Source organism: Mirounga angustirostris, unplaced genomic scaffold (assembly GCF_029215605.1).
Source record: "Mirounga angustirostris isolate CCGP_5_RB_7025 unplaced genomic scaffold, mMirAng1.0.hap1 SCAF_17, whole genome shotgun sequence".
NCBI lineage: Eukaryota > Metazoa > Chordata > Mammalia > Carnivora > Phocidae > Mirounga > Mirounga angustirostris.
In genome coordinates this window covers 54,123,593-54,195,268 of record NW_026991725.1, presented here as the reverse complement: position 1 = coordinate 54,195,268, position 71,676 = coordinate 54,123,593, and the positions used below count along the sequence as shown (strand labels likewise).

Genomic DNA, 71,676 nt, shown 5'->3' with positions numbered 1-71,676 from the left:
TGGAGAAATCCCTAAAAACATATAATCTCCCAAAATGAATCAGAAAGAAATAGGAAATTTTAAAAGACTGATTACCAGCAATGACATTGAATCAGTAATTTTAAAACTCCCAACAAACAAAAGACCAGGACCAATGGCTTTACAGGTGAATTCTACCAAATATTCACAGAAGAGATAATACCTATTCTTCTCAAAGTATTCCAAAAAATAGAAGAGGAAGGAAAACTTCCAAATTCATTCTTTGGGGCCAGCATCACCTTGATACCAAAGCCAGATAAAAACACTGGAAAAAGGGGCTCCTGGGTGGCTCTGTCGTTGGGTGTCTGCCTTTGGCTCAGGTCATGATCTCAGAGTCCTGGGATCCAGTTCGGCTTCTGGATCCCTGCTCCGCAGGAAGCCTGCTTCTCCCTGTCCCACTCCCCCTGCTGTGTTCCCTCTCTCGCTGTGTCTCTCTCTGTCAAATAAATAAATAAAATCTTTAAAAAAACACACACACACACGAAAAAGGAGAACTACGGGCCAATATCTCTAATGAACGAACACAGATGTAAAAATCTTCAACAAAATATTAGCAAACCAAATTCAACAATACATTAAAAAAATGATTCACCACAATTACGTGGGATTTATTCCTGGGATGCAAGTTGGTTCCATATTCACAAATAAATCAACATGATGCATCACATCAACAAGAGAAAGGATAAAAACCACATGATCATTTCAATGGATGCAGAAAAAGCATGTGACAAAGTATAATACCCATTCATGATAAAAACCCTCAACAAAGTAGGTTTAGAGGGAACACACCTCCACATAATAAAGCCATATATAAAACACCCACAGATAACATCATACTCCTTGGTGAAAAACTGAGAGATTTTCCCCTAACATCAGGAACAAGACAAGGATGTCTACTTTCACCACTTATTCAACACAGTATTGGAAGCCCTAGCCACAGAACTCAGACAACAAAAAGAAATAAAATGCATCCAAATTGGTAAGGAAGGAGTAAAACTTTCACTATTTGCAGATGACATGATACTATATATAGAAAACCCTAAAGATTCCACCAAAAAAACTACTAGAATTGATAAATGAATTTGGTAAGGTCCTAGGATACAAAATCAATATACAGAAATCCATTGCATTTTCATACACTAATAATGAAATAACAGAGAAATTAAGAAAACAATCCTCTTTTCAATTACACCACAAATTAAAAATATCTAGGAGTAAACTTAACCAAGTAGATAAAAGATCTGTACACTAAAAACTATAATACACTGATTGAGAAAATTAAAGATGACCCAAACAAATGGAAAGATATTCCCTGCTCATGAAGAGGGAGAACAAATATTGTTAAAATGTCCATATTGTCCATAGCAATCTAGAGATTCCTGCAATCCTTATCAAAATACCAACAGCATTTTTCACAGAATTAGAACAAATCATCTTTTTTTTTTTTAAAGATTTTATTTATTTATTTGACAGAGAGATAGACAGCACAAGTAGGCAGAGTGGCAGGCAGAGGGAGAGGGAGAAGCAGGCTTCCCACTGAGCAGGGAGCCCAATGCGGGGCTCGATCCCAGGACCCTGGGATCATGACCTGAGCCGAAGGCAGCCGCTTAGCCGACTGAGCCACCCAGGCGCCCCTAGAACAAATCATCTTAAAATCTGTATGGAACCACAAAGACTGTGAATGGCTAAAGCAATCTTAAAAAAGAATAAAACGATCCCAGATTTCAAGATATATTACAAAGCTACAGTAATCAAAACAGTATGGTACTGGTTAAAAACAGACACATAGATCAATGGAATAGAGTAGAAAGCCCAGGAATAAACTTACGATTATATGGCCAATTAATCTTTGACAAAGGAGGCAAGAATATGCAATGGGAAAAAGAGACTTTAATAAATAGTGTTGGGAAAACTGGGCAGGTATTGCAAAAGAATGGAACTGGACCACTTTCTTTCACCATACACAAAAATAAACTCAAAACGGATTAAAGACCTAAATGTGAAACCATAAGAATCCTAGAAGACAGCATAGGCAGTAATTTCTCTGACATTGGCCATAGCAATATTTTTCTAGATAGGTCTCCTAGGCAAGGGAAACAAAATAAAATATAAACTATTGAGACTACATCAAAATAAAAAGCTTCTGCACAGCAAAGGTAACAATCAACAAAACTAAAAGACAACCTATTGAATGGGAGAAGATACTTGCAAATGATGTATCTGATAAGGAGTATCCAAAATATATAAAGAACTGATACATCTCAATACCCAAAAACCCCACATAATTCTACTTAAAATGGGCAGAAGACACGAGCAGACATTTCTCCAACAAAGACATTCAAATGGCCAACAGACACACAAAAAGATGCTCAACATCACTAATCATCAGGGACTGCAAATCAAAACCACAATGAGATATCACCTCACACCTGTCTGAATGGCTAAAATAAAAAACACAAGAAACAACAAGTGTTGGCAAGGATGTGGAGGAAAAAGGAACCCTACTGCACAGTTGGTGGGAATGCAAACTGGTGCATCCACTGTGGAAAACAGTATGGAAGTTCCTCAAAAAAATTAAAAACAGGATTACCATTGATCTTGTAATTCCACTATGGATATTTACTCAAAAAATATGAAAACCAACTTGCATCCCAGGAATAAATCCCACTATTTGGGATTTCAAATAAATCCCAATTTGAAAAGATATATGCACCCCTATGTTTATTGTAGCATTATTTACAATAACCAAATTATGGAAGCAACCCAAGTGTCCATCAACAGATGAATGGATAAATATGTGGTATATATAATGGAATCTTCTGCCATACAAAAATGAAATCTTGCCATTAACAACAATCAGGACATATCTAGAGAATACTATGCTAAGTGAAATAAGTCAGTCAGCAAAAGACAAATACCATATAATTTCACTCATTTGTGGAATTTAAGAAACAAAACAAAGGGGAAAAAAAAGAGACAAACAAAAAATCAGGCTCTTCACTACAGAGAACAAGTTACCAGAGCGGAGGTTGGTGGGAGGATGGGTGAAATAGGTGAAGAGGATTAAGAGCACACTTATCTTGATGAGCACTGAGTAATGAATAGACTTGTTGAGTCACTATATTGTATACCTGAAATTAATGTAACACAGTATGTTAATTTGGAATTATGTTATGTTATGTTATGTTATGTTATGTTAATACTGGAATTTAAAAAATTTTTTTAAATTAAAAAATATATCTACTTTATAACTCTTCCCAAAGAGGCCTAGATGCAGGTGCAACCCAATAGCAATGAATACTCCTGGCACCCAGGAGAGCAGTAAGATATATATAAAATTTGTGATTTTATTAGCAATAACCATTCTCAAAATGAGCTTTTAGAAAGATCCAATTTCTACAGGTACAAAAACTATGAAAAAACTACAACACTTTTTTAAAGGACATTAAAAACTTGAGCTCTCTCTTTCCTTTTCTCTGCCACTGTGGTGTGTGTGGTTGACTGTTCCTTGCCATGTCTTCTCAAAAGACTTTCAGGATCAAGCATTTCCTGATCAAGAAACAAAAGCAGAACTCTCCCATTCCACAGTGGATTCAGATGAAAACTGGTAATAAAATCAGGTACAACTCCAAGAGGAGGCATTGGAGAGCCAAACTGGATCTATAAGGATGGCACATAAGACCGCACACGTATTTATGCTATTTGAAGGTCACGTGCTCCTATCACTCTGTAAACATCCCTATTACCTAAAAATAGACATGTTTTATTCGGGAAGTGATTTTTCTCTGTTACTATGCTTCTGTACCAGTAGGTTGGTTCAGTAATAAATATGTGAGAGCTTTTGGCTGAAAAAAAAAAAAGGACATTAAAAACTTGAAAAATGGAAACCCATACCATGTTTCCTAGATGGACAGACTTAGACTTAATGTCTATCAATTGTCTCCAAACTAATCTATAAATCCAATCCAATTCCAATTATAATGGCATATTTGCTAAAACTTGGTAAGTTGATGATAAAGTTCTGGTAAAGTCAATGTTCTAGAGTAGTCAAGAAACTTACAAAAAAGGAAAATATCGGAAGCATATTCTACCAGATATCTGCCAGTGCTTTAAATCTCTATTAATCAGGACAATCCTGGTGCACAAATGTATAAATACATCAGTCAAACAGATTAAGGAATAAAGAAACTGTACCAGGTACAGAGATCAATTTGGTTTATAATAAAGACAGCATTTCAGATAACTGAGGAAAACATGACTCATTCAGAAAATATTGCATAGGCATTTGGCTACTCACTTGGAAAAACAGATCTTTACCTCATTGATCCCTAAAAATAAATTTCATAATGCGATACTTTTTCTCATCAATATATGCCTAACAAAAATGTTAAAGCTTGACGGCACCTAACGTTGATATTTACACGTACTGGAAATTGGTATTCTCATTCTTATTCACTAATGATGAGAATCTTTCAAAAGGCATTTTTGAAGGCTCTATCAAAATCTTTAATGTGAAAATCTTATGATCTACATACCACCTTAATACAAGTTTGTAAACTATTTGTGCAAGAATTCTTGCCATAGCACAGAATGTAAAATCAAGGCAGTCAGCCACCAAAAGGGGAATAGATGAATAAATTATGGTACAACCATATGATGCCATATACAATCATTTAAAAGAAGAAGAGTGCATCTTGGGGCACCTGGGTGGCTCAGACGGTTAAGCATCTGCCTTTGGCTCAGGTCAGGATCCCAGGGTCCTGGGATCAAGCCCCGCATTAGGTTCCCTGCTGGGCGGGGAGCCTGCTTCTCCCTCTCCCTCTGCCTGCTGCTTCCCCTGCTTGTACACTCTCTCTGTCAAAAATAAAATCTTAGGGCGCCTGGGTGGCTCAGTTGGTTAAGCGACTGCCTTCGGCTCAGGTCATGATCCTGGAGTCCCAGGATCGAGTCCCACATCGGGCTCCCTGCTCGGCAGGGAGCCTGCTTCTCCCTCTGATCCTCCTCCCTCTCATGTTCTCTGTCTCTCATTCTCTCTCTCTCAAATAAATAAATAAAATCTTAAAAAAAAAAAAAAAAAAAAAAGGAAAAAAAAAAATCTTAAAAAAAAAAGAAGGGTGAATCTAGACACATTTGCACACACACACTCAAACAAGCAAGACAAAAATCCCAATGGTCATATGCCAAACTTGCTAACACTTAAGACTTCACTCTTTAGTTTATAAACTTATTTGTTATTTAATGAAAACCAAAACAGCTGTTTAGAAACAGAAGAAGGCACATCCTACCTCAGACAAAACTGCTAAACGCAGAGCAGCCATCACATCTTCCTATGGGATGCTCCTCTTTGAATGGCAGAGTCTTGGGAAGACATTTACCTGAAGATGAGATAAAAGACATGAAAGTCAAGCCTACCTTGAAAGTCCCCGACACTTTGGCCTGGAAATCCTTACATACCAATTTATATGAGTGCGATGTCCTCACCCAGGAGCACCCATCAGGACCCTCACCATGTCCCTCCCACCTCAGAAGGGTCACAAGAGTTGCTACATTTCCTCACAGATCACAGATAGGGGCATCCGTGGTCCTTGTTGCCAGGGGTCCTGACATTGTCATTTTTTTCCCTAGAGGCCAGCAATAACCACAAAACAGATTAGTTCTGGATATGAGAACACACATACAAGAAAGAGAAGGAAATGTTTGTTGAGTGCTTTCCTTGTTCCAGGGAACTGTATTAAGATTTACGTGTATCACCACATTTAATCTTTATCTCAACCTCATACAGAAGCTATAATTTTGCACATTTTCAAGACAAGAAAACTGAGGCTGACAGAGATAATGTCCCCAATCTCTGGAAGTAATATAGCAAATAATTTGTGGTGACAGGATGTGAAATGAGATCTAATCCCAATACCCACGCTTTTACCACACCACACTCATCTCTGTCTACAACTATGAAGAAGACCATATATTTCACTTCTTTTTTGCCCTATCATTTAGTGGAGAAATAAGTTTTTTCCTTTTGGGAAGCATATGAAGAATCAATTTATTAAATACTTAGAAAATTTTGGCTTCACACATAGAACACCTAGCTTAGTCTTATTCTCTTAAACAGTTTGTATAACATAATTTTTACCTGTAACTTGAATTAGATTTGTTTGAACTAGCTTGTAAAACTATGCGTCATCCTTTCCGTTTCTAATGTTTGTAATTTACTAAGGTTTTGGGGGGCTAAATATATAATAAATTTTGTATATGTTCCATGAATGCTCAAAAAAAAGGTGTATTCTCTCCATGTATTACAAAAATATTTAAGGTTTGGCCTTATTAAATATGTTATTTAAGGCCACCTGGTGGCTCAGTAGGCTCATACCTATTTTTAAAATAGGTATATAGAGGGCTTAAATAACATATTTTTTAAAGATTTTATTTATTTGTCAGAGAGAGCACAAGTATCTGCCTTTGGCTCGGGTCATGATCTCAGGGTCCTGGGATGGAGTCCCGCATCGGGCTCCTTGCTCAGCAAGCAGGCTGCTTCTACCTCTGCCTGACGCTCCCCCTGCTTGATTATTGATTATATATTCTATTAATAGGGATCTTTAAATTTAGTATATAGGTACTTTTTATTGTGCTTCACTTTATTGCACTTGGCAGATACTGCGTTTTTTTAACAGATGGAAGGTTTGTAGCAACCCTGTGTTGAGCACGTGTCCTGGCACCATTTTTCCAATAGCGGTTGCTCACTTCATGTCTCTGTGTCACATTTTGGTAATTCTCACAATATTTCAAACTTTATTATTATTAGGGGCACCAGGGTGGCTCAGTCAGTTAAGTGTCTGCCTTCGGCTCAGGTCACGATCCAGGGGTCCTGGGATTGAGCCCAACATCTAGCTCCCTACTCAGTGGGAAGCCAGCTTCTCCCTCTCCCCTGCTGCTCCCCCTGCTTGTGCTCGCTCTCTCTGTCAAATAAATAGAATCTTTTTTAAAAAAACATTATTATTATATTTATTTTGGTGATCTGTGAACAGTGGTCTTTGATGTTATGACTGTAATTCCTTTAGGGTGCCTCAAACCCTGCTGATTTAAGACAGCAAACTTAATTGATACATGTTGTGTGTTCTGCTCCACTGAACAGCCATTCCTCTGTCTCTCTCCCTCTCTTTAGGTCTCCCTAGTCCCTGAGACACAACAATATTGAAATGAGGCCAATTAATAATCCTACAATGGCCTGTAAGTGTTCAAGTGAAAGGAAGATTTGCATGTCTCTCACTTGAAATAAAAAACTGGAAATGATTATGCTTAGTGAGGAAGGCATGTTGAAAGCCAAGAGAGGCCAAAATCGAAGTCTCTTGAACCAAACAGCTGTGTTGTAAATACAAAGGAAAAGTTCTTGAAGGAAATGTAAGGTGCTTCTCCAGTGAACCTACAGATGATAAGAAAGCAAAACCACCTTATTGCTGATGTGGAGAAAGTTTCAGTGGTCCAGACAGAAGGTTAAACCAGCCCCAACATTCCTGGAAGCCAAAGCCTAATGCAGAGCAAGGCCCTAACTCCCTTCAATTCTATGAAGGCTGAGAGAGGCGAGGAAGCTGTAGAAGAGAAGAAAAGTTTGAAGCTAGCAAGGGGTTGTTTCATGAGGTTTAAGGAAAGAAGCCATCTCCATAACATAAAAGTGCAGGGCAAAGCTGCAACTGCTGATTTAGAAGCTGCAGCAAGTTATCTAGAAGATCTAGCTACGATAATTAATGAAAGCGGCTGCACTAAATAACAGATTTTCAATGTAGACAAAACAGCCCTCTATTGGAAGAAGATGCCATCTAGGACTTTCAGAGCTAGAGAGAAGTCAATGCCTGGTTTCAAAGCTTCAAAGAAGAGGCTGACACTCTTGCTAAGGGCTAACGCAGCTGGCGACTTAAGTTGAAGCCAATGCTCATTTACCATTTTGAAAATCCTAAGGCCCTTAAAAATGATGATAAATCTACTCTGCCTGTGCTCTATCAGTGGAACAACAAAGCCTGGATGAGAGCACATCTGTTTACAACAGAGTTTACTGAATATTTTAAGCCCACTGTAGAGACCTACTGCTCAGGAAAAAAGATTCCTTTCAAAATATTATTGCTGATTGACAATGCACCTGGTCACCCAAGAGCTCTGATGGAGATGGACAGTGAGATTTATGTTGTTTTTATGCCTGCTAACACAACGTCCGCTCTGCAGCACACGGATCAATGAATTTCCACTGTTGAGTTTTCTTATTAAGAGATACATTTTGTAAGGTTATAGCTGCGATAGGTAGTGATTGCTCTGATGGGTCTGGGCAAAGTAAACTGAAAACCTTCCGGAAAGGATTCACCATTCTAGATGTTAAGAACATTCGTCATTCATGGGAAGAGATCAAAATATCAACGTGAACAGGAGTTTGGAAGAAGTTGATTCCAATCCTATGGATGACTTTGAGGGACTTCTGTGGAGGAAGTAACTGAAGAAGAGGTAGAAATGGCAAGAGAACTAGAATTAGAAGTGGAAGCTGAACATGTGACTGAATTGTTGCAATCTCATGATAAAACTTTTATTTATTTTTAGCAAGAGCCAGAGTGAGAGAAAGTGGGGGTGGGGGGCAGAGGGAGAGGGAGAGGAAGGGAGAAAGAATGTTAAGCAGGCTCCACACCCAGTGTGGAGGCCGACTTGGGGCTCCATCTCATGACCCCTAGATCATGATAAAACTTTAACAAATGAGAAGTTGCTTCCTATGGATAAACAAAGAAAGTTGTCCCTTGAGATGGAATCTATCCTGATGAAGATGCTCCGAAGATTGTTGAAATGACACCAAAGGATTTAAAATATTACATGAACTTAGTTGATAAAGCAGATGCAGGGTTTGAGAAGATTGACTCCAATTCTGATAGAAGTTCTACTGTGGGTAAAATGCTATCAAATAAGTATCATATGTCACAAAGAAATCGTGAAAGGAAGAGTCAACCCATGTGGTCAACTTCACTGTTGTCTTATTTTGAGAAATTGCCTCAGCCTTCCCAACCTTCAGCAACCACCACCCTGACCAGTCAACAGTCCTCAGCACCGAGGGAAGACCCTCCACCAGCAAAAAGGTTAAGACTTGTTGCAAGTTCAGATGATGGTTATGTGCATTGCTTTTTTAGACAATGCTATTGTACACTTAATAGACTACAGTATAGTGTAAACATAAATTTTATATGTACTCATAAGGCTCATTTCTAATTGTCTTTTCTCAGTGCTATTGATTTATCAGTAGGTTCAGGTTGTAAAACTATTTTGGAAAATTCTAAAAATATATACTCTAGTGACAACAGTGGTTCCACTGAGGAAGATGAGGAAATGATCTTAAGGGTGGTGATCAAAGGAGTCTTTATTATTTTTTTTTTTAAGATTTTATTTATTTGCGAGAGAGAGAATGAGAAACAGAGAGCATGAGAGGGAGGAGGGTCAGAGGGAGAAGCAGACTCCCTGCCGAGCAGGGAGCCCGATGCGGGACTCGATCCCGGGACTCCAGGATCATGACCTGAGCCGAAGGCAGTTGCTTAACCAACTGAGCCACCCAGGCGCCCCAAAGGAGTCTTTAGATTTACCTGTGATGCTTGGGGTTTTGTTTTTATTTAATTGGAAATTGATTTATATTTTATTTGTATCTTTATAAAAGTTAATGATTAAAGAAAAAATGGGCAAAAAAAAAATAGGCAATTTCATGGCAGGAAATGCAATGTCCAATAAACATGAAAAGGTAGTATCAGCAATCATTAGTGAAATAAAAATGAATCCATTTCATTAATTCATTCAATAAAAAAAGTGATACAATAAAAAATTCTGACAATACCAAACGTGGCAGAATGTGGGGAAACATTGCCAGTGAGTGTAGGCAGTAATAAAGAAAAAAACCGTAAAATGGTATAACCACTTTAAGGACAATTTTGGTGGTAAATATTTATGTAAAGTAGAAGTTTAAAATCTTTTGATCTTTAATTTGGTGTCTTGATTGTGCCAATGCCTGGAAGGGTGATTTGGGCAACTATTTCCTTCAGCTTCCGGGCTTTGGTTAACTTATTTTTTTTAAAGATTTTATTTATTTATTTGAGACAGAATGAGAGAGAGAGAGCACATGAGAGGGGGGAGGGTCAGAGGGAGAAGCAGGCTCCCTGCTGAGCAGGGAGCCCCATATGGGGCTCGATCCCAGGACTCCAGGATCATGACCTGAGCCGAAGGCAGTCGCTCAACCGACTGAGCCACCCAGGCGCCCGGTTAACTTATTTTAAAAAGGGAAAACCATTCTATGTTTTTCTTTCTCCAACAGGAAGAATCCTCTGCCAGTCACCAGCTAAGTGACCAGTTCCTTCCTGCCCCTTGTGTCAGATCCTTTTCCCAGAATATTTTAGGGTGTTGTAACTTCACAAGTCTTGATCTCCCAAAGCAAGATGACCAAGATTAGGTGATGCATGAGCAGCTTGGGTATTTTATCAGGAAGAAATTTCCTACGCCGTGATTCCTAAACCTGAATTGCTCTGTAAAATACAAGAGATCGACCCTTGTGTGATCTTCACGGCCACAGCCCAATCCAGCAACCCCCAATTTATGCAATCATAATGTGGGAAGGAATAGAGATTTAAAACGGATTTTCTGAACTGCCTGTGCATTCAAATGAGCTTACAAAAAAGTGACTGGATTCAGGCCAGTGAGGAGAACGCCCACCTGTTAGGTAGGACAGCTCTGGACGCGAAACTCCGAGGGCAACCACTCACACCACCCTCTGCAGTTTTCAGGGGACCCTGCGAGATTCTCCTATCAGCTTCCTCCTCCTTCCCGGGTCTAGGAGGGGACCTGGGGGCGAGGGGTCCATACAGTCAAGGACCCGCACGCCAGGCCCTCGGGGGACTAGGCTCCTGGCCCAGGACTCGAACGCGGAGACTCACGAAGTCTTCGGGCTCTTGACGCCCCCCACGGGAGTCGGTGATACTCCCGCACTAGTACCTCAGCCCCGCTGGCATTTCAGGGGCCGGCCAAACAAGTGGAGGAGGCCCGCCGGCGTCCCCGCGTGGGTCTCTGTCCGTGCCCAAGGGTATCAAAGGCGGCAGGGAACGTCAAGTTCGTCACAATGGCGGGAGGCAGGGACGCTCAGTGCGCGTGCGCAGCTCAGCACCACGCTCGCGCATGCGCGCGGGGCTTGGCTTTGCTTGCAGTTCGGTGAACCGCTGCTGGTCTGCTGGTCCCCCAACCCTGTGTGGCGCTGGATACCGCTGGGCGTGGCAAGCGCCGAGGAAACCGACGTAGACTTCCAAGAGCGACTATGAAGGTATGACTGAAAAGCATAAGGGAGTCTGTGGTCCACGGGCAGGACAGGCGGGCCTTCGTAACTTCGATTCCGGGCAGGGATGGCATGTGGTGGCCAGACCTCAGCTCTCCCTTCCTGCAGATCCTGGAATGAAAACCCTGCCCTCATCCCGTGCTCTGCAACGGGACTTCCCTTTCTTGGCTGTTGGGCCACATGTTGGGCCAAAACTGATGCTGCCCCAATTTCGTTCTCAGTAGCCAGAAGAGTATTTTCCAGCTCCTTGGTTAAGTTGAAGACATTCGGGTTCTTTGAAGCTGTTCCCCTTAAGCAGATGGTCTTCTCTGTAGACTGTTCCTGCACCAGCCTGGGAGGCTCCAGGTTCTCCTTCTGCCTTCACGGTAGCTCGTGTCCGACGCGTCTTTTGGATCCACTTCTCGCGGTGTTAAAGCAGTCTCTTTGGTGTTCTCCTTTGCTCTGTTCCTTGCATGTCATCAACAGCCATTAACTTGTAGATAACGGCCTTGTTGCTATGTGCCGTTCACACGAGAGAGCTCTAGATACCTCATAATGATTAACGTGTGTAGAATTTATTATGGACCAGGCCGTTCTAAGCAGTTTACATACACTAATTCATTGAATTCTCCCAACAGCCTCTCAAGAGTGTATGTTATTCCATTTTTCAGATAAGGTAGTACAGAGAGGTTACCTGTCCTGCCCAGGGCCTCTCTAAACACCTCAAACTGAACCTGTCCCACGTTGAACTTACTGTCTTCTGCTGTCACACAGGCTACCCCCATTTTGTTCGCTTTAATGATATTAGCGTCTTTGGGGTTGGAGGAAACTTGTTTTTATATGGTTGTACCTACTAGACCCTGCATTCTGAGATACTCTACAAACGTTGTTTGCAGGCTAGGGTTCTGGGGTCACAGAAGAGTTTTTCACATTATTAAATCTGCAACTATTTTCTTCTCTGTTTTCTTTATAAATCAACTATTTTCTTACTTTATACATAGAAAAAATTCTATGTCGTCTATATAGTTTCTGTATTAGGGTTTTCCAGAGAAACAGAACCAATAGGATGTGAAACAATTCCAATAGGAATACAAAGAGGGGGTGCCTGGCTGGCTCAGTTGGTAGAGCATGTGACTCTTATTCTCAGGGTTGTGAGTTCGAGCCATGTTTGGTGTGGAGATTACTTAAAAATCTATTTTAAAAAAGGAATAGAGAGATTGATTATAAAAAATTGGCTCACACAACTATGGAAGCCAGTAAGTCCCAAGATCTGGAGTTGGCAAGCTAGAGTCCCAGTCTGAGTCTGAAGGCCTGAGAACCAGGACAGCCAATGGTTTAAGTTCCTGTCTGAAAATTGGCAGGCTTGAGACACAGAGAGCTGATGTTTCCATCCAAGTGTGAAGGCCAGCAAAGACCAATGTTCCAGTTCAAGAGTCAGGGAGGAGGAGTTCCTGCTTACTCAGCCTTTTTGTTCAATTCAGATCTTCAATGGATTGAATGGGTCCCACCCACTCTAGAGAGGGCAATCTCTACTTAGTCTGTAGATTCAAGTGTTCATCTCATCCAGAAACACCCTCATGGACACACCCAGAATAATGTTTGACCAAAAGTCTGGACACCCATGACCCAGTAAGGTGACATATAAAATTAACTGTCACATTTTCTCTCTAGTGCAAATGTTCTTATATAAAAAAAGTGTTAGTGCTGGGCTGTGGTTTTTTTTTAATTATGTTAATCACCATACATTACATCATTAGTTTTTGATGTAGTGTTCCATGATTCATTGTTTGCATATAACACCCAGTGCTCCATTCAGAATGTGCTCTCTTGGTCTGTGGTTCTTTAACATTAATTAAAACTATCTTTCTGAAATAACTTTTCAATGGATGATTAAGTCAGAATTCTTTGTGATCTTCATTTCATGTGCATTCCTACGTGCATTCATATGTGGACTCTTTCCTGAAGGCTCTGTAGTGAAATAAAGATAAACTTCAATCTGAAACCCCTTTTCCAGTTTGAGGTATCTTGTAAAAAAAATGTCAACTTTCCATCAGATGACACACCTTGTTATCTTGTTCCTTTTTTTTTTAAGATTTTATTTATTTGACAGAGAGACAGCGAGAGAGGGAACACAAGCAGGGGGAGTGGGGGAGGAAGAAGCAGACTCCCGAGTGAGCGGGGAGCCTGATGCGGGGCTTGATCCCAAGACCCTGGGATCATGACCTGAGCCAAAGGCAGACGTTTTAACAATTGAGCCACCCAGGCGCCCCTATCTTGCTGCCTTTTTAACAAGTCTTAATGTTCCTAGGATTTTTCCACAGTGGACTGTTGACAGCATTATAAGTCTTTCTGTTCTTGCCCCCTAGGTTTTTTTCTGCTTTAAAAAATTCTTCAGATCAGGGGCGCTTGGGAGGCTCAGTAGGTTAAGCGGCTGCCTTCAGCTCAGGTCAGGGTCCCGGGGTCCTGGGATCGAGCCCTACATCGGGCTCCCCACTCTGCAGAGGGTCTGCTTCTCCCTCTCCCTCTACCTGCTGCTCCCCCTGCTTGTCCTGTCAAATAAATAAAATCTTAAAAAAAAAAAAAAAGAAAATTCCTCAAATTGGATCTCTGTTGGGCAGGTGATGGCGGATGAACCTATTCTCTGATGTGTGGGAGAAGACAGAAACTCTGGTTTGTTTGTATGTGACTTCATACAACTCCAGAAAATGTCTTCTGTCCACCAAAAAGGAGAACAGTCCCGTGAGACCCGCACGGGTGAGCTTTTGTATTGTTTACTTTTGACTTGTGGTTAAGGTTGGTGAAATGAAGCTGCAAGCTGTGTGTCTGTGTCTGTAAATGAGACACATTTACCTTTCTCTTACTGTGTGTTTTTCAAATATTTCCCTACAATTGGAAGGGATTAACAAATTAGGTTATAAAGACTCAAGGTAAAGGAATTCTGATAAATTTATAGAGAATAGGGACACCTGGGTGGCTCAGTCGGTTAAGCGTCTGCCTTCAGCTCAGGTCATGATCCCAGGGTCCTGGGATCGAGTCTCGCATTGGGCTCCCCGCTGTGCGGGGAGCCTGCTTCTCCCTCTGCCTCTCTCTCTCTCTATCTCTCATGAATAAATAAATAAAATCTTAAAAAAAAAATTATAGAGAATAGTTTTTTTTTTTTAATATATAAATCTAATATAAGGAAACTCTAGGGTTCCCAGAGAAGAAACCAAACTTCTAATTCTCTGAATGTGGCCTTTTTAGGAAAACAAAAATAAAGCTTCTCATAGAAACACTAGTTGAGAGGGATTTTTACGTAAGAACCCAAGTGCCCATAATCAAGGTGACTCTGTAAATAAATCAGACTAGCTTGATGATTTTGGTTTAAAAAGAACCAAATGGGGCGCCTGGGTGGCTCAGTTGGTTAAGCAACTGCCTTCAGCTCAGGTCATGATCCTGGAGTCCCGGGATGGAGTCCCGCATCGGGCTCCCTGCTCAGCAGGGAGTCTGCTTCTCCCTCTGACCCTCCATCCTCTCATGCTCTCTCTCTATCATTCTCTCTCAATAAATAAATAAAATCTTAAAAAAAAAAGTAAAAAGAACCAAATGTTTCTTCCTGAGCTTTATCATTATGGAATATACTGTAAGCATGCATTCTCTGTTTTGTAAGATATGGTATGTTTCTGATCACCAATTCTAGTGCGTGGGTTTTTTTTTGTTTTTGTTTTTTGTATACATCCAAACAATTCTCAGACACCAGGTGGGTGTCCTATAATTTAACTCAATTCTGATACAATTACCTGGAGATAGCCTCAGATTCCAGAGGCTAAGGGCTCAGTCCTATAAGACTGCTCCCAGCTTCAGTTGCCAATCACAAATCCAGGTTGTCACCTGTGCTTAGATTGGAGGTTCCAATGACCCTCTCCTTGGGTTCAATTACTTTGCTAGAGCCACTCACAGAACTCAGCCATTTCACTCATTAGATCACCAGTTTATTATAAAAGGATATAACTCAGGAACAGCCAGATGGAAGAGATGCACAGGGCAAGGGATAGGGGAAAGGGTGTAGAGCTTCTATATCCCGTCCAAGCATACCACCTTCCCCAAAACTTCCCATTTCCACCAAACTGGGTTTGGGTTTTTATGGAGGCTTTGTTACATAGGCACAATTGATTAAATCATTGGCCACTGATGACTGATTCAACCTCTAGCCTTTGTCCTTCCCAAGGTCAAGGGGGGTGGGGCCAACAGTTCCAATCCAGGAACCTTCTTAGGTGCTGTCCAAAAGTCATTAACACAACAAAAGACTGTTATCACTCTCATCACTTAGGAGATTCCAAGGGTTTGAGGAACTCTGCCAGAAATGAGGACAAAGACCAAAAATATATATTTATTATAAATCACAGTATCACACTTGGGTTTGCTTTCTCACAGAGGGCTTAGTTAATCTAAACTTACGGTTTTACTTATCTGCTAAGTTATATTACTTCCACATGTTTAAGATTATGAAAAACTTAACACTGGTGTTCAATTCCCTTGAATTATACTTGTGACAGACTTTTTGATATCAACAGTAAATGTGTTGCTCTGTAGTTAGCGTATATATAATTTCCAAAGGACCTTAACCTTAGTTAACTTTAAAGCCTAGAACTGATAATAAAATGAACGAATTGGATTTTTAGCATGTGTCTACACACATACACACACGCACATTGTTGCTGAACCAACTGACTCACCTCACTGGCAGGAAGCAGAAGCTGGACGTGCACTTGCTTTGTCTTCCTTTGCGTTTTTCCTTCAGTTTCTCTGATTTGTGGGATGCAGGTGTGTGTTGAGCTCCAGGATGAAGGGCCCTGCCTTCTGCAGGACACCCTGATCACCGAGGTCAGAGGCAGGAAGAAAGGACACAGGTTTCAGTCTGTCGATATGAGGTCCTAGCTCATGCTCACGGGATTCCAGCCTATCTGTGATCTTCCCCTGTTTACTGCCTGTGGACTTTAAGCATCAGACACAGATACTGTGACTGTATTCAGCCTCCACAATTCCCAGTGCAGGTCTCTTTTCAGATACCAACCAGTGCTCCCCAGGAGAGGATCCATGACTTTCTGGCTGACAGCAGATTTCCCATTACATCCAGGAAGGGTCATTGCTGGGATCCAGGGAATACACATGGGCCTTGTCTTGATGGCTACCGTGGCAACCACAATAGTCTTTATTATGCCCTCTCTGTGATACTGGAACATAAAAATTCTTTTCTGATAACAAGATCACATAAAATAATGAAAGAAAAACCTGAAATGAGAGTTTTGATGGCCTGTGCTTCTAAGAAATCGAATGTTCTACAGAGATAATGAAGAAACAACTTTTCTGATGTCTCCACTAATTGTCACAGGTTGGACTCTTCTGTGAAAGCAGTTTCACTGATGGGTGTGGATAGCTAGCTCAACTTTCAACTAAAAGATTACAGATTCAGCAAACTGTAAACATAATTGTCCTTCTACACTCAAATGACATAATATCAGATAGTTGTGGATGTTCAAAAAATATATATCTATATATTTGTAAATGTAAGCTGAATAATTGAAATGCTTCAGCTTGGAATCCTTTGGGTGACTATTTTTCATAAAATGGAAATGATATTAAGATTGCAAAGTCTCATAATTTACCTTATTTGTCCTAATAGTAAAAATGTATTCAAATGCATTTATTGAAGAATAACACGCATACCAAAAAGCACAGGCATAAAGCACAACTCTAATACTCAGTGATGTATCACAAAGTGAATATGCCCTTGTAACTACAACATAGTTCAAGGAAATAAAACTAGGAACCCAGAAGCCCATCTCCTGATAGTCCCCAACCACTATCCATTCTATCTTGCCAGAGCTAACTGTCATCTAGTTTTTAACACCACAGGTTAGTATTGCCTGTTTTTTATAAATTTGCGTATTTAGAACCATACAGCAGGAATTATTCTGTGTGTGAGTTCTTTTGCTCAGCATTATATTTGTGATGCTCATCCATGTGGTCTCATGGAGCAATTCATTCATTCTCACTGTGGTGTGGTCTTTTTATGAATATACCAGTTATCAGTTCTGCTGTTGATGGACATCTGGTTTGTTTCCAGGTTGGGGCTATTAGCAATGATGCAACCATGAGCATTCTTGTTGGGTTTCTTTTGTTGCACATGCAATCAATATCTTAGTTAAGTACGGACCAACATATGAAATTACTTGGTCTGAGTCACTGCATATATTCAAATTACATGTCACTAAACAGTTTTCCAAAGGCGTTTGACCAATACGCAACTCAATGACTAGTGTAAGAGAGTTCTAATTATTACACATCTTCTTGTTTGATGGCCACAGTAGAAATCATGATAGGCATAGCTATTCCTTCTACACAATAGTGGAAATTACTTGTGTCGGTTTTTATCATTTTAGCTATTCTGGTTAGTAAGTGATGGTATTTCATCTTTATTTATTTTGATCATTTAATTATTAAAAGACCTGAGCATGTTTTTTATGTTTCTTAAAAATTTATATATACTGTTTTTAAGGGTCTGTGCAAATTTTCTGCACAATTTTTTCTACTGTGCTGTTCATCTTTCTAAATGATTTTAAAGAATTAAAAACATAAATTATTGAGTTGTTTTTTTTTTTTCAGTTAAATATGAAAGTGTCTTCTCCCATTCAAAAATTTATTAATGGAAAATCTTTGGATACTTAGATAGGTTTTAAGTAAGACAGAAAAAAGTCTTTTAACATAGTTGCATTGTCTGTACTTTTGCCTTTTATTTATATATATGTTATAGCATGGGTCTGATTTTGGGTCCTGTTAGTGTATCTGTCTACTTAAAATGTTTTTACTTGGAAATAATCTGAAACTGACAGAAGTTGTATTATAAGGACAAAGGATATCTATGTTCCCTTCAGATTCACTTATAAACATTTTATCCTATTTGTCTTATCATTTACTCTCTCTATATACATATTTTTTCTGAATCATTTGAGAGTAAAGTGCATGCATTATGCTTCATCCCCTTATGTACTTCAATGTGCATTTCCCAATAATAAGGATATCATTTTACATAACCATGGTATAGTTATCAGCTTCAATAAATTTAACATGGACGTAATACTTTTATCCACTCTACTGCTTGTATTCCAGTTTGAAAAATTGAACCAATAATGTTCAGTGATCAATCAGCATGATCTCCAGCAAAGCTGAGAAATAGCCTTGGGGATTTTGCTGGAGCTATTTAGAAAGAAGTATTCTCCTTGGGATTGTAAATGCTTAGAGCCATACTAACTTGGAATTGCCAGTAGATGTATTTGTAATCACTGGAAAAGACTGATGAGAATATAGCCCATACAGAAAAAAACAGAGCAGAGATGGAGGTAAATAGTCCTTGATCAAGGAATGCCTGAGTCTCTAGTTTCACTCCTGATTCCTCAGACACATGAACTTTTCTGACACCATAGTAATGTTTATGGATGAATTAGGGGGAATGGGGAGGAGAGTGAAGTATGCACATTTTATGTATAGTCAACTCAATCTAAGGGCAGATTATCTGGTTTATGGACGAACAGAGGTTAAAAAATTTAAAGAACAAATCAATGAAAACATCTGATCTTTTGAGTGCATCAGTTGGAACTACAAGGTAATCCACAGATGTCGTGTTATATGTATTACTACAGGGGCACACCCTTCCCTTTTGCCACTAAAACCTATGGTGAGGGACAGCTCATGTGGTTCTGGATCCAAGATTGCCCCATTGGGACCTAAAAAGATAGGTAAGGAAAGGGAGAAAGCAGGGACGAAGAGCTTCCAACTTGAGTCCTGTTGTGATATTAAAAAGTGAAAACTGATGGGGCATCTGGGTGGCTCAGCCGGTTAAGCGTCTGCCTTCGGCTCAGGTCACGATCCCAGGGTCCTGGGATCGAGCCCTTCATTGGGCTCCCTGCTCCGCTTCTCCCTCTCCCACTCCCCCTGCTTGTGTTCCCTCTCTCCTGTTTCTCTGCAAATATATAAATAAAATCTCTAAAAAAAATAAAAGGTGAAAACTCATCTAGGAAAATAGTTATTAGAAACTTTTGATAGACAATTGACTAGTCAGTTGCTGACTAATTTGAGTACTGTTCGGTGTTCTTATACAGTACTATTGCTTTAATACTTTGGGTGATGTAACATTGTCCTCCCAAAAGCCAGATGTAATTTAAAATTTACACTAAACCAGTCTACCTGATCTTGTCTAGTTTTAACGGTACTTTTTACAGTTACCCCTGCTAAATGAGTGGTGTCTTTTTCCCCATTCCCCCTCTTAAGTGAGTGGCGCCTGCACTTGGCCTGAGGACTCAACACCATTTGGTAGACACAACCTTCCTCTACTCTTTAACCTTTTTGCAGAGACATGGGCTATGGAGGGAATTCCCCAACCCATGTCTTCTGAAGTTGTGAAGCCCAGATGAACAATTAGAAATGTGACTGGTTTCCTGAATGCTACAGAGATAGTTTATGGTTGGTCTATCTTTGCCTCTTAAACTATGCTTAAATTAGGAAACTTTAGAAATGATTTACAAAAGTTTCTGACAAATATATAAACAACAGCTTTATTGACAGTGGACCAATAAGAGCAGTCAAATTTAGTTTATAGGTAACCAAAAACATTTGAAAAGTAGAACATTAAAACTTCCAAAATTCATGTTGGAGTACAAATAGTCACATTGAACGTCAAACATAAACAGAACAAATATTGAAATGTTAAGGGCCAGGGTTCCCAGTAACACTAACTCAGAGCAAGTCTCTTAACGCTATTTAAACTGCAATTAAATTACAAACTTGAGTCTCTGAAACTATCAGATAGTTCCTGGTTAAGGGAACTCAGAAAGGGAAAAAAAAGCCGATTTCCCAGGGTCTCAAGGAGGCTGTGTAGGGAGCAGCACCAGATGGAAGCAAGAGCAGAAAGAGAAGCCCCTTCTCTATGATACGCTGGACGTAGGATGGTGACAGTTCTTGATCGGTAAACAAAAGGTGTGGAAGACACATTCATTCTTTTTTTTTTTTTTTAAGATTTTATTTATTTGACAGGGAGAGATAGCGAGAGCAGGAACACAAGCAGGGGGAGTGGGAGAGGGAGAAGCAGGCTTCCTGCCGAGCAGGGAGCCCGATGCGGGGCTCGATCCCAGGACCCTGGGATCGTGACCTGAGCCGAAGGCAGATGCTTAACAACTGAGCCACCCAGGCGCCCGACACATTCATTCTTAATTTCTACCTGATTGATGCTTAGCCACTTATTGCAGACTGAGTTTGTATCTCCCCAAATTTATCTTGAAACCTAATCCCCAGTGTGATGGTACTAGGAGGTGGGGCCTCTGGAAGGTGAATAGGTCATGAGGGCAGAATTCTCAGGAAAAGGGTTAGTTGCCCTTGAAAAAGAGGCCCCAGAGCCCCCTTACCCTTTCACCATGTGACGACCTAACAAAAAGATGGTGGTCCCTGAACCAGAAAACAGGCCCTCGCCACACACTGAACCTGGTGGTGCCTTGATCTTGGGACTCCCCAGTCTCCAGAACTGTGAGAATGTTTATAAAGCCACTCAGTCTGTGGTGAGTTGTTTCGTTGTAGCAGTCCAAATGGACTGATGTTTCATTAAAATACATATATATGTATATATTTACAAACATATACAGGCTAGCTATTTAATTTATTGTGAGGTCTTTGACATGCATTGTCTTATTTAATCCTCACAACCTTACAAGAGAGGGATGATTTATTCCCATCTTACAGATGAAGACCCTGAGACTTAAGAGACAGCAAGTAGTAAGATCAAATAAATGCTAACTGGAGGTGGTAGAATTCAAACTCAGCTCTGAAAAGTCCAAGTGATCTTATTTTGTGAGTCAAATTTTGGCTCCCAAATGATGACTTTATTTTCACTCAAGTGTTTGGCACATAGAGAACTATCAAGTATTTTAGGCTTTGGAGGACATAACGTCTGCTGCAACTACTCGACTCTGACGTTGTAGCACAAATAAATGTAAATGAACGAGTGTGGTCAAGATCCAACTAAACATCATTTAGAGATAAAGGCAGGAGGCCGGACTTGGTCATGGGTCCAGGTCATAGTCTGTTGGTTCCTACTTTTGAACATGAATACGGAGTATTAAGGTGAAGAGAGCTGAGTGAGCACCTTTCCCTTTACGTTGTTCCTGTGTCACCCTCCTACCCTGACCCCTCAAGTCCCTGAGCCTTCCCACCCACCTCCACCCCCAACATGTTTTTTGTTCTTTCCAAAACCTCTCCCCAGTCCTTTCAGCCCCATTTCCTATTGTTTTAATTTCCATCATGGCTGGATTTAACCCATTCATCCTTAATGATCTTGCTCTAAACTCTATTCCTCTACTTCTCAGTAATACAACTAAGGTTTACAGAGAAGGAATTATAAAAAATAAGAGATAATATGGAGAAGGCAAGAGCATGGACTGGTTGTTGAATGTTCTTAAAGGATAGAACTTAGAAGAGAAAGAAGAAACCTGTAACTATTTTCCTTCTATCTTTTCTATACTCTTCTTTTCATAGAGTAACAATAAAAACTGATATTTGTATACTGTTTTGCTAAATATTTATTTGAACTTTTGCTTCTGTGTTTCTAATCCCATCACTGGTTTTTGGTCACCCATATAACTTATCATGTGGTTTCATGCCTTTTCTACCTTTTTTAGGGCTCTGGGATATAGCCCAACAAACATATAGGGAGAACAGTAACAACAACAAAAAATGTGGGTAGACATGAAAGCCAGAGAAACGGCAACCTCTTCTTCATAGAGGGAAGCTGTTATCCTCCAGTGAGTTACTGTCCTGTGAACTATTTTCCGTATTTGACAGGAAAGTGTGTCCTTGGGTCTCAGAGTTGCTTCAGTTCTCCTTCTTGACTAGGACCCTAAATATAATAACACATTGAACTCATCAACTTTTCAGACCCTCAACATCCTAGGGGCTTTTCTCAAAGTGACAAAGCATAGTTTACAGAAAGCAGAATAACTGTAACTGAATGAGTTGGAAATGAAATATTCCTAATACCTGATTATAGAAAAACCAAGGACTCAATTCAATGCCAAGGATAAGAAAAGAGGCATTTGATTGAAAACTGCAGTTAAGATTTTGACCCATTCTTAACTTCAGGGAAATTCCAAGGAAGTAGAAAATGAAAATCTACACAGCAGAGGGATAACAATGATCTAAACTTATGACCAGCAGAATCCAAGTGAACACAACTTAGAACCTGCAATACAGTCTATTTATGTTCATCAAATTAGACAGTAGCCTTTGGGGGAGGGAGGGAATCCAAAGCATATTTCAACTCTTAACCTTCACATTTTACAGCTAATGTAAAAGAATTAACCCTTCCTGGAGAAATGACAGTAGCTGTGCATCTGGAGCTCTCCTTTGGATCCAAAGAGGAACAACTCTGTGTCTTCCTGATGATAGAGATAGGAGTCCTCTACCTACGTTTACAAATAAGAATTTCCTTACCGAGTGAGATGCTATAACAAGGCTTTCATGTGACAAAAAGAGGGAGAAACCAGATTTCACAAGGATCAGATTGCTATCCACTCCCAAGGATTTCTTGAATTTCCATGAAAGGGTTATTTGGTAGTGGTAGTGGGGGATGGGGATCAAAATTTGAGATCCCTGGCCAGAAGCTTTCGTAATGATCAAATCAATGGATATAAGGAACTTTCTGTCTATGGCTCAAAACTACGTGTTATGCAAGTAAAAGCAGACGCATAAAGAATTGGTCCTCGAGCAGCATTTTACAGGTGTTCCACCTAAACACTCAGGTAATTTAACACAGTGATAAAGCCAACTTACATTTCTTCACATTCAGTAGTTTTTCAGAGTTGCTCTTCAGTATGAATTCTTTGATGTCTGATGAGGGATGAACTGCACTTAAAGCTTTTCCCACATTCATCACATCTGTAGGGCTTCTCCCCAGTATGAGTTCTCTGATGTTGAATAAGAGCTGATGAATGAATGAAGGCTTTCCCACATTCATTACATTTGTATGGTTTCTTTCCGATATGAATTCTTTGATGTTTAGCAAAATTTGAGCTCCGGCTGAAGGTTTTCCCACATTCGTTACACTCGTAGGGTTTCTCTCCAGTATGAATTCTCTGATGCTGAACAAGATGTGTGCTCTGACTAAAGGTTTTTCCACATTCGCTACATTCATATGGCTTTTCTCCAGTATGAACTCTCTGATGTTTAGTAAGGGATGAGCAATGGCTGAAGGCTTTCCCGCATTCCTGACATTTATAGGGTTTCTCTCCAGTATGAGTTCGTTGATGTTTAATGAGAGCTGATGAATGAATGAAAGCTTTATCACATTCATTACATTCATAAGGCTTCACTCCAGTATGAATCAACTGATGCTGCACAAGATGTGTACTTCGATTAAAACCTTTTCCACATTCATTGCATTCATACGGTCTCTCTCCAATGTGAATTCGCTGATGTATCGCAAGGGATGAGCTTTCTGTGAAGGCTTTCTTGCATTCACTGCATTCAAAGAGAATTCTAGTATGAGTTCTCTGATGTTTAGTTAAATTAGCTCTGTGGCTAAAAGATTTCCCACATTCACTGCAGCTATAGGGCTTCTCTCCAGTATGCACTCTCTGGTGTCGAATAAGCACTGAATGGTACGTGAAGAGTTCACCACAGTCGTTGCATTTATGAGGTTTTTTTTCTTTACAGGTTCTTTGCTTTTTCATTAAGTTTGATTTCTGTTTCAACCTTTTTTCAAGTGTATGGAAGGCATAGGATCCTTTGGGAGCTCTGTCTTGAGTGAGAAGAACAGATTTCTGACTCAAGTTTTTCCAATATACATCATGCTCATGAGCTCTTTCTTCAGGGAGTGAATTCACATGAGTGAACATTTCTCTCAAGTGTCTCTCCTGATTTCCTTGCTGATTCTCTAACCAATTTTCACATTCAAGAGTTGTTTCCAAGTTGGAGTCACAGACACTATTCCTTGTCAGTCTGTCTATTATTGCAGCCTGGCATGATTCTTCTTTGGAAATATCTTGCACTGAAGTTGAATCTTTGCCCTCAGGTTTAGTCTCCAGATCTGAAAGAAATTGGAAATGGAAATTTCCTTTGTTTTCAGTGCTCAACAGAAGACAGTTCTGTAACAGCTATTAAAGATGAAAGGCATGCTTCCAAGGAGTAAGTGGGTCTGACTTTTTAAGATGACTTGCGAAGAGAAGCAAATGGAAGGAAAGAAATGCACAGTATATGTGGAGAAAATGAGTAGACCTTATCCAGGATAGTCAAAAGGGGGGAAAAGATGACCAGAAATACAGGAGAAGGAGAGATGCAGATGAAGCAATATATCACTGGATGAGCAGGAAAAGAGCACACTAGATCAGAAGAGGGAAGAAACAAATTCTTACTGAATACCTACTGCTGTAATAAATATAGTTATCACTTTAGTGTATAGGGCATTATGACTTCTAGGTTTCCAGCCATCTAGTCCTACTCATGTCCAAATATGCATTCCATTTCCAGTTTAATCTTCCCTAACAATGTTTTTATAATACATCTCTGATCAAAAATCTCCTATGATCTCCCAAAGATATAATGGCAAATATATGATATTATATGTACACAAGGCTACTCATTGTTAACACTGAGATAGCAAAAGACTGGTAACATCTCAATATCGATTTTAGAGAGCTGATTAAATACACTATGATGTAGACATAAAATGCAACTTTTTAAAACATCAGAAAGAGGGGCGCCTGAGTGGCTCAGTCATTAAGCGTCTGCCTTCGGCTCAGGTCATGATCCCAGGGTCCTGGGATCGAGTCCCACATCGGGCTCCCTGCTCGGCAGGGAGTCTGCTTCTCCCTCTCCCACTCCCCCTGCTTGTGTTCCCTCTCTCGCTGTGTCTCTCTCTGTCAAATAAATAAATAAAATCTTAAAAAAAAAAAAAAAAAATCAGAAAGATCTCCATATATAGATATGAAGTTATCGCCAGGATACATAAAATACTTTTTTAAAAAATGAGCAAGCTGAAAGTGTGTATGGTTTGCTACTCTTTATGTAGAAAAAATGGGGGGGGAGATACAAATATATGTACATATTTGGTTATATTTTCAAAAACCAAGGACAGACAAATGAAATAGTAATAAAAATGGTTGCCTATAGGGAAAGTATCAGAATAGAGGAGAGAGAGCAGGGATGGAAGCTAGACCTCTCTAAATATATCTAATATATTAGAATTTTTATATCTAATATAAAACTACTTTATAAAGCTAAAATAATTTAAAGAGTGTGGTGGGTCAAAGGAATAGATAGATCAATGAAACAGAAGAGCAACTTCAGAAATAGTTGAGCATATACAATTAAAAACAATACAAAGGTGATATTTCAGTCAGTCAACAAAAGATAATTTGTTTTCCAACAAATGGTGCTACGACAACGGATTACACATTTAGAAGAAAATTAAGTTAGATCTGTCCCTCCTTCTATACAGCCAAATGAATTCTATTACTTCACCAAGCTACTCTTCTATCCATTTATTCAATAGTTATCCACTGAATATCTACCATATGCTCGGCTCTGTGCTAGGCACTAGGGAAAGACACACGCACACGAGGGGAGAGAGAATTCAGTCTAACATTCACAAATGCATATAAAAATGCACCTGTCATAATTAAGGCAAAGTATGGAGGAATAAACGGCAAATGACCCTATGAAAAAATGTAAGAGGGGAAATCTAGGGAAATGAGGGGAGACTTACTCTGAGGAAGTAAATCACTGAGCTGAAATGAAAGTGGGGTTGGAGTTCAGGTGAGTGTTGCAGATAATTGGCACAAAAGCACAGAGGTGAGCATTCCAGGGAGAGGGAATGATATGAACCAAAGCACCAAGGTGAGAGGAACATACAAGGGAAGCAGTGGTTGAGAGCATGGACTCTGGAATCTGAATGCATGAAGATAATCCCAGCTCTGCTACTTACAAGCTGTGTGACCTAGGGCAAATTATTTAATCTCTTTCAGTTTCTTTATGCGTAAGATGGGCAGTAACAGTACCTACTTCATGAGAAATAATGACAGTACCTACCTTAAAAAGCATTAAAGGAGTGTAAACCACTAAAATTTCTGACACAGTGTAAGTGCTAATAGTCTGACGTAATAAGGCTGGTATAGGGATGTAGGTAGAAATCCTAAAGTATGGTCCATAAACCCCCGGGAAGCCAGAAGTTCAAAATTATCTTCAATATGATGTTTAGATGTTCTTTGCCTCTTTCAATGTCTTGTCATTGGCACCGTTGCAAAAGTAATCATGGTAAAACTGCTTACGACTTAGCACAAATCGGGGCAATGACAACAAACTTACTAGCAGCTGTATTCTTCCCTGCCATGTATGCTCAGTTAAGAAAAAAAAGGTGCCAGTTTCACTTAAAAATGTCTCAGGAAACAGTAAACACTATTGATTTCATTAAATTTCAAGCCTTGAGTGTATGTCCTCTTAAAATTCGGAATTGATGAAATAGAAAATATTCATAAAGCAATTCTGTTCATATCAAAGTATGCTGGTGTCTTGAAGAAAACCACTTGTGGGATCATTTGACCTGTGAGCTGAACTAGCCACTTTCTTCATGGACCACAATTTTTACTTGGAAGAATGACTGACAGACAAAATATGTTATCCAAGTTGAGTATTTGACATTTTCTCAGAAATGAACAAAGTGAGCTTGTCACTTCAAGGAAAACAACAGTATTCAATAAAATTGCAGCTTTTGGGCAGAAATAAGAATTTTGGAAAACTTGTATCTGCTCTGGAGAGCTTGGTAGCTTCTTAATCCTTAAAGACTTTTCTGATAAGGTCAGTGGTGATATTAAAAGTTGTGATTTAAAAAACACTACATAATCTAATGTGTCAATACTTAGGAGATCTGCATAACTCAGTGCACCAGTATTTTCCAGAAGATCAGTAGATTTTAACAAAAGAGTATGAAAAATTCATGGATCTGGTTCCAGATGCCACATTATATCTGATCTTTAAGAAAGTAACACTTCCCCAGGGGCACCTGGGTGGCTCAACTGGTTAAGTGTCCAACTCTTGATTTTGGCTCAGGTCATGATCTCAGGGTCCTGGGATTGAGCCCCACGTTGGGCTCCACACTCAGTGGGGAGTCTGCTTGAGGATTCTCTCCCTTTGCCCCTCCCCCTGCTCACAGGCACGCACGTGCACGCTCTCTCAAATAAATCTTAAAAAAAAAAAGGAATGTAACACTCGCCCAGTTTTGCTGTAGTATCACAGTAGCCACACTTATCTGAAAAAGCTATGAAATATCTCTCCCTTTTCCAACTATATATTGGTGTGAGGCTGGATTTCCTTCATACAAGTCAACCAAAACAACACATCACAGCAAACTGCATTCAGAAGCAGGAGTGAGAATATAGATTTGCAAAAATGTAAAACAATGCATTCTCGTCAATGGAATTTTTTTGCAGCAAATAGGTGTTTTTATAAAAATTGTATTATTTGTGTTAACATGAAATGGGTTTTGTTGTTTTTAAATGACTTAATAGTTTAAATTTTTTTTAATTTTCATTTCTAATACAGTAAGTGTTGGTAAATATAACCGAAACATAAAATATAAGCACATTAAAAAAAGCTCTTTAGGATCCTCAGTAATTTGAAACGTGTGATGCCAAAGTACTTAAGAACCGCTATGCTAGAGTACAAAAACAGGGAGAGTAGGTGTGAGATTAGGTTGGAATAATGAGTAAAAGCCAGATTTTATAAGACTGTGTAGGCCTCAAGGGTTTTGGTTGTTATCCTAAGAGCAATGGGAAGACACTGGAATGTTTTAAGCAAAAGGATGGCACCACCAGATTTGTATCTTGAAACCATCACTCTCACTGTGATATAAAAGACTGGTGTAAATCTATGCGGACAAAGGTAGAATCGAGATTATCACAGTGGTCCAGGCAAACAAGAGAGAGATGGAGGGATGCTAACAATGAAAAAAATATTTACAGTATGACTGGATAAATGCAAAGTTGAACTGGATTAAGAAAGAGAGGAAAGTGTAAAAACTGTTCATAGATTTCTGGCTTCTGCAATTTGGTAAGACAGAGTGTCATTAAGACAATAACTGGAAAAGGACCCTACTGGGAGGATGGAGAATTTGGGCCTATATCAGGCACTCAGTTATTTATTTATTTATTATTTTTTTTTTTAAGAGAGAGCACACATGAGTGGCAGGAGGCGGAGAGGGAGAGGAAGAATCCACGCTGGGCTGGATCTCACAACTGTGAGATCATGACCTGAGCAGAAATCAAGAGTCGTAGGTTTAACCAAGAGCCACCCAGATGCCCCCAAGCAATCAGTTTTAAACATGCTCTATGGAGGCATCTTTAACATAAGCACATGGAGACATCAAATAGTTACACAAATGTTTAGAACAGGAGGCCAGAGGAGATATGTAGGCTGGAAATACAAATTTGGGATTCATCTAGATAGAGCTGGTAATTTGGTTGTGGGAGAAAACAGAGGCTGCAAACAGGTGACCAGTGGGACAAATCTGACCCTCAGACATGTTTTGTTTGGCCCACACTATTTATAGAAATTTTTGAGATTGGTGACAACATTTAACAATGGGGAGATTTCACATAGAAATTCAAATTTTGGGTTTCTCTTGGAAAAAACTAGAAGCATACTGCATGACAATAACCAACTGGAGCAAAGACTGGCAATTATAGCTTGCTGCTATTTTTCTAAATAAAGTTTTATTGCAACACAACCATACCCATTCATTTATGAACTAAGACTGCTTTCCATACTACCATGGCAGACTGAGGAGTTGCAGCAGAGGCCGTATGTCTCACAAGATAAATTATTCACTATCTAGCCCTTTGCATAAAAAAACTTGCCAGCTTTTGAGCTAGAGCTATTGGAAGAATGGCCACTCCTTTCGGTTGAGGTGTGTGTTCTTCCAGTTTATCAGTGCCACCCTGCTTACCTTGCTTGCTTCACTCTGATAGGTTACCTGCTGTCCCATGTAGACGCTCAAGTTTATGATTCCAAGTATACAGAGGGATGAGAGAGTAAAACCAAGCCTTGAGCAATTCAAACATTCAACTGTTCAGAAAAGAAAGCTAAGAAGACACGACCAGAGAAGAGGCGATTCCAAATGGATTAAGGATTTAAAAGAAAAATTAAAGGACAAATATAAGAGAACAGAAGCAAATATTTCTTTGATCTTGGAGGGAGAACTTTTGAAGCACTAATCAAAAATCAGAAAACTGAGAAGATTGTAATGCATTAAATTTGTACATTAAAAAGCACAGCAAGGGGCACCTGGGAGGCTCAGTCGTTAAGGTCTGCCTTCGGCTCAGGTCGTGATCCCAGGGTCCTGGGATCGAGCCCCATCGGGCTCCCTGCTCGGCGGGAAGCCTGCTTCTCCCTCTCCCACTCCCCCTGCTTGTGTTCCCGCTCTCGCTGTCTCTCTCTCTATCAAATAAATAAATAAAATCTTAAAAAAAAAAAAAAAAAAAGCACAGCAAAACCGAAGAGTAAAAACTAGAAAAAATGTCTGACAAGGAATATATGCCTCATGTATGAAGAGTTCTTCTAGATCATTCAGAAAATGGCAATATCTCCCACATAAAAAGGGAGATGGGTGGTGAATAGGCAAGTCACAAAAACTGACAGGCCTACAAGGGGAAACAGACATAATCGATAATCACAGGGGAAGATTTTAAAACTCCGTATTCCAAAGAACAAGAAGATTTTAAAAAGCAGAATATTAAAGCAAGATTTCCTTTTAGAGACATACATACTATAAAGTATAATAATTCAAACAACATGTTAGTGCAGCACAGATAGACAAATAAACCAGAGAGCCTAGAAACAGACCGAAGTATACACAGGACAAGAGTTTTCCAGAATTGGTGTTACAAATCTGTGACAAAATGTAGATTTTTCAATAAACGATGCTGGACTATCAGCTTTAAGCATGGAAAAGAGATAAAAGTAGTTCCTTATTCACACAATAAGCAAAAAAGCCCCAAGAGGACCTACCTGTAAGACAAAACTTGAACATTTTATTTTTATTTTATTTTTTTAAAGATTTTATTTATTCATTTGAGAGAGAGACAGAGAGAGTACAAGCAAGGGGAGAGGCAGAGAGAGGGGGAGAAGCAGGCTCCCCACTGAGCCGGGAGCCCAACACAGGGCTTGATCCCAGGACCTGGAGAGCACAACCCGAGCCGAAGGCAGACGCCCAATCATCTGAGCCACCCAGGCGCCCCAAAACTTGAACATTTTAGAATAAAGTACAGATTGTCTTCCTGACACTGGAATAAGGAAGACAATTCAGAAAAAAAAGGTAAACCATTAAAAAAGAGAGAGAAATCTGATAACATTAAAATTTTTAAATTATTTTTTTTTAAGATTTTATTTATTTATTTGAGAGAGAGAGCACAAGCAGGGGAAGTGGCAGGCAGAGGGAGAGGGAGAAGCAGGCTTCCCGATGAGCAGGGAGCCTGATGCGGGGCTCAATCCCAGGACCCCGGGATTATGACCTGAGCCAAAGGCAGCCACTTAACCGAGTGAGCCACCCAGGAGCCTCTAAAGTTTTTAAATTCTGTATGCTTAAGACACCTTAAAAGAGAATAAGCCACAGATAAAAACAACCATTTTTTTTTCTCACCAGTTTGTAATGGTACCTCTGTCATATAGTACTATTTTTTTTTTTTTAAAGATTTTATTTATTTGACAGAGAGAGACACAGCGAGAGAGGGAACACAAGCAGGGGCAGTGGGAGAGGGAGAAGCAGGCTTCCCGCTGAGCAGGGAGCCCGATGCGGGGCTCGATCCCAGGACCCCGAGATCATGACCTGAGCCGAAGGCAGACGCTTAACGACTGAGCCACCAGGCACCCCTGTCATATAGTACTATTTAAAATGTATAAAGAACTCCAACAAATCAAGAGAAAGATGTGAATGGCCCAATTTCAAAAAACAAGACAAAGGATATGAACAGGTAATTTACAAAAGAGGAAGCCTGAATAACTAACAAGCATATGAAGTACTCAAAACTCATTCATAACCAGAGAAATGTAAATTAAAAAACATGAAATTTCATTTCATACCCAACAGCCTGCTGCAAATTACTAAATCTGACAGCATCAACTGTTTACCAGGATGGTGGAAGGACCTTGGCAGGTCCTAATAAAGCTAAACATGAGATGATACTTTAAGATCCAGAGTTATTCTTTTTTTTTTTTTTTTTAAGATTTTATTTATTTGCGAGAGAGAGAATGAGAGACAGAGAGCATGAGAAGGAGGAAGGTCAGAGGGAGAAGCAGACTCCCCGCCGAGCAGGGAGCCCGATGTGGGACTCGATCCAGGGACTCCAGGATCATGACCTGAGCCGAAGGCAGTCGCCTAACCAACTGAGCCACCCAGGCGCCCGATACGATGCTTTTTATTAGGTACATTTTTTTTTTTAATTTTAGACTTACTGAGATCTTTTAGAGTTATTTAGACATAAGTGTATGTCATATCCCATTCTTGTACATGTGCACAAAGGAAAATATAAGTGTGACAAATTGGTTAAGGTATTTCTAAAACTTCCTCACATTCAGAGTGTCTCTCTCTCTCTTTTTTAAAGATTTATTTATTTGAGAGAGAGAGAGAGAGAGCAAGAGCATGGGGAGGGGGCAGAGGGAGAAAGAGAAACTTCAGCAGACTCTGCGTTAAGCATGGAGCCCGATTTAGGGCCCAATCCCACGACCCTGAGATCACGACTTGAGCCGAAACCAAGGGTCCGACGCTTAACCAACTGAGCCACCCAGGCACCCCCAGAGTTATTCTGATTATGTACCTAAACCAACTCTCAAGATGAATACAAAGAGCCAACAAAACAATGATCGTTGCGACTCTTATTAACGGCAAAGGTAAAACAAGCCATTTAATTTATTCACACAATGGACTTACTCCACAGCAGTTAAAATAAACGCAATTCATCTGTTTTAACATGGATTACTATCAAAATACAAGGTGAAGTTTAAAAAAAAAAACTCGATCACAAAATAAAAAGTATAACATAATACTATATATACGTACTTGTTTTTTGACATGCGTGTATGTATATGTACCCATGCACATTAGAATGATGTGCCCCAACTAGTTACTTCTAGGGAGAAAGCAAGTAAAAGGTCTTTAACTAAATCTGTAAATTTTGGGGCGCCTGGGTGGCTCAGTCATTAAGCGTCTGCCTTCAGCTCAGGTCATGATCCCAGGATCCTGGGATCGAGCCCCACATCGGGCACCCTGCTCCGTGGGAGGCCTGCTTTTCCCTCTCCACTCCCTCTGCTTGTGTTCCCTCTCTAGCTGTCTCTGTGTGTCAAATAAATAAATAAAATCTTTAAAAAAAAAAAAATCTGTAAATTTTTTCTTTCTTTTTAAGAAACTTTGTTTTTTAAAAGATTTTATTTATTTATTTTAGAGGGCACAAGTTAGGGGAGGGGCACAGGGAGAAGGAGAGAATCTCAAGCAGACTCTGCACTCGCAGATGCGGGGCTCGATCTCATGACCCTGAGATCATGACCTCAACTGAAATCAAGAGTCCGATGCTTAACTGACTACACCACTCAGGCACCCCGACGGTTAGCGGTTTTTAACAATCTTTTAATTAAGGTATGTACATTTTTAAAAAAATTTAATGGGATTACACACTTAATAGGCTATAGCATCGTATAAACCTAATTTTCACAGGCAATGGGAAATTAAAAAATTAATTTGAATTCCTTTATTGCAATACTTGGCTTTACTCTGGTGGTCTGGAACCAAACCCACACTATCTCCAAGGTATGCCTGTTTGTGTTCGCCAGAAGACATATAAAAGAATATACACAGCAGCACTATTCATATAGCCCCAAACTGGAAACCTCCCTGATGCCCATCTTAAGAGAATGGATAAACTGGTATACTGACATAATAAAAGTCTGCACAACAAAAAGAATGAACTACAACTACATGCAATAACATGGCTGTATCTCACAGTAAGGTTCAGTGAAGAAAGCCAGATGTTGGAACATAGTTCAAGAACAGCCAAAACTAATCTATGGTGTTAGAAGTTAGGATAAGGTTACCCTTGGAAGGAATGAAGCGACAAGAGTACTTCTAGGCTGGTGAGGTTGCTTCTTGATCTGGACACTAGTTATATGAATGTGTCCATTTGTGAAAATTCACAGAACTGTACAGTTATATTTTTATTTTATATTGCAAAACAGAGGAAAGAAACAATGGCAAAACAAGCAAATTATTAGCATATGTTTGATTTTGACAGTGAATACCTGTTACTTTTCCCCCCAACTTTTATATTATTTAAAATGCTCTATCACTTAAAATAAGACAATTAAAAAAATAAATGCACATAGGCATTTCTAATATTCTTTCCTAAGCACTGAAAAGCGCCCCCTTTACACTGTCCTGCAGGACTATTATTTCTGAAGACTCCCATGTGTCTGACTCACCCGAATAGCTGCTTTTGGGGGCTTTTCTCTCAAGCATCAATGGTTCTTTTCCATTCTCCAAATTGTAGTTCTCAGGTTTGGAAACTGGAAGCCCTGCTCGTTTAAAAAAAGAAAGAGCAAAAAGCAAGAGGACTTAATAACAGGACTTAACTATTTGTGATGGGCACAAAGATCTATTCTATAGCATAGACCCAACTCTCTGATCTACAAAGACAGGTCAGGAATGAGGGAGGATGGGTCTCTGAATGAAGCTTAAAATATTTGCAGCAAGTCTGTGTCTGGTAAGGAGCTTATATGCATTGGAAAAGGCAAATGTTTTTGCCTGTCAAAAAGAAGAGAACTTCTCAGGGCGCCTGGCTGGTTCAGTCCATACAGCACGTGACCCTTGATCTCAGGGTCATGAGTTCACGCCTTACATTGGGCATAGAGCTTACTTTAAAAAAAAAGAGAGAGAAGATAATTTCTCTTTCTCTATTGAGTAAGTTCCAGGGAGACACTGCAGGTGAGTCCTTAGCTTCAGGAAGAAATGGAGAAAGTGGGACCTCTGCGGCAGCACCCAAAAGTTGTGACCGTGGTGACTAGAGTTTTTGTCTTCTTTCTAATGGTTTTTCCCTTTCTTCCTTCTTCAGTAACCAGAACCCACTTTCTTAGGGAATTTATTACATAAGCACAAAAGTAATTCAAGGCAAAAACATTCAACTGGAAAATAATGGCAACAAACTAAGGGTCCAGATATAATTTATAATGTTCATGTATAAATATCACTGGGAAGAGTTAACACAGTTTCTTCTACCCCCCATATGAACACATATGTGTGCACACGCATGTGCGCACATGCACACCCCCTGGAGAGGTGAGCACAAGATCCACACTGGCCGGAGAGTACTCTCTCTAACTGGAAGAATCATGTAACCTCAGAGCTGCCAAAGTCCATCTTTGCCATATGCGGAGAGCCTAAGAATAAAGCTAATATGGGGCAAAGCCAAGCCACGTGTTTAAAAAAATTAAGAAAATTTCTGTCAATACATATGATTCCCTGAATCAAGAATTGTTATCCCCTTTAAGCCAGTGTGAATTAGGTTTCTATCATTTGAATCCAAAGAATTTTGATACAAAACCAGCACAGACATTTCACCAAGAACCTAGGGCAGAAACAGATTTTCTCTGGGCCCAAAGGGATCAATACTTTATGATTTCTGAATGCAAAAGTGAAGGCTTCGTTAAGCTATTTCACTTTCAATAATGTAATGATGTCCCCATACGCGAATTCCAGAGTCACGATGAGAACCCATCCTTACAAAGCGAGACCAGGTTCCTATAGTTCTCCAGCATCACCTCCCTTTGTGCAGGATCCAGCTTCCCCCACTCCTCTGGGGTAAAATCCATGGCCACGTCCTTGAATGTCACTGATGCCTAAGACATAAACATACTTTTGTTCACCATCTCTCACTTGACAGACTCAATTTCACCCCCCCAGTTTCTGCTGGCCCTAGATAGATGCATAAGCTATACACAGGACGGGAAATGACTGCGATAAATGACAAGCATTCTAATGTATTCAGATTTGGAATACTCTATGTATAAAGTCACTGGGTATCAATCAAATGCCAGGCACACTGTGCTGGAGTCGGTATGAGAACCCAAAGAAGTAAGACTATGGTTTCTCTGTTGAGACTATCATTTTTCTGGGGAATAAAGAGTTAAAACATGAACCAATGGACCAACAATGCAATTTGGCAAAGTAAACAGAATTCAGGCAGAGGAAAAAGGCATGTCTGAGTCATTCTCCTTGCGAGTCCTCAACAAAAATGTAAAGAATCAATCTAGCCAATCAAAGATGAACTGAAATACAGAACCTGCAAATGTGAAGAAGTCATGCAATGAAAAGAACGGCAGCGAGCACCAAATCCAGTCACGCACGGAATTCAAGGCAAAAAGCATTAAACTGGAAACTAACAGGAACAAATTAATTGAATGTACAGATATAACTTATAAATGTTCTGTGTAAATTTCATAGGATCAAGTTTATATAACACAAAATATAGAAATTAAAATAAGTGAGGTAAATGTTAACTTTCGGAGAATCTGAGTGGAGAGTATATGAAAAATCTTTTTACTATTTACATCATTTATTTAAGTCTAAAATTATTTCAAAATAAAGTTCCCAAAGTGGAAAGAATCTGAGATTTAAATAACAAGAATAAAAACAAGACAAAACAAAACCAAGAATCATCCTTGGAAAATAAAATATAAAAATCATTAAGTAGCCACTGAGTAGATATTATGAGGAAAAATGACCTTGATCCTATAATCTGCATATCTATACCTAAAATGACACTCGATAGAAATTAATTTCCAAACCATTAAAAGAAAAAAAACAGAACAAAAATGCAAACGATTGCACAAAAGGCAGGAAATACAAAAGAATAAAGAAAGCATAATGAACAGAATTATAAAAATCACATGGCAAGAAAAATTTGAAACATAAAAGTAGTTAATATGGGGGCACCTGGGTGACTCAGTCGGTTAAGGGTTAAGCGTCTGCCTTCGGCTCAGGTCATGATCCCAGGGTCCTGGGATTGAGCCCCCATATCGGGCTCCTTACTCAGTGGGGAGCCTGCTTCTTTCCCTCCCTCTGCCGCTCCCCCTGTTTGTACTCTCTCTCTGTCAAATAAATAAAATCTTTTTTAAAAAAAGTAATTAATATGAATTAGTTCATTTACCTTATAAAATGGGTTTTTTAAAAAAACCACATCCTGTTTACAGAAAGGACACTCAAATAAAAATCCCAAAGCTGGGGATAAGAAGGAAGTGGAAAGAGATATACACCAAACTGTTACCCTCAGTAGGGAGAGGGGGAGGGCTGAATTTGGGGAGGTAAGTAATACTATCTTTACCTTTATATTTATATATGTCTGTGCTGTTCACCTGGTTACAGTGAGCAAGAATTAAAACTTTAATATTTTTAAAAATCTAGTAAGTTAAAGATAAAAAAACAAAACAAAACAGCCCAGGCAAATTCTAGTAAGAAAGGTAGTTGTTGGGCGCCTGGGTGGCTCAGTTGGTTAAGCGACTGCCTTCGGCTCAGGTCATGATCCTGGAGTCCCTGGATCGAGTCCCGCATCGGGCTCCCTGCTCGGCAGGGAGTCTGCTTCTCCCTCTCCCACTCCCCGTTTGTGTTCCCTCTCTCACTGTGTCTTTCTCTGTCAAATAAATAAATAAAATCTTAAAAAAAAAAAAAAGAAAGGTAGTTGTTAACATCAAACAAAATCTAATGCAATGTGGAAGAGTGTTTTTTGTTTTTTTTTTCCATAAAAGATTTAATCCACCCTGAAGCTGTAACAGTCTTGAATTCATTATCAAGGTGCTGAAATATATAAAGCATTCACCCTCCCTCTGGTACCTACACCCTGATTCTCCTCTGGCCCCTACGCTTGGCAGGTAGTACCAATTCCAACCCCGACTCATGGGTGGGATGTGTGTGTGTATGAGTGTGTGCAGGTATATTCCCTAGGTCTCACCAATTAATTAGAGAGTTACAATTATATGTGGCCCATAGTGGTGCCAGAATGTACCTAATACCCATTCAAGAGTTAATTCCAGGACTTGAGCTGGAATGACTAGGAGAGAAGATGCTTTTTTCCCTCTGGTCTTCAACACGGGAAGATGTAAGCCTATATTAGTTAGGAACAGGCACTAGGGAAAAAAAGTCTGCTTGAGAGCAAAATCCAATGAGGGGGGAAAAAAAAAAGCTCAATGAAATGGAGAGACTATGTACTAATATTACTGTTTGGGTTCTATTTCTAGCCATACCCGGATTTTTCAGTTATGTTACTCAATAACTCTTTTTGCTTAAGCCAGTTTGAATTTTCATGAGCTGCAACTTAAAACCTCTTGACTGATACAGTCTTCAATACTCATGTAAGGCAGTTGAGAAACCAATGGAAATAAGCAAGTATATAAGGATCCTGAGGAGGGGCTCCTGGCTGGCTTGGTCAGAAGAGCGTATGACTCTTGATCTTGGGGTTGTGAGTTTGAGCCCCATGTTGGGTGTGGAGATTGCTTAAATAAAAAAAAATTAAAAAAAAAAAAAGGGTCCTGAGAAGTCACTTTTCAAACAGTACCAATATGCAATGTCTACTTTTTACACTCTGGATTATAGCAGCAAAAAGGCTAACAGAGGTATGCCACACACATCATGGAGAGCTCTTTTCTCCTACCCAACTTCTTTTCATAAAAATGTTCAAATATACAAAAAATTGAGAGACTAACACACTATTCACCCATATAGTACAAGCACCACTCAAATTCAACAATTCTTGATATATATTCTCTTGGTAGGGGGGAGGATTGGAAAGTAAGCTGCAGACATAACACTTCACCTCTAAAATACTTTAGCGTTCATCATCTTGGAGGGCTGGGTTCTAACTCTTTAAATTAAACCTTCCACAGGCTTTCCCTTTCTAGCACTTCCTTGAACTATTTGAATACTTGTTTTCATAATTCACTTCAGCATTTAAGGTGCTTTCTTAATTTTCTATTTAACACTCATATGTATGTTGTTTCCCTTAGACAAATGTATTTTAATAGATACGTGCCACAGTTACTTTTATTTTTTATTTATTTATTTTTTAAAGATTTTATTTACTTATTTGACAGACACAGCAAGATGGGGAACACAAGCAGGGGGAGTGGGAGAGGGAGAAGCAGGCTTCCCGCCAAGCAGGGAGCCTGATGCGGGGCTCAATCCCAGGACTCTGGGATCATGACCTGAGCTGAAGGCAAACGCTTAACAACTGAGCCACCCAGGCGCCCCCCAAATTTACTTTTAAAATAGTTTCCTATGCTATCCAAGCACAGAAATAAGCATAAAAGTTCAAAGAAGGGCAATGCTTTCTACATGCCCATTGAATGACGATAAATACTAGGCCGAGAAGGTACTGTGGGTACGTAGAAGACATTTTCTACCAAGTCCATTAGGTACCCAAGTAGTCCCTTAGAACTGGAACCCACCTCTCTATTATATGGGCTCTAGTGGACAAAGAAACTCCACCTCAAAAACAAGGGAGTGCATCTGTACTTCCAGAAATAAGGGGGTATTTTTAAATCTTTTTTTTTTTTTTAAAGATTTTATTTATTTATTTGAGAGAGAGAGAACGAGAGAGAGAGCACATGAGAGGGGGGAGGGTCAGAGGGAGAAGCAGACCCCCTGCTGAGCAGGGAGCCCGATGCGGGACTCGATCCAGGGACTCCGGGATCATGACCTGAGCCGAAGGCAGACGCTTAACCAACTGAGCCACCCAGGCGCCCGAGGGGGTATTTTTAATAACCAGTAGAGACTCACACTCACCTGGGATCTGGCTGTGAGGCGCAGAGCTGCCACTTCTCCCTCTTCTGTGCTCCGCTCTTGGGAAAAGGGAGAATCCTGGGAAGACAGAGCTAAGGGCAAGAAAGCAGTAATGATGGGGCCTAGATCCATCTTGTGACTCAGATTTACAAGTCTAAAATTCCCTCCACCATACTCACGGTGCTCCCTACAAACACTGTAAGGGAAGGGAGCCCCAAACAACCCAGGATCCCAGGATCATGAAGAAATGTCCAGAAGTGTTGCTACTCAGGACTTAAATTCACTCAGTTGCTATAATTCTAACACATTCTGGAAAGATGGCACTCTCTGTTCTAGAAATAAAACTAAGTCAGTTTTCTCCCTGAGCTGAATGTCCATATCAGAAAAACAGGCTCAATAGTTTACAAAAATCACCCTGCAGGCTTATTTAAAACGAAGACTGCTGCACCCCACCTCCAAATAATTATCGTTAGTTGAGTCTGCGGCAATCTAGAAATCTAACAGGCGCTCAGGAAGGTAATCCTGATGTAGGTTACAGACCAAACTTCAACAAAGACTGCTCTAGTAAACTGGAAGTCAGTCACCGACTTCTAGGCCCGTTTTCTGCTATATAACACAAAAAATGATTTGCTTATTGAAATCACATGGTAATCGTGCAAAGTGGCATAAAAGGTGTGGAAAATATTTTTGCCAACCAAAAAGCTAAATTCTCAGACCCATGATTGAGGCTTGGTTGGCATAAGCATCTGGGAGGAAGAATGTGTGAGAAAAAGTAATCGAGGCTATGCTCACGCCTTACAAGCTAACCTTCCGCTCGGATTCTGGGGGTGGCTTTGAAGGGTCCATTGTGCGCCCAGCTGGAGAGGAGGGGGGGGGTGGATCCCACACCAAGCCCTTCGTGCTCCCTCCGAGAGCCCATCGGTCCCCCAGACAAAGGAGACGGACGCCCTCTCCGCCAGGAGCCACCTCCTGGGAGGCAACTGATTTCCCTTCAGGAGGAAAGAATTTCGCCCTTCCACAACACAAGTTCAACAACACTCCAGCAACTCTTACCTCTCTTCTCGGGCATGTTGGCCAAGTCGGTCTCCATGATCACCACCTGCTCCCGGTTCTGAATATTCCGATCCCCCCCCCCCCCGCGCCCCAGTTCAGACTTCTCCAGGCAGAATAGTGAGAAGCCCCCGTGGCCTCGTCGTCCTCCTTCCTGCCTTCCCTCCCGGGGCTCTACTGGAAGGCTTCGTTCGATCAGGTCGGGTCGGACTTCTTCCTCACTCTCGAGCCTGGCTCGGTCCTCCGAGGCTGGAACCTGGAAACCCGGGGACAGCATCCCTGAGGCTGGGTGCCAGGTGCCTGTCCCTGCCGCCTGCAGCTGTCCCTGAGGGCACCGAGCGGCTGCGAGGGACCAGCCAGGTACCAGGCGCGCAGACAAATCCCGCCGCGCTCCGGGCTCTCCCCAAAGCCCCGCAACGGCCCCGCGCCCCGCCCCTCGCGCACCCGCCGGCACAGCGCTCGCACCCGCGTCCCGGGGAGGCGGCAGCCGCGGGCGGGATTCGTGCCGGAGCGCGAAGGGATGGGGCTCATGGTCCGCCTTCGAGGCCCCTTCCACTAACGCTCACTCCAGCCCCGACTCGGCACGAACTGATGCCCCCGGGGCCACCATCAGGGCTGAGCCGAGAAGAGCGCCATGGGAACGTCCAACTCACCTCCCATCCCGGGCCTGACAAAGGCTACGAACTTCTTGGGCCAGCTCGGAGTCGCGCATGCGTAAGAAGGAGCGGGGCAAGGCTGGCAGGCCTCAGCCAGCCCCGGAACTACGAATCCCAGAAGCCCTTGGGGGTGGCCAGACTCCGTTTCTCTGCAGGTGGGAGCACACGTGGCGCGGCTGGGAGAATCGAAGGAGCCGTGGTCTCCTTCCCTCTCGCGAGAGTATCGGACCGCATCGCTGGTGTGGGTTTCACCCGAGAGAGAGCGCGAACGCCAGGGAGACGGAGCCGAGTTAGTGGCGGTACCCGAGCTTTGTCTGCTCGTGGGACTGCAGCGCAGTGCTTAGGGCTGCTGAGGAGCTCAACCCTAATGACTCAACTGTAAGCTGTATTACAGTATATGGCTTTTCCCATATTTCTGTCCTCCCCAGACTCATCCTTTGCCTTCCAACAATGTGATAGGTGTATTTTTGGGAACAGCAGATTGTCACTGCTTTGTGATACCGGAAATTAACTTGTGTGAAATAGATGAGTTGAAAAGACTCAGCCAGTTTCAACAACTTGGAGCAACGCATTCTTTGCAGCCATAGAAATTAAATTTATCGCAAGAGGTTGTTCAATGGAGCATGGTTAGTCTCTAATTCTGCTCTTGCGGTAATCTACCCACCCAAACTCTAAAACACCTAAACTGCTCTTGCTCTTCTCAGTGAATTGTTTTCACTGTCCACAAACCCACTTGCAATAGCCAGAACCAGAATATCCTCAACTCTTCCTTTTCACTGTCTACCTCCAGGTCCTATTTATTATATTTTTAAACAACCCTCCCATTTGTCCATCTCTCTCTGTTCCCACTGGCATTACCTTATTTCTGGCTACCCCCATTTCACTAGGATTACACTCAGTCTCCTAAGTGATTTCCCTAACTCCAGTTTTCTTTCCCAGTGGTCCATTCTCCACACTTTCTGGCCGGTGATCATTCTAGAGCAAGAACCTAATGTAACTTTACTGCTTAAAACTTTTGAAATGGCTTTCAAAAACTTTGGGGAAAGATGATTTTTAGTCCCCACGAGAAGGCACCCCTTCTCTGGCTCCCATAATCTGATGTGGCTCCCACCCTTGTGTAATCCCCTCTTCTTGAGTATGAATAGGGCCTGTGACTCACTGTTAAACAATTGAACACAACAAAGGTGACATGTCTAATGCTTCTTGGTTGGAGACTCCTTCCTGGCTTTGATGAAGCAAGGGTTGATGTTGGGGGGACTCACATGACAAGGAACTATGGGTGCACTTCAACCAACAGCCAGCAAGAACCTAAACCCTGTCAACAACCCCCTGGTGCTTGGAAGTGGGTCATTGCTGGTAGAGTCCTCACATGAGAACCCAGTCCTGGCTGACACCTTAATAGCTGGCTGCAGAGGACCCACTTAAGCTGTGCTCAGACCTCACCCGCAGATACTGGGTGATAATAAATGTATGCTGTTTTGAGCCACTAAGTATATAGTAATATTGCTATGCAAAGAAAAGTTTACTAATACAGCATCCTAACATAAGTGGCTAGCTCTTTTCCCAAAACCCAACCCGAATATCCTTTGGAAGGAGGGAAGTTGTTGGATTGAGAAACTTTTGAAAAATTGATTGGAATCCCTCTGGAAGATAGGTGGCTACAGTTGGTCCTAGCAGTGTGTGTGTGTGTGTGTTGGTGTAGGTAGGGAGGTCATGGCAGCAGCAATGGAAGACAGATGCTACAAGGAGACTGCAGGGAGTGGGGGTGCTTTTTGGTATTTTGTTGTGCTCCTTTCCATCTACTCCCACATTGCCCTGGGTAAGTCTTTGCCCACTCCTTCACCATTGCACAGGGTAGCCCTAGAGCTGGGCTGGGTTTTATTGAGCTTTCTCCTACACTGACACAAACACACACACACACACACACACACACACACACACACACACTGAGCCAGGCGATTACTGTAAAAAAAAAAGAGGTAGAGATAGAGAGGTTCTCTGAGGGATAAGATCATCTGGTAGGAAGAGAGTGGTAAATGCCATAGGTTCTCTGCTTTTAAAATAACTCAAATCCCCCTAAGTACTCCTTGCCCTCTCTACATACAAACATATGATCTACAGCTTGGGCCCTTCCTGTGTTAACCAGCTTACAACCTGGGCTTGGAGAATATGGGTTTACAGGGGAAAAAAAAATACCAGAAGAACTCTGTTGCTATAAAAAGAAAATAAACTGAAAAATTTATAGAAGATAAAGCAGAATTAGTAGACCATTTAGGATAAGATATATGTATTTTAAAAAAGCTATCCTTAAAGATAAAGGAGGAGATAAGAAATATTTAACAAGAACTTATCATAAAAACAAAACCATGTGTTAAAAATAAATGGTTGAAAGAAAATATTCAATATTTTATTGAATAGCAGAATATGTAAAGCCAGAGTGAATTTTAAAGCTGGGCTCTACTCTTCCATAAGATATCAGAAAGGGATAAAAAGCTGAAAAATATGAAAGGAATGTTAAGCAACATGGAGACTGACTAGTTATTTATATAATGAGAGTCCTAGAAAGAAAAAAGAATAAACAGATAAAATACTTTAAGAAATAATAATCAAGGATTATGGAGAAATGAAAGTTAAGGAACTTAAATCGAAAGTGCTCCTAGGAAGTCAAACAGGAAAAATATGAAAAGATACCACATATTATAATAAAATCTAATGATATAAATACTGATTTGCAACCTAGGTGGAATTTGAAACTGACCCCCATATATGGCAAGGAGAGACTGAAGAAAGAGGCAGACTACTCCAGGTTGGTAGGCAGCAATTTTAATAAGCAAGGGAATTTACATACCAGGTTCTCTTGAGCAGCTGTTCAAGAGACAAGTTGATCTCTGCACCCACCCACCAGAATCTTTAAAGTGTCTATAGGCTTTAACTGGGCTCAGTCACATATTCAGTCCACATGGTCTCAATAACACATCACTCTCTCAAGGCTGCAACCCCAAAATGACTCCTACTGTGGGAATGCTGGGCAGAACATACATTTCCAAGGGCAGGGGAGGGGGTGAGGAGCCTCCCATTGCATGGGTCTAGCTTACAGGTTAACTGGCAGTCACTCTTCGTAACCTCTTACACAATAAATAGCAAGAAATTCTAAAAACTCCCAGAGACAAAACAGATCACCATAAAACAGAGTTTAATGCTAAATCCCCAGTGCCAAAAACAGTGCCTGGCATTTTATGGCCCTTTAATAAGTAATAATTGAATAAATAAATCTAATTGTTCACTAGTAGTACTGACTACAGAAGAAAGTGTAATGATATTTTCAAATTGTAAAAGATAAACCTTGAATCTAGAATTTTATATTTTAATTAAGTATCGTGTAAATGAGTCAAAATAAGGATACTCTTATGCATACAAGACCTTGGAAATTTTCTTGGAAGATGTACGTCAGCAAGAAGGAAAAGAATTCAGGAAGATGCTTTAGGATATAAAGAAAGTAAGGGCAAAAATATTTTAGTAAAGGATTTATTATCATCTTCAAGGAACAGAGATAGTGGTGAAACAAGATGACACCAACTACATGTACATAACAATTCCACTAAAATTTTAATACCATTGAGGATGAGGTTGGGAAGTAGAAATGCACAAATGAGGTAACTAAGTTACTTGTCTTGAGTAGAGGGAGGATATACATATTCACAAGCTTGATAAATTGATGGGTTTGGGGGAAGAAACATAGGTGTGAGTTTTAATAAATTAGGTACAAGTACCATGAGGGTAAAAGTAGATGTATAACATTCAAACCAGAACAAAAGAACTGATTATTAATTTTTAAATTTTATTTTAAAAAAGATTTTATTTTTGAGAGAGAGAAAAAGCAGGGGGGGGGCAGAGGGCAGGGAGAAGCAGACTCCCCACTAAGCAAGGATCCCAGGACCCTGGTATCATGAGCCGAAGGCAGATGCTTAACTGACTAAGCCACCCAGGCACCCCAAGAACTGATTATTTAATGGAAACCCAGACAAGAGGAAAACAAGAAACAACAAGTATGGTCAAGGGAAAACACAGAATAAGACCTGTTACATGATTTATTACAAAAAATGTAAATGAGTCAAACCCAGCCATCAGAAGGCAGAGAATATCTCTTTGAATTAAAAACAAAACAGAAAACTGAGGCACCTGGGTGGCTCAGTTAAGTGTCTGCCTTTTGCTCAGGTCATGATCCCAGGGTCCTGGGATTGAGCCCTGCGTTGGGCTTCCTGCTCAGTGGAGAGCCTACTTCTCCCTCTCTTTTTGCCCTACCCCGCCCCTGCTCATGCTCTCTCTCTCTCAAATAAATAATTAAAAAAAAAAAAACAAAAAACTAACACAAACCCCAAGATGCAGCAATATGTTCTTTACCTTGGAAACTAAGCAACACAGAAAAATTGAAAACAAAGTGATGGCAAAGGATGTACCAGGCAAATATGAACTAAAAGAATACCCAGATAAAATGTTTATAATAGAATTAGATTCAAGATAAAACATCATAATGGACAAAAGAGGGATCTATATATTTGTAAAACTCATGAGGAGAAGTATAATCTATTGTATTTGCCTATATTTCTGCTTTTTCCATTGTTCTTTCTCATATGATGCTCTATGAGTCCTTGCTATATCATTTTTTTGTTGTTAGAATTTCTCTTAGCCATTCTTTAAGGGCAGGTCCACTAAGTGACAAATTCTTTTAGTTACCATTCATCTGAGAATGTCTGGATTACCTCTTCATTTCTTTGGATATTCAATTCATAGTTGGCAATTCTTTTCCTTCAAATTGACGGCACGTGAAAATGTGCCATTTTCTTCTGGCCTTCATGGTTTCAAATGAGAAAACTGCTGTCATTCAAATTGGTGTGTCCTTGTAGGCAGTGTGATATTTCTCCACTGCTTTCAAGATTTTTCCTTTGCCTTCAGTTTGTAGAATTTTAATTATGCTGTGTCTCATTAGGGATTTCTTTATGTTGATTTATTTGGGATTTGTTCAGCTTCTCAAATCTATAAATTTATGTCTTTCACCAAGTTTTGGAACTTGTCTGCCATTATTTCTTTGACTACTCTTTAAGCTCCACTCTCTTTTTCCTGTCCTTTTGGGACTCTGATGTTAAGATTGCTCTTTTGTCATTGTCCCAACAGGTTCCTGAGGTTCTGTTAATTTTTTTTTCAGTCTGTTTTTCTCTGTTTTTCAGACTGAGTAAATTCTATTGATCTGTACTCAAGTTCACTGATCCTATTATCTGTCATCACCACTCTTTTACTATTGAGCTTATCCAATGGGTTTTTTATTTCAGTATTTATATTTTTTAGTTTTATAATGTTTATTTGTTTCTTTATAACTTCTTTTCTTTGCTAAGATTTTTCCATTTTTTAATTTGTTTTGAGAGAATTTGTAAATTCTTACTAAAATATTTTTTCAAATGATGGCTGCTTTAAATCCTTGTCAGATGATTCAAACACCTGATTCTTCTCAGTGTTGGCACTGTCAACTGCCTTTTCTCCTTCAGGTTGTAATTTTCCTGGTTCTTAGTATGACGGGTAATTTTGGATTGATTCCTGGATATTTTGCCTGTTATGTTAGAAGACTCTGGGTCCTATTTAAATCTTCTGTTTTAGACTGCTGTCACCCTGTTTAGGTTTAGCATATAGGTCTTGGCCTACTTTTGTGGGCGGTGATCTCAGTGAGAATTTAATTTTCAGAGCCTTTGTGGTACTGTTTTGTTCTGATTGGTTTATCTGGCACTGCTGGGGCTCCCACTGGTCCCTGCTGGTGCTGCTTGAGTGGGTGGAAAGGGCTTCCCCAGGCTGGGCTAAGGTGGGGAAGAAGAGTGCTTCCTGAATGTCCACAATAGCCAAACTGTGGAAAGAGCCAAGATGTCCATCGACAGATGAATGGATAAAGAAGATGTGGTATATATATACAATGGAATATTATGCAGCCATCAAAAGGAATGAGATCTTGCCATTTGCCACGACGTGGATGGAACTGGAGGGTGTTATGCTGAGTGAAATAAGTCAATCAGAGAAAGACATGTATCATATGATCTCACTGATATGAGGAATTCTTAATTGCAGGAAACAAACTGAGGGTTGCTGGAGTGGGGGGTGGGGTGGGAGGGAGGGGGTGACTGGGTGATAGACACTGGGGAGGGTATGTGCTCTGGTAAGCGCTGTGAATTGTGCAAGACTGTTGAATCTCAGATCTGTACCTCTGAAACAAATAATGCAATATATGTTAAGAAAAAAAAAAGAAGAAGAAGGTAGCGGGAGGGGAAGAATGAAGCGGGGGAAATCGGAGGGGTAGACGAACCATGAGAGATGATGGACTCTGAAAAACAAACTGAGGGTTCTTGAGGGGAGGGGGGTGGGAGGATGGGTTAGCCTGGTGGTGGGTATTGAGGAGGGCACATTCTGCATGGAGCACTGGGTGTTATGCACAAACAATGAATCATGGAACACTTCATCTAAAACTAATGATGTAATGTATGGGGATTAACATAAGAATAAAAAAAAAAGAGGTAGAACTAGAGAAAAAAAATACTAAAAAATAAATAAATAAATAAAAAGAAGAGTGCTTCCTGGGTTGGGCCCTCTATGTGGTGGCATTCACATGCCAGTATGACTCAACCACCTGGTGTCTCTACATGTAGGTGTGGATGTGTGCTGTGGTGGGGAGGTGGGGATTCCCGGGTCTGGCTGGGACAGAGAGCACTTCCTGGGTCAACTGATTGTTGTGGTCAGATCTCCCAGAGTGTGCCATCTAGAGTCTGGCTTCTCTCTGTGCGTGAGAGGGGTCTTGGGCTTGGGGGGACAAAGAAGCTTCTCAATCAGGATAATTGTAGTGGTGGGTTCCCCTTTGTCAGTGCCATTTCTCATTAGTGACACTTCCCTCCTACCTTAGCTCTAGGTTGGAGAGGTGGGTTTCAGGTTTAAGGGACAAAGAGGCTTCCTGGCTGGGCGATTGGCAGATTCCCCCCCACTTGCAGGTGCTGCCCATCCACCTGGTGTTCTGGATGGGGGAGGAGAGTCAGGCTGGTAGAGAAGAAGAATACTTTCCCTGGCTTCTTATTGTCAGTGGGGCTTCCCATGTGTCCCCCTTCCAGTGTTCCCAGGCTCCCCTGGTATTATAGGTAGGGCCTCTATTCATTCTGGGGGAGGAATGAGCCTTCCTGGGCCACCTTCTCAAGCTAGATTTGGGCCGTGCATTGCCCTGCCACCATTCTGTTGCTCTAGTCCTGAGGTCTGTCTCTCTACCCAGTCCACCTTCCTCTTTCCACCTGTCAGAGTTCTTGTTTGTTATTTCTAGCATTTATAATGAACTCAGCAGGCAGGATCAGGGAGAAATAAGTCTACATATCATCTCATCTAGACCCGTTGTATACTTATAAAAGAAATCAGAGATCAAGTAGATAGAATGACTGACAGATAGATCAATAATTGTAGTAGGAAAGTTTTATGTAACCCCTGAGAAACTGATACAACAAGCAGACAAGAGGAAGGAGAGCTATAGAAGTTTTAATAACAGGATTAAGAAGCTCAAGAAAATAGATTTACATGCAACTTGACACGCAACAGATATGCATTCTTTTCTAGAATACAGGCCTTATTCAGAAAAATTGACTATAAGCTCAAATACAGAAGATGCCTCGATGAGTTTAAATATCACACATCTATGTCACTGTATATATTATAGATCATTGAAATATAGTGTAAGCCACATATGTAATTTAAAACATTCTAGTATCTGGGGCACCTGGGTGGCTCAGTCGGTTAAGCGTCTGCCTTCGGCTCAGGTCATGATCTCAGGGTCCTGGGATCGAACCCCGCATTGGGCTTCCTGCTCAGTGGGGAGCTGGCTTCACTTTCTGCCTGATGCTCCCCCTTGCTTGTGCTTTCTCTCTGTCAAATAAATAAATTTAAAAAATAAAACAAAATGCTCAAGTAGCCATATTTAAAAAAAAAATTTTTTTTTAAAGATTTTATTTATTTATTTGACAGAGAGAGACACAGCGAGAGAGGGAACACAAGCAGGGGGAGTGGGAGAGGGAGAAGCAGGCTCCCTGTGGGGCTCGATCCCAGGACCCTGGGATCATGACCTGAGCCGAAGGCAGTCGCTCAACCGACTGAACCACCCAGGCGCCCTAAAAACTTTTTAAAGAGGTGAAATGTATTAAATAAATATATTTATTTAACCCAATATATCCAGTATATTTAACTTTTAATCAATATCAAACTTACTTATAAGACACTTTACATTTTTGTGCTGAGTTGTCAAAATCCACGTGTATTTGTACACTGAGAGCACATCTCAATTCATATTAGGCACATTTCAAGTTCTCTATCCACATATGGCTATTGGCTACCATATTGGATAAGCACAGATCTGTCTTTTTTGAGCATATGTGATAAAATAGAAATCAAAAATGAAAAGAGAGCTAAAAATTCTCTTTCTGAATAGTGAAACCAAAATGAAATATAGTACTAAATACATTTGGGGTTAAAGAGGAAATAGTGAAAGAAATAAGGGAACACAATGAAAAAATTCATTCAAAATTTATGGGACACAACCAGAAGGGTACTCAAGGGGATACACACAATTTTAAACACATTTTAGAAAAATTGGAAACAAGTGGGCTAAGGAGTCCATTCAAAGAGCTAAAAAGAAGGACAGCTTAAGCAAAAGAAATAAGAAATATAGAAATAATAAAAGATTAAAGTCAATGAAGTAGCATACCCCAAACCCAATGGAGAAGATAAAACCTAAATCTGGTTCAATGAATAGATTAAGAAGTTACACAAACCTGCAATGACAGTAATGAATCTAAAAAAGAACAGACAGAGCGAAATAAGTCAATCAGAGAAAGACATGTATCATATGACCTCACTGATATGAGGAATTCTTAATCTCAGGAAACAAACTGAGGGTTGCTGGAGTGGGGTGGTGGTGGTGGGAGGGATGGGGTGACTGGGTGATAGACACTGGGGAGGGTATGTGCTCTGGTAAGCGCTGTGAATTGTGCAAGACTGTTGAATCACAGATCTGTACCTCAAACAAATAATACAATATATGTTTAAAAAAAAAAAAAGAGGAAGATAGCAGGAGGGGAAGAATGAAGGGGGGGACATTGGAGTGGGAGATGAACCATGAGAGACGATGGACTCTGAAAAACAAACTGAGGGTTCTGGGGGGGGTGGGGGGTTGGGTTAGCCTGGTGATGGTATTAACCACCTGAGCCACCCAGGCATCCCTCCTGGTGATGGGTATTAAAGAGGGCACGTTCTGCATGGAGAACTGGGTGTTATGCACAAACAATGAATCATGGAACACTACATCAAAAAAACTAATGATGTAATGTATGGTGATTAACGTAACAATAAAAACTTTTAAAAAAAGGAAAGCAGACAGATGAAATAAGCAGAAAAAATGGAGACACAACAGATTATTAAATAATACATTTGAAAACATAGAAACAAAGTAGATAAATTTATGAAAATATACAATGAAAAAAATCAGTACAAAATTAAATTGGAAAATTTAACAGATCAATTACCATAAAAAAAATTGAAATAAGAGACCACACTCCAAATTCTACCAAACTTTTAAGGAATAAATCTCTATCTTATATAAGATGTTCTAAAAACAGGAAAATAGGGGTGCCTGGGTGGCTCAGTTGGTTAAGCCTCTGCTTTCAGCTCAGGTCATGATCCCAGGGTCCTGGGATTGAGCCCTGTGTCAGGCTTCCTGCTCAGCAATGAGTCTGTTAATTTGTTAATTAAATGATACCTGGCTCTTGACTTGAATGTCATTTTCTGCTGGTGTGACTTTGGGCTATTTACTGTAACTCCCTGAGCCTTCATTTCTTTGTCTTTAAAGAAGATGACGATTACTATCTTTAACATAGGAACGAACATCTGGGTCACCTGCCTGGCTTGGTCGGAAGAGCACGGGACTCGATCTCGGGGTCATGAGTTCGAGCCCCATGTTGGGTGTAGAGATTATGTAAATAAATGAAACTTAAAAAAATAAAAATAAAATAGGAACATTCTTCTTAGAGTAAATAAGATAATGTATATAGAGCAACGAACAGGTGTGTTGAGCACATGGAAGGCAACCACTCAGTATTAATTTCTTCTTTTCCTATCTAGTAAATAAGTAAACCATAAGCTATTATGCTTCACTGTATTTCTTCTAGGTAGATTCCTTTTGTAAAATAGAGCTCAAGTTGATAAAGATGGTCTTTCTTTTTTTAAAAAAATTTTACCTCTCCATTTTTGTGAGAGAGAGCACAAGAAGTGGGGAGGGCAGAGGGAGAAGCAGACTCCCGGCCAAGCAGGGAGCCCAATGTGGGACTTGATCCCAGAACCCTGGGATCATGACCTGAGCTGAAGGCAGACGCCTAACAACTGAGCCACCCAGGGACCCAATGAAGATGGTCTTACTCAACATTCTATATGCTGTTCACAATAAAACAATTTTTCTGCTATAAACTACCAGGGAAAATTAAAACAATTCCATGCTATACTAGTTGCAATACTGATTGTTTTTTTCTCCCGGGGTGGGTATGCACATGTGATCTGTAGAACAAAAAAATAATCTACAATGAAATACAATATTTCCCTTTGGCAAAATATTAAAAGTTGCTACCAAGGGCTCTATAATTTATGTAATCATTTTTTGTGTTGCTATATTAAAATATATTGTATTTACTTAGTAATATTAGTACCATGGCTATATTTCAAGTTCAGTGAAGTACAAATATCATTTTTTTAAATGGTTGATAGAATGTCTAATTCTCAAATCCTAAGAATAAATACAAACATGTCTTAGCCTGTTTGGACTGCTATAACAGGATACGATGGGTTGCTTATGGACAATAGAAATTAATTTCTCACAGTTCTGGAGTCTGGACGTCCGTGGTCAGGGTGCCAGCATGGTCAAGTTCTGGCGACAACCCTCTTCCAGGTTGCAGAATGCGGACTTCTTGCTGTGTCCTCATGTGGTGGAAGGGTAAATGTTGTAAGAGATCAGTCACAAGATCAACAAAAGTGGGCGCCTGGGTGGCTCAGTTGGTTAAGCGACTGCCTTCGGCTCAGGTCATGATCCTGGAGTCCCAGGATCGAGTCCCCCATCGGGCTCCCTGCTCAGCAGGGGGTCTGCTTCTCCCTCTGCCCTCTTCCCTCTCGTGGTCTCTGTCTCTCATTCTCTCTCTCTCAAATAAATAAATAAAATCTTTAAAAAAATAAAAAAATAAAATAAAATAAAAAAAGATCAACAAAAGTACCTAGGAGTTAATCTAATAAAGAATGCACAAGACAGTACAAACATTTATTAAGTGTTTACTTCAGATACAACATTGGTCAAAACAGAGGAGCTTATATTTGGAGTGGAGAAAGGAAAATAGTAAACAGATAAACATAAATATATGTCAAGTAGAGATAAGTATCATTAAGACATTATAAGGTGGGGGCGCCTGGGTGGCTCAGTTGGTTAAGTGACTGCCTTCAGCTCAGGTCATGATCCCAGGGTCCTGGGATCTAGTCCCACATCGGGCTCCCTGCTCAGCAGGAAGCCTGCTTCTCCCTCTCCCACTCCCCCTGCTTGTGTTCCCTCTCTCGCTGTGTCTCTCTCTGTCAAATAAATAAATAAAATCTTAAAAAAAAAAAAAGACATTATAAGGTGAATAAGGGGGATAGTGAATGGCATTATTGGGCTCCCCGATTTTGTATATGGTGTTGAGGGAAGACTCTGGTGTTAAAGATGACATTCAAACAGGATCTGAAAAAGGTGAGTGAGTGAGAGCTATGTGGGTATCTGGGGATAGAGTTTGGCATGATGAATATCCAGGAGGCTGGAGTGGATTGAGGATGGTGGTGGAGGGTAAAGTAGTGGTAAGGGCTAAGGGAGAGAGATAGGAGGTTGGAGACTGGGTCAGATCACTGATTTCTGTGGGGTCAGAGTATCTGACTCACAGAAAACACACACACAAGCACACACACTGCATGATAACCAAGTATGCACAAACACAGAACAGAAAGAAAAGTGCATCGAAACAGGACATATTATTATTACATGTTATAAACTCCAGTGTTTTTTTCTTCTTTTCTGTTCTATTTCACTCTCTAAAAATGCTGTGTGGGGGGCGCCTGGGTGGCTCAGTCGTTAAGCGGCTGCCTTCAGCTCAAGTCATGATCCCAGCGCCCTGCGATTCAGTCCTGCATCAGGCTTTCTGCCCACAAGGGAGCCTGCTTCTCCCTCTGCCTGCCGCTCTGCCTACTTGTGCTCTCTCTCTGTGTCTGTCCAATAAATAAATAAAATCTTAAAAAAAAAAAAAAATCCTTAATAGTATAAACTTCAGATTTTATTCTACAGTGGGAAGCCAACCAAAAATGCTGAGCATAGCGGACAGATGATCTAATCTGCTTTATTTTTTAAGTTAATTTGCATTGTTAAAATTTACTTTATGGCAATTTGAAACAAAAGTTGAGGTTATACCACAATGAACGCTCATTTATCTATCACCCAATGTCAATAACTATCAACAATTTGCCATTCTTGTTGTATCTATCACCTTACACATTCAAAAGAAACCATCAGACTACTGGGGGTTATGGGATTTGGGGGATGGGTAGTGTGGAAAAGGGGGAGTCCAGCTGGTAGACCGTTCGTTGGGTTTTCCCTACTGAAACTCTAGAGACCTCAGCATTCCTTCTGAAATCCCGGCATAAGGATCACATTGGAGGGGTTTGCTTTCTTTTCAGCAGCATTTTTGTGATGCCCAATGCATTCCGGGCAGAAAAGTGCTTAGAGGGACGCCTGGGTGGCTCAGTCGGTTAAGCGTCTGCCTTCAGCTCAGGTCATGATCCCAGGGTCCTGGGATCGAGTCCCCCATCGGGCTTCCTGCTCCGCGGGGAGCCTGCTTCTCCCTCTGCCTCTGCCTCTCTCTCTCTATCTCTCATGAATAAATAAATAAATAAATCTAAAAAAAAAAAAAAAGAAAAGTGCTTGGAAAGGCAGGATCCAGGACACAGGTATGAAGATTGGATAGGCTGGATTCATATAGAGGTTCTCCTCCTCAGGGGTGGGGTGGGGGGTAGAGGTGGTGGTGAGCCTGGGGGTTTGTCCTAGGAGTTGGGAGTATGCACCCTCTCAACACCTCCTGCTTCTGGAAGTGATAAAGAAGACACCAACAACTCAACTGTCTTCCGTCTTGTCGCAGTAGAACCGAGTAGAAGTACATTCGGATGAGCCCATCATGGAGAGTTGGCTGTAGAATGTACCCCCAAAAGGCTAAATTAACTGAACCTAGATAGGTATAAAATCAGTCTCTAAGAGATCTGGAGGACTGTCATGCGTGTGGGAATGGCTAGCCAACAGGAAATAATAGGAACAATGCGGCACTCTTTTGGACTGAGACTGTAAACATCAAGGTGCTAAGAACAGTGACACAGCAGATGTGTTCCTCGCCCGGAGAGGGCTCCACCTCTCCGCGTCTCAGAATACTACACTTCGGTGACAGGAACCCAAAAGGCCGTCAAAGTCCCCGGGCTCTGGGCTGAGGGTGCTGGAGCCTGGGAACCACTGAAGGTCTGCCCCAGAATGTGCGAGCACAGGGCATCCGACAGGATTCCTGGAAAGGTGCGGAACCTCAAGCGTGGGACTGTCGTGTCGGGCTTTCTGAAGAAGTGCTGCAGCTCCGCTTATTCCATGAAGAGGGACCAGAGGGACCAGAGGGACCAGCTCATGGAAGGAGACCTCTGCTCTCCAGGCCCCAACCCCACCCTCCCCCGAACACTCTAGACAGTCCTTGATGGTTTAGTAAACGCCTCCAAAGGTTCCTGTCCACTTTCGCTGGGCTGCTAACGTTAACCTCTCCTTTTTGGGCCACGCGAGGGCTTGCCCCTGAGGGCAGAACAAGGGGGAGTCTGGAAGGTCGGGGCCGCGTTTCAACTCAGCCGAGCGGGGGGCTTTTCCGAGCCCAGGCGGCGGGCAGGGTTGGACTACATTTCCCAGGAGCCTCGGCGCGCACTTCCGCTTCCGGCTCCTTTGTCTGGACGCGCTCGGCTCGCGGCTGGTCTGTTCTTGTGGTCCTACCTACAGTGACCAGCTCGGTGTCTGAACCCGGCAGGAGCAGACGTTGGACGGGGGTGTGTGTCCAGCAGGGGATTGTCAGGCTTGGGGGTCTGGTCGCGCGTCCCACTGGGGATCTCCCTGGGCCCGCTGACCTGACCGTAATCCCTCCTGCTGGAGCTGGGGAGCTGTCTGTCAGGGCTCGGCCACCTTGACCCTGCCCCTCTCTTCTGGGTTTTGTGTGTACGTGATGGTGGTGTGTACGTGTGTTTAAGTCTGAGACACGTCCAGGTCCTTTGCTGAGGCCCCGCACAGCCTGAAGCGCTTGGCTGGAAGGTGAGGCAGGTAGGGCCCAAGGCTGTCCATGCTCCCAGCTCAGAGACCAACGCGCGTCTGCCCTTGTGCCCTTGCAACCCACAGCGTGGTGGATCCACTGTATAGACTCAGACGATGTTGACGCGGGAGGGCGTGGATGTAAGAGATCCATTTGTCTACGTCTCGAGAAAGCGATTATTGCTCAGTGATGTGACCGTAGGCAAGTTACTGAACTTTGCCTCTGCTCTTCCTTACCTGTCGAGTGAAATTTATTTTTATTTTTATTTATTTATTTTTTAAAGATTTTATTTATTTATTTGAGAGAGAGTGAGAGAGAGAAAGAGCACAAGAGGGGGGAGCGGGAGAGGGAGAAGCAGACTCCCTGCTGAGCAGGGAGCCCGATGCGGGACTCGATCCCGGGACTCCAGGATCATGACCTGAGCTGAAGGCAGTCGCTTAACCAACTGAGCCACCCAGGCGCCCTGTCGAGTGAAATTTATTGTCCCTACCTTACGTGGTGATTGTGAGGATTCAGTGGAAATTTGGTATGAAACAGTTGACACAGTGCCAGGCGCTAAGTAAGGGCTCAATCAGTGGTAGCCATTATGAATAGTAGGTATCCACCTCCCCATTTGTACATAAAAAGCAACTGGAACCCAGGGAGGAAAAATTACTTGTTTTGGGTCACTTAGCCATCTGGTACATAGAAATGAGAACCCAGGTGCCTTCACTCCCAGCGGGGCACTTGCCACCATGGCCTGCACTTGTGTATCCTTCAGGCATGTTGGTAACAGTATCTTTACCTGTCGTCTGTGATTATCTATGTTCCTGGGTGTCTGTCTCTGCAGGGCCCTGGGCGAAAGGTTATATTGAGACTTCCCTGTGAATAGGGCTTCCTGAAGCCTGAGTGACTGCTGAACTTCTTGACTTTAGTCTTAGCTCAAAATATACTGCTTCAGACACCCCCCCGCCCCATCACTGTTATGGGTAGGGTCTCAGAGAATGAAAGACGAAATACAATGGAAAAGAATAATTCAATCCAGAATCTCTTCCTAGAGTTTCTGGGAGAATGCTGGTAATTCCCAGGAAGAGACATGGAGGATTTGGGTGAAGTTGCTTTACCCAAATGGTGCAAAGACTGTGGTTATGGAGGATCAGAGCCACAAACTCCAGAACAGAGGTAAGAAACACAAGTAAGAGAAGCTTCTGCTGTTAGTTGGGCACCTACAGTGTGCACACAGTAATCTCATTTTAGTTTTTCTTTACAGCAGCCTTGTCAAATGTGTGTGGGCAGCTCTGAGACCTTGGGCAAGTCATCAGTTTCCTCATTTGTAACAAGTGATTTATGGAAAGCATCTGGTACATGGTGAGTGCTCCATAAGTAGTAGTAACTTTACTGATATAATTCCCTTTTTACTTGAAGCTCTAAAAAGTAAGACATCTCACTCTCCATACTCTGTTATACTGGATGCCTTTCCAAAGAATGAGAGGGGGCAAGTCAGACTCCTTGGATAGATAAGAGGAAATGGACATGGAGAAGCAGAGGATTTGATCTGGCACTCTAGCACATGGAAGAGGTCAAGTGCAGAGCTGGGGCCTGCATCTGCAGGGTCCACTGCCCAATTCTGGCAGGATTGAGAACAGCTCCTGACTTCCTTTCAATCTCTCTCTCTTTTTAAAAAAGATTTTATTTATTTGACACAGAGAGACATAGCAAGAGAGGGAACACAAGCAGGGGGAGTGGGAGAGGGAGAAGCAGGCTTCCCACTGAGCAGGGAGCCCGATGCGGGGCTCGATCCCAGGATCCTGGGAGCATGACCTGAGCCGAAGGCAGACGCTTAACGACTGAGCCACCCAGGCGCCCCACCTTTCAACCTCTTTTAGGAAGTATTCTTTCTTGAGATACAAAAGGATGGCCCAGATGAGAAGGGGCTTCCACGGTGTAGCTTCAGTCTGTTTGGTTTTCTGGGACATCCTGCCCTCAGCCCCTCTGATTTCTCAGGGTCCTGAAACTTACAAGTTCCCGTCTCTACCCCATCCTTCACTGATTGTCAGAGTTCAGTACAAGGAGTGGACAGGCATCCTGTGGGGAACTAGGGGCTTGGGGTATGACCACATACACTGATGATGCCTTTTGTTTTCATAAAACAAGGGATAGACAGAAAATCCTATAGAATTTTTTTAATAAAAAGATTTATTTATTAGAGAGTGTGTGAGTGCGCAGCGAGAGTCAGCGAGAGAGGGAAAGGGAGGGAGAGAATCTCCAGCAGACTCCCTGCTGAGCAGGGAGCCCGATGTGGGGCTTAGTCCCACGACTCCGAGATGATGAGCTGAGCCTAAATCAAGAGTCTGACGCTTAACTGACTGAGCCACTCAGGCACTCCCGACAAGGGGCTTTAAGTACTGCTTTTTGGTAATGGGGGAGAGTGAGAAAGAAAGAATAAACTAGAATAGTAGGAAGGCAATAGAATAAAATAAATGACATATAGCTAGCCCTGCCACCCAAAGATAAGCTCAAAGAAGGCACAAAGTTAATATTATCGGTTTTCTCCCAGTAGGCAAAAAATCAAAGTGGGAAGGGAAATTGTGAGCAGAACGTTGCTCGATGGGCATGGAGTCAAAGGATTTGGGGGATCATGAATTCATTCTCAACACTTTAGGCCTCCTGCCACCAGGAATACTATGTTGGTTGCTTGGGATGCAGGGGAGGACGAGATGACAGACTATGAGTTAGTGGATCACGTGTGTGGTGGAATGAACCTAGGATGGCTGCAAACTTAGCAGGGGCCTAGAATACTCATGATCTGGTGGCTGGTGCTTCCAGGTTGGGCACTGTTGCCCTTTGCCTCTGTGGCTCCTTTTTCTCGTTCTATGAAGTTGGAAAGTTTCTCCATTTGTGAATAAAGGAGTCTGGAAGCTTCCTGCCCACCCTAACAGTATATGGGTTTTTGTTGCTGTTGTCACAGGGATCCTCATTCTCAGAGCACAGGCTCAGGCTTATCCTGAACCCAGTTAATGATCATACAGAGAATCATCCCTGAGGTTATCTTGGAAGCCTCATTACATAGGTGTCTGTGGGATCCTTCCAACCATATGATAGCCAAGGTCAGATGCACTTTTTGTCGTAAGTGGCTATTTCTAATATAATAGGTTTGAGACACATACTAATAAACTGGATTCCTTTATTATTCTTCCCTTCCAGTTCTGCCATATAGGGAGTCTGCCCTTTTCCAAAAGGGGTATCTTCAGGAGGAGAATATGGCTGCTCTTCTTCAGGCAGCAAAATCCCAGGTGAGTTGGGGATTTTCCTCTCATCCCTAAAATCTCATCTTAATTCCTGAAGTGAATAAATTTCTCTCTCATCGCATGAAGCTCGTCAGCCCTATTAGCATCAACGGTTTTCAAAGATAGGATAAAGAGGGTGGGGTGGACCACCAACAACATGGTGACTGGGGGTTCCTTATTGTGTGGAAGTAGCAGTGAAGATGGGGCTTGGCAGTCTCTCCCATCAGTTGGGCAATAGAGGACAGAGGACCGAGAGCATTGTTGGGAGAGAGTCAGGCTCCCTTTGTCCACTTGAGGCATTTGGCATAGATCAGCAAAGGCACATGAGATATCTTTTGTACCCGTCTGCTTAGAATGTTCTCCATGGGGAGAAAAGACCCGCACACAAATCCGTGTGACACAAATCAGCAAATTTACTGACGGCCTACTTAATAAAGTGTTTTAGGGAAAATGTTGTATGGTTTCAGAGGAGAGTGAGCATGTCTGGCTGAGAGAGATTTGGGAAAGCTTTATTCATTCACCAGCATCTTTAAGCCCTTTTAAGGAGCCCCGGGCTAATAGTAGCAGTGAGATTTGAAGTAGGCCCTGAAGGATGAGTAGATTTTTTTTTTAAGATTGTATTTATTTTCTTATTTTAGAGAGAGAGCAAGGTGATGGGCAGAGGGAGAGACCATCTTGAGCAGACTCTGTGCTCGAGCGCAGAGCCCAGCACGGGGCTCAATCTCATGACCCTAAGATCAAGAGTAAACACTTAACCGACTGAGCCACCCAGGTGCCCCGAATGAGTAGATTTTTGAGAAGATGTATTTGGGAAGTCAGTGACATAAATGGCTTAGAATTGAGGAAAGGTACTGCTTCTTCTGAGACAGGAAGAAAAGAAGTACAAAGTACATTGAAATCTTGGATATAGGGGCGCCTGGGTGGCTCAGTCAGTTAAGTGTCTGCCTTTGGCTCAGGTCGTGATCCCAGGGTCCTCGGATCAAGCCCCACATCGGGCTCCCTGTTCCGCAGGAGGCCTACTTCTCCCTCTCCCACCCACCCTGCTTGTGTTCCCTCTCTCGCTGTGTCTCTCTCTGTCAAATAAATAAATAAAATCTTAAAAAAAAAAAAAAAAAAAAGAAATCTTGGATATGTTGTCCTATAAAAATTTAGGAAGCTTCTGATCTGTTTGCCATGTACTAATAATCACACCCAAAGTTCTTTCCTGGATATAAGTCTCAAGCTTGGTATATTTTGCAGTTTCTTACTTACCATGTCTCTTTCTTTTTTCTTTTTTTTTTTTTAACCATGTCTTTCTTAATGAAGATAAGCTTAAGTTTGCCGAACAATAGGCTTGGATGGGAACGCCATATCCTTAACTTGATCTTTTTTATAGGACTAAGTCACTTTGTTTAGCTGAGAAGTTTCAATGGGCCTTTGTTGTTCAAAGCCTTTTTTAGACTTCCTGTTGTATGAGATCTAGAAACAGTTTGCTTTTCCAACCATGTGAAGCCCCAAATTTCTGTACTCTGTATTCCATTTTATTTTAGCTTGAAAATTGGTAAATTCCTTCCTGAGCTCAACTCTTTCTTTGCCAAATATATCCAGAAGCATCCTGCACAAGCTAGCATTTTGGCTCTTTCCACCTTATTCCCCCAGAGCTACAGGCCCAGTGAACTTTTGGTCTGCCTTCCCAGTTCCTAATTACTTTGCCAGTGTAGATCAAGAGTCTACATCATTCCAGCCTTAATTACCCATTTCTTTGACGTTTGCTGCCTGAATGTCAAGCCAATGCCCCTGGTATATTTTAGGTGTTTGTTATGATATCTTCTACTTCAAGGTGTTAGTTTCTGAATTAATTAGGCTTGGCTAACTTGTAACTGGTGTAACTGATAGACCCAAAATGTATAATGGCCCCAGTATAATAGAAGTTTATTTCTTGTTCTTGTAACCATATGACTAGGTCAGCAGGTTGATAGGGTGGCCATTCAGGGCCTTGAGCTATCTGAAGCTCTAATATCTCTACCACATGGCTCCCAAACTCACTTCTGGGGTCATCTCCATGTCCCAGCCACAAGGGGAAAGCAGTTTGGAGGAATGCATGGGAGGCAGGCCTGGAAATGGTGCACGTCTCTTCTGCTTGCATTCTCTTGGCTTGAACTCAGTCACATGGCCACATCTAACTGCAAAGGAGATTGGGAAATGTTTGTCTACCTAGAAAGATGAGGAGGTGAAGTGTACTTTAGTGAGCAGTTAGCAGCTTCTGCCACTCTCCTCAAATATTTAGGTTATTTAGAACTCTTTTGCTATTGTAAATTATAAATAGATAAGAATCTGTTGATAACTCTTTACTCATATCTCCAGTCATTTTATTACAATTGATTTCTAGATATAAAATCAGTATGTCAAAAGGGTATACACATTAAAAATTTTTTTATTGTTATGTTAATCATCATACATTACATCATTAGTTTTGATGTAGTGTTCCATGATTCATTGTTTGTGCATAATACCCAGTGCTCCATGCAGAACGTGCCCTCTTTAATACCCATCACCAGGCTAACCCATCCTCCCACCCCCCTCCCCTCTAGAACCCTCAGTTTGTTTTCAGAGTCCATCGTCTCTCATGGTTCATCTCCCCCTCCAATTTTCCCCCCTTCATTCTTCCCCTCCTGCTACTGTTTTTTTTTCTTAACATATATTGCATTATTTGTTTCAGAGGTACAGATCTGTGATTCAACAGTCTTGCACAATTCACAGCGCTCACCATAGCACATACCCTCCCCAGTGTCTATCACCCAGCCACCCCATCCCTCCCACCCCACCCCCCACTCCAGCAACCCTCAGTTTGTTTCCTGAGATTAAGAATTCCTCATATCAGTGAAGTCATATGATACATGTCTTTCTCTGATTGACTTATTTCGCTCAGCATAACAAGGGGTATACACATTTTAAGACTCTTTAACCTACGAGTCAGTATGCCTTTGACACTATGAACATAGTTGGATCCATTTCCTCTCCATTCCATGAATCTCCCCTAATTCTGCCTCATTCAACCGTTATTTCCGAACCCCATGCAGTTGCTTCAGGGCTTATCCTTCAAGGATGTGGCTGTGAACTTCACTGAGGAAGAATGGAGAGAACTGGACCCTGCTCAGAGAGACTTGTACAGGGATGTAATGCTTGAGAACTATAGGAACCTGGTCTCCTTGGGTAAGGTTGGGTCCTCACCTCAGGTAGGCATTTTGGGATGCCATTGCTTTCTAAAGATTCCCATGCTCCTATTAGGGGACGATCAGAAAGGAGGCTTTGGGGGGTGGGGTGTTTGGGTGGCTCAGTCGGTTAAGTGTCCAATTCTTGATTTTGGTTTAGGTCATGATCTCAGGGTCATGGGACCCACCTCGTGTGGGGCCCTGTGCTCAGCAGGGACTCTGCTTGTCCCTTTTCCTCTGCTCCTCCTGCCCTCTGAAAGAAAGAAAGAGAGAAAGAAACAAAGAAGGCTTTGGTTAACATTTTCCTCCAGAATCCAGAGCAGATCCTTAAACTGTTTCTCACCCTACTTTGGTAGAAAATGTATAATTGCTTTTGACAATTAGTTACTTGTTTTCTGCTCTTGAAAACACAAGAGTGGGACTGAAAATGGGGTGGCCCTTTGTCCTGGAAACTGACAATCAGATTCTATTTCTTTCCCTTGAGTAGGATGTCCATTTTCTAAACCTGATATCATCTCCCAGTTGGAACAAGCAGGAAACCCATGGATGCAGGAGAGAGAAGTGCTAAGAAGCAGCTGCTCACGTAAGTAAGAACAAGGCAGACAACATCTTTTGAAATATGAGTTAGGGGTTCTTCCCCAAATCCTCCAGGCCTGTAGAAAATGTTGAGGCCCCCTCTAAGTCTCATCTTCATGTTGACATATCAGTCTCATTAGTCTCTTATTTCTTCCCAGAATTAAGGAAGGTACTCCCTCCTTAAAGTTATAACCGTGACACTCGATCCAGAGATCAAGTTGTGCTTCATTCTGGCATTTTATGAGGTCATTCCCTTTTCCTCTCTAGTAGCTGGAGTCTCTCCTTCATTTACTTTGTCTTCGTTGTACCTAGTTTTTTCCTACCTAAAAAGTAAGAAGAGAATGAAAGAATTTGAATGTAAGTTTAAGGAGTGTGATCTTACATCCAATTTTAAGGTTGTAAAATTGATAGAATTTGCTGACTATATGTGGGAGGTGAGGGAGAAACAGACAAAGATGATTTCCAGGTTTCTGGCTTGGCTGTGTAGGTAGGTGGAAGTTCTCTTCCCTGAGATGGAAAACACAGGAGAAATGGCAAGTTTAGGGGGGTGGGGTGGAAGATGAGTTCTGTTTATTCTGTTGGAAGAGTCTATAGCAGATCTAAACCAGTGGTTCTCAAACAGGGGTGATTTTGCCCCCAGGGGACATGTCTGAAGACTGGGAGGATGCTATGGGCATCTAGTGGGTCGAGGCCAAAGATGCTGCTAAGCATCCTACCATGCACAGGACAGCCCCTCGCACAGAGACTTGTCTTGACAAAATTTCAGTAGTGCTGCAGTTGAGAAACTCTGGTCTAAGCAGGGGTGTCTGGAAGGTAGATGAATATAAGGAGGAGATGTCAAATGGATCTTGGTGAAGGAAAGAGATCATAACTGGTGGTACAGCTTGAGAGTCATCTGAGAATAGATGGTAATTGAAGTCATGGGAGTGGATGAAATATGAAAATTGAGCAACAGAGCATGAAAAAAGTTGCAAGAGAACTTAGAAGCCCAATGAACACACACATTTAAGTATCTGCTATCTGTCTATATCTCTATATATCTATATCACTTGTGTACTTTAAAAAAAAACACATGGGGAAAATGTTGTCAAAACAATAAAATAGTAATGATTTTTAATAATGGGTGATGGCAGTAGAGGTATGTTATTACAAATTTTATCAATATAAATGAAGGAAAGGGAATCCAGAAAGGATACTAAGAAAGGGTGGCCAGAGCAGAAGGAAACCAGGTCAGGTTATTGTTGTAGAAGCCAACAGAAAAGAGCATTTCAAGGAGGGGAGGGGCTCATAGTGATATATTCTAGAGAGGTCAAGACCTGAAGAGTGTGCATTGGACTTAACAGGTTGTTCCTTCTTTTTGGCTAACCTGATAATGGATTAGTTCCCCTGCTACCATTTCTCTCCCCTGCTTAACTTATGTTGCCTTCTTTTAACTTTGATTTTCTACATTATATAAGGTTGTCCAAGCCACATACTGAGGTTACTTTGAAAATAGTCCAGCTTGCAAAACACATGTGCTGTTTGTCTTACCCTTCATAAGGCTGAAAGACTACTTACAAGATCCTCAATTATAAAGTCCCAACTTTACAACAATTAAGATGTATGTCATGTGTAGTTTACCTATAAGAAAGCTGAACCAGAGGCACCTGGGTGGCTCAGTCGTTAAGCATCTGCCTTCAGCTCAGGTCTTGATCCCAGGGTCCTGGGATCGAGCCCCACATCGGGCTCCCTGCTCAGCGGGGAATCCTTCTTCTCCCTCTCCAGCTCCCCCTGCTTGTGTTCCCTCTCTCGCTGTGTCTCTCTCTGTCAAATAAATAAATAAAATCTTAAAAAAAAAAAGAAAAGAAAGCTGAACTAGTACTAGTAGTAAGCCTAATCCCCTGATCCTCCTAAAATTTATGCATTCTCCTGAACTTTGACCCTCTTTGTCTTTTTGGGGGGTGTGTATGTGTGTATTTTGGGAGGCCCAGAGAGAGGGAGAAAAAGTGAAAGCTGAAGGAAATATTACCATTCTGGCAAATGGTAATATTCAGAGTGGCAAAGGAAAATCTGGTTAATGATCTTATTGAATCCAACAGCAACCTCAGGCATAATCAAGGAGAGTTAATGGGGAACTCTGCCAGTGGGAATGGAAGATGTAGGCATTAAAGGATGAGCCTAGCCGGAGTGAACTCCAGACAGGGGACACAGGGGACTGCTGGTGGTGGTATCAAAAGCCAGGGAAGATTCTAGTGGTTCAGCAGCTAGGGGCAGCTATCATTCCTATGTACAATACCAATCATTTCCCAACTGAAAATCTCCCTAACACATTATTTTACAGCGTTCGTCATTCTTGAAATTACTTGATTAATACTTACCTTCCCCAAAAGACTGTAAATCTCAAAAGAGCTGGTACTATATCTGCTTTGTTTATCATTGAATCCTAGCATGTAACACAGCGCCTAGCTCGTAATAGGTGTTCAATAAATTATCTGTTGACGACTTGACTTATATTTGTGACTAATGGTATTTACATACTTTTATTATCTCAATCCTGCTTTAGTCATTTCCTTCTTCTAGTACAGGGAACTTTTTTTACTTTTCCCCTCCAGATTTGGAGACCAGAAAGTCAAACCCAAAGGAGGTATTTTCTGAAAAAGAATCATGCCAGGGGATAAGTATGGAGAGAAGCACAGGGGCTGATACAAGGGCTTCCAGTTTGAAGGAAGCCTGGGGATATGCAGAGATCAAAGAGAATGGTCAAGATAGACTCTGGAAAGAAGCAACAGTTATCTGCAAGAAAAGAACTTCTAGAACTGATAGTAAGCCCAAATATATTGAATCTGGCAGACGTGTTAGTCTGAAGTCAGACTTTGTTATACAATCAAGATACCCTGAAGAAGAGAGACCATATACGTCTCATGCTCAGGGAAGGAGTTTTAAACAGAATGCAAAATTAATAAGACATCAGAAAGATAGCCCAAATGAGAAAACTCTTCAGTGTAATGTACGTAGTAAAATATTCAGTGATCACTCAGTTTATGTTCAACATCGTATAGCTCATAGTGGAGAAAACAATTTGAAATGTAATCAGTATGGGAAGACCTTTGGTCACGGTATACACTGCACTGAACATCAGAAAACTAATATTGGAGAGAAGTCTTGTGAAGATAGAAAAGGCTATACCTGGAACTCACACCTTACCAAACATCATCAGAGTGTTCATGGTGGGAAGGAATATAATGTGCATGAAAGAGCCTTGATTCAGAATGCACCATTTATTCAACATCAGAGAACCCAACATGGAGAGAAACCGTATGAATGTAGTGAATGTAGAAAAACTTTTGGTAATTATTCAGCCCTTACAGTACATCAGAGAATTCATACTGGAGAGAAACCATATGAATGCAAGGAATGTGGAAAAGCCTTTAATCATAACGTCTCTCTTATCCAACACCAGAGAATCCATACTGGAGAGAAGCCCCATGAATGTAATGAATGCGGGAAGGCTTTCATTCAGATAACGCACTTTATTCAACATCAACGAATTCATACTGGCGAGAAACCTTATGAATGTAACGAATGTGGTAAAGCCTTCAGTCACAATTCATCCCGTATTGAACATCAGTTTATTCATACTGGAGAGAAGCCCTATGAATGCAGGGAATGTGGGAAAGCCTTTAGTCACAACTCTTCCCTCATTGTCCATCAGTTTATTCACACTGGAGAGAAACCCTATGAATGTAGTGAGTGCGGCAAGGTCTTTAGTCAAAGCTCACACCTCTATCAACATCAGAGAACTCACACTGGAGAGAAACCTTACACCTGTAATGACTGTGGGAAAGCCTTCAGTGATCGATCAGCACTTATTCGACATCAGAGAACTCATACTGGAGAGAAACCCTACAAGTGTAGAGAATGTGATAAAGCTTTCAGCCAGAGCTCAACCCTCACAAAACACACAAAAACCCACACTGGAGAGAAACCTTACACCTGTAAAGATTGTGGGAAAGCCTTCAGCCAGAGTTCATCGCTGACGCAACATCAGAAGATTCATACTGGAGAGAAACCATTTGATTGTCCTGAGTGTGGGAAAGCCTTCAGTAGAAGTGCCCATCTTACTCAACATCAGAGGATTCACACTGGAGAGAAACCCTGTGAGTGTAATGAATGTGGCAGAGCCTTCAGGTGTAGTTCAGCCCTCATTAGGCATCAGAGACTTCACAGTGGAGAATCACTCTGAATGTGTGGTCATTCAGACTCCTCACTTTGTTAAATACCAAAGAATCCTACTTTCATGGGTTATTATAATTGTGATCCCCCCTCCCTTTTTTTGAAAATGCTCTCCTCCCATTTTCTCCTGCAAAGAATTAGCTGCCAGAATACCACAAATCCATGTGAAGAAATACTGATCTGAAAGCTGGAATAGCCTAAGAAACCAACCATTAATCTTTCTGTGTGTGTGTATTTTCATCTGTACCTGAAAATGACTGATGTCACCATGAAGTGATTTTTTTTTTCCTGGCCCCAGGAATAGGCTCTTCCAACACGCAAAGGAATTCCAGTTGTTCAAACTTGAGCTCATTGCCCCTCCTTGTACTGATTGGAATACTGCCATGTCCAAGTGAAATGGACTCATGGTTGATCGTATATTCAAATACCACCTTTCTATAAATCTTTGCCTTAATATACAATCATTCCTACCCCTAGCAGTACTGTCCTCATTAAAAGGGCTACTTTGAACTCTCCCTTCTTACTGACTTTCCCGTCCTTCTCTTCTATTTAAAGTGCTTACACACTTTAGTGTTAGTTACAGCTTGAAGTTCAACAGGGCTTGAGTTTCAGAGCTGAAAAGCACAACTGAAGATAGAGGAAAAAGGGATTTTTGTTCTGAAAATTGTAAGACAAAATACTCTGAAGAAATGGTAACATCTGGAAATAATTATTGAAATACATGAAATTTTTAGTACCTTTTAGAAATTGGAGACAAGAAAAAAAAGAGTCCTCCATAAAAGTGTCTGTTATTAGAATCAGAGCTCTTCAAATAATGTTAGTTAACATCTTAGGTATAGCAAGGCCCTTTCAAAAACTTTTCTTTCCTGGATCCAGTTAGTGTGGGTTGTGGAGAAACATTTGCCCTTCCTTCAGAGGCCTGATTTAGAATGAATTTATATGGTTAAAACCAGTTATGTGGTTAAAACTGCTTGTGTTGAGTGAAGGGAAAATTAACATACATGTTATATCTCGAATTCCTCTAAGAAGCTTGGATAGTTTTCACTATTGTGATGAGCTCGTTGTGTGGTGACCCGGGCTTGATTTGAGGATTGTAGGAAGAGATCTTTGTTGATTAAAGCAGGGCTTTCTGCCTTTTCTGAGGGGGCATTAATCGTTTTTTTCTTTTTGTTTTTTTAATCAAGAGGTAGTTCTCACATTATCACTCTTTTCAATTTGCAAGTTAGTCTCCTTTAGGACTCAACTTAAATTGTCACCTTCTCCTTGACCACCACAGTTGAAAATAACCTCCTTCTCTGAAAACCTTTGCCATTCATTATATCCCTTATATATGCCTATAAAACATTTTTAGTTTGATCTTAATATCTGGTTTTATCTCCAGCTTTAACACAGTTCTCCCCATGAGGAAAGTAACTATCTTGTTAGGTCTTTTATTGTTGATTTTAAACAAAATAATAGTTACACACGGTTTTAAAAATTCATATAAGATGAGTTGTTCAATGAAAAGTTACCCCTGTAGTACCTTTGATACACATCATACATTAGATGATTTCTGGATATGTTTTGCCAACGTTATGCATACAAAATATAGTGGCTTGAGATAAACATTTTGGAGAAAATCTTATCATACTTACATTTTACTTAATAGGAATTCAACCATATGCACCAAGACACCCCCTCCAAAAAAGCCCAAGATAAATTAGTGAAATTAGACATATTGTAAAATTATATTTTACATATATAACATTCTGTTGTTTACTTATACATTTATACATATGAACACATAATAGCATGTTATCAGAGTTATACACAAAGCTATGTAACTGCATTTTGTGAGCAAACGCAGAGATTTATAAGGACAATATTGATAATACTCTATTTCCACCTTATGGGCTCACTACTGAAGGTAATTTTGTTTCTCCAAAGAATTGACAGGCACAGACAATACATTTGTATACTCCTTTATTCCTCTCCATGAATGTTTTTGCTCAGTTGGCCAGAGTTGATTATATCAGAAGATATGCCAATTCATCCTAGTAGGAAGGTTGCTATGATACAGCATCATGGAGAATTGAGAAATACTTCTGTTTAATTTAGGTAAAAAAATCCACTTCCGGGGGTGCCTGGGTGGCTCAGTCATTAAGCGTCTGCCTTCGGCTCAGGTCATGATCCCAGGGTCCTGGGATCGAGCCCCGCATCGGGCTCCCTGCTCCGCAGGAAGCCTGCTTCTCCCTCTCCCACTCCCCCTGCTTGTGTTCCCTCTCTTGCTGTGTCTGTCAAATAAATAAATAAATAGTCTTAAAAAAAAAATCCATTTCCGGGGTGCCTGGGTGGCTCAGTCAGTTAAGTGTCTGCCTTTGGCTCAGGTCATGATCCTAGGGTCCTGGGATCGAGCCCTACATCGGGCTCCCTACTCCGCGGGAAGCCTGCTTCTCCCTCTCCCACTCCCCCTGCTTGTGTTCCCTCTCTCACTGTCTCTCTCTCTGTCAAATAAATAAATAAAATCTAAAAAAAAAAAAATCCATTTCCCCAAATAAACCTGGCCTTAGGTATCTGGATAAGCAGACCTAGCTTAAATCTCTTCTTTAGTAAATGTAAGAAAGGAAAGCTACCTGGTTTTTGCCCTTATCCTAGAAATGCAACTCAAGAAGCAGGCATTGATATTCCATTCCTTTCCTTTTATAAGCATAAAGTAAGGCAGAATTCAGTGTATAAACTGCCATTTGTTTTTTCTTTGTATTTTAGCTCTTCCCAGACCCCTTTCAGAGGATTTTCATGACAATAAAAGATAATACTTGAGGTAAAGATTTATTACATGCTAGACACTGTTCAGGAACCTTTTGTATGTATCAACTCATTCATTTCTTTCAACAATACCCTTAAATTTAGGCACACCTTATCCCTATTTTGTAGAGGAGGCAACCATGACTCAGAAAGGCAGTCACTGGCCAACCTGCAAACACTGTGGAGCTGAGATTTAAACTCAGGTAGTCCAGCTCAAGAGTCCTTGTTCTTAACCTTTTTACTCTACCGCCTCTTTGCACATGTGTGTTTGTACGTGTGGCCCTGAGATAAGTATTGAGGAAGGCTGCTGAGCATGCCAATCACCAGGGCATAATGGAACCACTTGCTAGGGATGGTGGAAGCATCAGTGAGTGATGGGACTATAGATGTCAGAACTTGCTTTTCTCCATGTTATACAATCTGGGAGATTTGGGGAAGACCATATGCCAAGAGTAGATGGCTTCTGTATTGACTTAGAGGCAGAGCTCAGAGTTAGGGCACTCTTCACATTAAGACACCATCCAAAGGGAGCCTCATTGGATGGGACAGTATCGTCTGGGATTTGTTCCTGTGTAGGCTCCAGAGGAAAGAGTTCCTGGGTTAAGAGGTGCCTTCTCTAATCCAGGTTATGGCGCCTACTTAGGCAACTGCTGTAAGTGTAATAAGGTATTAAATAGCATACAGGAGAGTCAGAGTGGTTTTCCTTGGATATAAAGCCCAATTTTACCTACCAGTCCCTTTGAGAGAGGCCAGTGTTTTTAACAGCTCTATGTAGTCCTTAAGATTCATGACTGTGACAAGGCCAGGGGCTTCTTAAGAGCAGAGAACCGGGGCTGATACTCCTTCCTGAAGAAGGCTTTCTGAATCATGCCCTCTCCCCCTCCTTTGTACTTGATGATTGACATTGTAATAAGCCCACACGAGAAGAGATTCAGAGGTTTCTCGTGGAGTAAATTCAAGAGGCCAGAGTATGAAGAAATTAGGAAAAGAGAGAAAATTCGTGAGATTCGTTTCCTTTTATTTCTTGTCATTTTAAGGGTATGGCATGTGACTCCCATGACGCTTCAAAATTATTCCTAATCCGGTGTCGTGTGGATTTATGTCATTGTTCTGTTGACCATGAGAGGAAAGGTCTCCAATAGAGGAGAAGGCTTGAAAATCACAGATGAGTTGGGGGGGGGTCCTTTCCTGCAAAACTGATCCGAATAGAGGACAGTTGCAGGCCGTGTCCTTTAATGCTTTGGTTCGCTCGCTCCTCGTGAGCACGCTTGCCTTGCCCCTCGCGAAAAGCTTTCTGCTTTCAATGTTGGCTGCAAGGTTGCCCAACTTCTCTGCTATTTGGGGAGGATATTTCTTTTTTGTATCCTTGGCTCGTTTTCCTCGTGGACTCCAAAAGGGCTGCCGGCGGTTATTTTCCACTTTTATTTTAACTTCAAATTTTTTTTTAAACTTTTATTTTTAAAGACTATTTTTTAAATCGCTCACCAAGGTGGGGCTCAAACTCACAACGACATCAAGAGCCCCACGCTCTTGCGACGGAGCCAGGCCGGCGCCCTTATTTTTCACTTTTTAAAAGGCAGCCTCTGGCTTTTCTTCATCGGCCTCTTGTGCCTGGTTCTGGGACCCAGCCTTTCTCGCGGTAATCTCTTGTTCATCAGTCAGGTGGGGACGTGAAAACCTTTTCCCCTTACGACAGCCCTACCTGCTTAAATGATAGCGACCCAGAAATTAGTCACCTTCCTCCTGCCTTTGGTCCCTTGGCGCAGCGGCTCTTTGAGGTTGGCTCGACCGGTTGGGGGCGGGGGAAACACTCAGGAGTTGTCATGGAGACCAGACGAGGACGCGGCGGGTGGGGGCGGGGCGAGGAAACGTCACGCCTGCTGATTGGCTAGGAAGCCGCGCCGTTGCGCAGAGACCGAAAGATTCCTGTCTGCGCAGGCGCATTGCTTTCCCGGCCGAGGGGTGTGGCGCCGTTTGGCCTGTGGTGTGCGTTTGGGTCCTTGCGGGCTCCTGGTCCGCTGATCCCAAGGCGTAGCGATCTGTCATCGTCGACCGCCGGGCGGAACTGATTCCCGCGTGGCGCCGCGTCCGGCTCTGCCGCCACGTCCGGAACCCCCCAGCTTCGCTTCGGGTCCAGCCGCCTGCTCGCCGCGGTCGCTCCCGGAGAGGCTGCGCAGCCGGGCGGGTGCCGGCCTGGTGGCTCGGACCGCAGCGCAGCGACTCGGGCGCCAAGGACCGGGCGTGGGCCGTCCGCTGCGGGGGGGCGGCCGAGCCCTGCTGTGTCCGCTGTGGGA

General features: G+C 41.5%; 2 protein-coding genes across 11 annotated transcripts; one reads left to right on the top strand and one right to left on the bottom strand.

The window, feature by feature from the left end:
* Positions 1-20,021: 20,021 nt before the first annotated feature.
* ZNF286A (zinc finger protein 286A) lies at positions 20,022-41,041 on the bottom strand. Of its 6 annotated transcripts, XM_064583655.1 has the most exons (7): positions 40,728-40,872; positions 40,266-40,518; positions 39,216-39,304; positions 35,164-35,278; positions 33,866-33,958; positions 23,180-24,434; positions 20,022-22,247 (listed from the first exon to the last, which is right to left on the bottom strand). In XM_064583655.1, exons 1-6 carry the CDS (start codon positions 40,791-40,793, stop codon positions 23,203-23,205), a joined length of 1,848 nt encoding a protein of 615 aa, XP_064439725.1. In that variant the 5' UTR covers positions 40,794-40,872; the 3' UTR covers positions 20,022-22,247; positions 23,180-23,202. The 6 variants fall into 6 exon arrangements, with proteins under 6 accessions (XP_064439725.1, XP_045745765.1, XP_064439724.1 ...); XM_045889809.3 differs by lacking the exon at positions 40,728-40,872 and adding an exon at positions 40,916-41,041 and having other exon boundaries at positions 20,022-24,434; XM_064583654.1 differs by having other exon boundaries at positions 20,022-24,434.
* Positions 41,042-54,984: 13,943 nt separating this feature from the next.
* Positions 54,985-68,970, top strand: LOC123854498 (zinc finger protein 883-like). Of its 5 annotated transcripts, none has more exons than XM_064583764.1 (7): positions 54,985-55,096; positions 56,391-56,514; positions 56,606-56,700; positions 58,537-58,625; positions 61,679-61,811; positions 62,298-62,393; positions 64,978-68,970. In XM_064583764.1, exons 4-7 carry the CDS (start codon positions 58,593-58,595, stop codon positions 66,606-66,608), a joined length of 1,893 nt encoding a protein of 630 aa, XP_064439834.1. In that variant the 5' UTR covers positions 54,985-55,096; positions 56,391-56,514; positions 56,606-56,700; positions 58,537-58,592; the 3' UTR covers positions 66,609-68,970. The 5 variants fall into 5 exon arrangements, with proteins under 5 accessions (XP_064439834.1, XP_045745767.1, XP_064439835.1 ...); XM_045889811.3 differs by having other exon boundaries at positions 56,603-56,700; XM_045889812.3 differs by lacking the exon at positions 54,985-55,096 and adding an exon at positions 55,106-55,355 and having other exon boundaries at positions 56,603-56,700.
* Positions 68,971-71,676: the final 2,706 nt, after the last annotated feature.

Bases quoted from the DNA above. Each gene is read 5' to 3' on its own strand.
- ZNF286A (XM_064583654.1), bottom strand. From the start codon at position 40,793: ATGAGCCCCATCCCTTCGCGCTCCGGCACGAATCCCGCCCGCGGCTGC. The intron at 39,305-40,265 runs GTAAGAGTTGCT...TCTTGCCCTTAG, and splicing joins CAACATGCCCGAGAAGAGAG to CTCTGTCTTCCCAGGATTCT. The intron at 24,435-33,865 runs GTGAGTCAGACA...AATTTCTTTCAG, and splicing joins CCCCAAAAGCAGCTATTCGG to ATCTGGAGACTAAACCTGAG.
- LOC123854498 (XM_064583764.1), top strand. From the start codon at position 58,593: ATGGCTGCTCTTCTTCAGGCAGCAAAATCCCAG. The intron at 61,812-62,297 runs GTAAGGTTGGGT...TCCCTTGAGTAG, and splicing joins TAGGAACCTGGTCTCCTTGG to GATGTCCATTTTCTAAACCT. The intron at 62,394-64,977 runs GTAAGTAAGAAC...TTTCCCCTCCAG, and splicing joins GCTAAGAAGCAGCTGCTCAC to ATTTGGAGACCAGAAAGTCA.